The sequence below is a fragment of the Struthio camelus genome, chromosome 21, assembly GCF_040807025.1.
Source record: "Struthio camelus isolate bStrCam1 chromosome 21, bStrCam1.hap1, whole genome shotgun sequence".
NCBI classification, from domain to species: domain Eukaryota; kingdom Metazoa; phylum Chordata; class Aves; order Struthioniformes; family Struthionidae; genus Struthio; species Struthio camelus.
The window spans coordinates 10,223,483-10,292,432 of NC_090962.1; the positions used below are offsets into that span (position 1 = coordinate 10,223,483).

Here is a 68,950-nt window from a genome sequence, read left to right on the forward strand (position 1 = left end):
GAAGCAGGGTAGCTGGATTCAATGTATTACAATGTTGTATAGTCACATTGTCCATCATTAAGAGAAGTAGTTCATATTTATGTGCTCGCTGTGGAGCTGGAACGTGAGACACAAAATTCTTCAATAACATTTCCACTTTGTGTGGGACGTGTGCTGTCAGAGGGTGTCCCAGAAGCATGGTTGGACATGTCTCAACAATGATTGCTGCAGCAGCCACCGCACGGATACGTCCAGGAGTCCCCAAAAGGATGGCATCCACTTGTACTAACTAATATGTGGCTGGTTTGGGTTGGGGACGTAGCATTGGAGTCAGCACTCCCCTGGCAACCCCTTGTTCCTGAATGTACAGCTGGGAAGGTTTTTTATAATCAGGGAGCCCTAGAGCCAGCGCTTTCCTTAATGCCTCCTTAATTTTTTTCAATGCCAAATCTCTCTGTGGTGTCCACTTTACAGGTTCTCAGGTGCACCCCTCTGAGTGTGCACTGCAGAAAGATTCCAGGATTGCTGTAGAGATGCAGGAAATGGAAAATCAACCACCGGTGAGGGGACACTGCGAGCGGTTCAGGAGATGCAAGCATTGAGGAGAGACATGAAGTCAAGTTGCTGTTGTTAGTGCTTTGTCCAGGCTCCTGCCAAGGTTTCTTAGGAAGGCAGAGATGCCCCACACGGTCGTGGCCGCAGTCACTTTGCATGGGGCGTTCTCCTGCACCTGGAGACACTGGCATTAAGACACGTGTTTGGTGAAAGTCCCTCATGTCATGTCGTGTCGTGCAAGAGATGCCAGAGTCCTGCTGCTTTTCCGTAGTGGGAAAGAGTCTGATTGTGGGGGCCCAGTCCGACAAGCAGCTGTGCACAGACACACTCTTGCCTTGCCTCGTAGCCCAGCTGACTGAGCCCAGTTGCCCTGGGACCCCGTGCATGTGTGCGCATGATGGTGCTTGGTGGCAGTGCTGCTGCCTCGGTGGTGCAGGACCTTTTGGGAGCGTGGCCTTTGTGAAGGTCTGGCCCAGGTTAGTCCCTCCCTTCTTGTGCGTTCCTCTCTCGCTGTGGCTCCAAAGACACTACCTCTACCCTGAGGAGGACCGAACTAACTGTGAACTAAGACTCCTGTAACTGCCCTAAGACTACTGGAACTGTGACTAACTACACACTAAGACTACTGTAACCAACGCGAAGCTACCTAGCCTAATGCTACCCTATACCGTGAACTACCGTACAAGGAGGAAGAAGAATAAGTAAAGCTATAACTAAGAATAATGCCTATAACTAATAACTGTAATGCTACTAGGAACAGAAGTAATAACTCTACCTAATGATAATAATGATAATAAACTGTGCCCTACACATAGAATATTCACTGTGAGCTAAGAATCCTCTACCTAACTGTAACTAATTGTCAACAACTACACACTAAAAATAGGCTAACCAACCCTACACTAAGAACCCTAATGCTCCTAGAGTAACCCTAATGCTAAATGCTATAATACTCCTACTCCTAAAAAAATCTATCCTATAACCTAACCTGTAGCCTAAACAGAGGTGTGGCAGGGTGGTGGGAGCTGTTCCCGGGCGCTGTCTCCGTCCCGCAGTGGAGGTGGAGGGGAGTCGTGGGAGGGATGTGTCCCCGCGGTGGGCCCTGTCTCTGCCGGGCAGATGTTGGTGCGCGGCAGCCCAGGGTGGTCCAGGAGGCGACGGGCGGCCCGGTGATCCTCGGCGTGCCCCGGCTGGTGGGCTCAGCTCCCCGTGGCTGGGTGCTGGCAGCAGCCTGGTGTTGCTGGGGGGGCTGTGCCGCAGCTGGTGGTCAGCGGGGGGCCTCCTGCCGGGCTAGCACCTCCTCCTCCTCTTTGGCCCCTGGGGCAGGTCCACGAGGTACAGGGCGAGCTGCCCCTCTGCGGGGTCCACCTCCATGGGCTCCTCCTCCTCCTCCATGGGCTCCGAGGCGGCTGGGGCACTCTGGAGGAGGGCGGCGCGGCGGTCCCAGACGGTGGCACCCACCTTCCTCTTGATGCGCAGCGCCGCCTTCCTCCTGGCCCACAGTCGCTCCGGCTGGCTCATGGCAGGCAGGAGTGGAGAGCGCGATCCCGGGTCGTGTCCCACCACCGGCCTCTTAACAGCTCTGGAACAGTGGCGCTGAGGTCACTGTTGACACGGGGAGGCCGTGGTGATGGCACACCTGACCCGCTCCCCAGTTGCGGGGGCCCTACCTGGCTGTGCCCCGCAGGGGGATGGTGGGGGCTGGAGGGTGCCCCCGTGGGCAGGGGACCATGGGGCTGCAGGCTGCTCTCCTTGGCCTCCTTTGCATGGGCCCTCGAGCTTACTTGTGGGAAGAGCTGCTCTTGCGCCAGGGAGGTGGTCTTGGCCTCCCCGCGGGGGCTGTGTGCTCCAGCCCCTTCGCGGCCTGGGCCCCCTCTGCCAGAGTCGCTCCCGGGTGTCCCTGCGTGTGCTGGAGCGCTGGGGAGCCCCTGCTGGGACCAAGCCCTGCTGGCACGGTCTCCTCAGTGCCCAGCAGAGGGGCAGCCCCACTGCCCTCGACCTGCTGGCTGCACGCCCAGGCCACCCGGGAGGTGGCTCTCCTTCCTGCAGGGCGTTTTCCCACCACTCTTTCTTCTGACTTCCCCTTCCCACCAGCTTCTTGGGAATGGTTCTGGGCAGCACAAGACTTTCCTTCCCTTCATGACTGCTCAGCCTCTTCAGGAACCTCCCCTGTCGGATGCTGCCTGTTCTGCAGGAAACCCTTGGAGCTGTTAAAACACCAGTTGTTGTCAGGAGCAGCTTTTCAGGAGCAGCAGGAGTTTTCCGGAGGAGGAAAGGCAGGCCCTCCCTGGCTGTCTTTGCTGCTGAGTTTGTAGCCATCTGTTGCAGCACTGCAGCTGGGTGAGCGGTCTCACGCCAGCCCACGTTCGCCAAGGATGCTGCTGCTGCGTGACCACAGGCAGAGCCTGAGTTCCTCCAGCTTGTTTCCAGGCTGTGTGCATTGGAGTGCAGAGACTTGTGGCAGGTGTGCTTTTGCCCTCTTTGGTCCTTCCCTCGCATTTATTGCTATGGCCTGACGTAGCAGTTGTGAAAGACCAGGGCCTGTGCGTGCCATGCCTGTGTGGTTCCCCCGGCCAGTGTAGACAACCTCTCTGGGAGCAGGGGGTGGTCTTCTTGTCTGGCAGCATGAGGAGCCGGCTGCTCTGCACAGGAGCCAGGATGCAGAGTGGTACGGCTGGGTGCAGATCAGGGCCCCGAGAGGGTGGTCAGGTCAGACAGAGTGCAGGGCTCAGCCAGCAAGCGTGTAGTGACGAGGCAGGTGTGAAGGCAGGCCAGGAAGCCCAGCGGGCAGGTGCTGCTCCAGGTCAGGCTCGCAGAGGCAGAAGATGTGGCACAGACAGAGGTGCTGCACAACTGCAGCAGAGCGCAGGCCGGGGCCAGCAGTAATGCACTCACTGCAGTACTCACTCGTGTGCAAAGCACATGCACTCACTGTTGGCATGGAATTGACCACTGTTACATGCACTTTGGGGTTGGGCATGGCTTTCCTGGGGTTTTTCGGGAGCCTTCCAGGGTGTGGTAACCGTGACCAGAAACTTGTGGGCAGCCTTGTGGCCAGGGTACTGCTGGTGGTGCAAAAGTCAGGTTTCTTGACTCCAGTCCTGTTCCCTGGGGCCCACAAGGGATTGGCTTCCTGGAAGAGCTCTGCAGTTTCCATGTGTGGTGAGCGTGTAGGGGACGGCGGGGCTGGGCCAGCCCTGGAGGAGCTGTCCTGCAGGGGAGCCTCTGCTGGGAAAGGCTCCTGCCTGGGAGCTGCTGCTGCTGGGCCCAGCTCTGCTGGTGGGGGGAGAGCGACCTGTGTGACTGTCTGGAAGGGGATTGGACACGACAGCAGCTGTACAGTGAAGGCAGATCTCAGGGGAAGGGGCCGGGAAGGGAGCTGCCGTCAGCCCCTGTGGCTCTCGTGTCCTCTTCCTGCTGCAGAATGGCAGGAAGCAGCTCTGCCCCGGTGTGCGGCAGGGAGGTGTTTAACCGAATGCTTTCTGTTCAGAGAAGGAAAGAGAAAGAGAAAGAGTTGCAGGAAAGAGAAGAGCTTCTTGGAGGAGAGTTTGGAGTGAGGAGAGAAGGTATTGATGATGAATTGTGAAGGCAGTGGGCTGAGGGTGTGCAGAGGAGAGAAGTGGAGTTTGCACCTGTGGGCTGCAGCTTAGGAAAGAGCGGGCGTGTTGGGTGGGAGCTGGGTTGAGATGTCTGTGGAGATGAGCATGGCTGAGGAAGCCAGCGGGCTCACAGTGACGATGGTCACTTTAGGGTGGAGCAGCCTTGGCTTGCTAGCTGTTAGAGAGCAGTGGTGTGAGGTGTGCAGGGGCAAAGCAGCCCCTGGGAGGAGGGTGGCCTTGTGGAAGGTGGCAGCAATGCCAGCTTGTGTCTCTGCCTGCCTAAAAGAGCAGTGTTGCTCGCGAGCAGGGTGAGCAAAGGCCCCAACAGGCTCTGTGCTCATGCTTCCTTCTTACAGGTGTAGCCCAGCAAATAGCTTGCCGGTGCTGGAAAGGGGAGCTGTTGCTCCTCGTCCCAGTTGTGCCGTGCCTGAGCGTGCTGTCCCTGTGCTCTGGGGCCCCGGGGCTCGTCACGCTGCCCAGTCTACTGGGCGACATCACTGCAATGGCAGGAAACAAAGCTTGTCAAAAAGCAACGGTGTGAGTGAGCTGTCCTGGCTTTGCTTGCTGTTAGGGGAGAGCCAAAGGTCTGGAGCGAGGAGAGAAGGCAAGAGATAAGGGAGGAAGGAGCCCAGGGAGAAGAGAGCGTGCGGATGGGTGGCCCCAGCCCACTCAGGAGTCAATGGTGTCAATTGTAGCCTGGAACACCACGGGGAAACGCTGGGTGCAGGTCACTGTTGTGTGGGGCAGAAGGAATAACTGGCCGAGCTCGCTCACCATGCCTGGGAAGGCAGTGAAAGACAGTGCCCCCGCGTGATGCCTGCGTGCATGTGGCCTCGTGCTGTGCTTGGACGTGCCACTAGTGTTGTCTGAATGACCAACGCTGGTGATGCTGGTGCGTTCTTTGATGTCCTTTTTCTCCAGGATCTTGTCTGTGACTAGAGCGGCAGAGTGTTTTCTGGCTAAGAGCGAATGGATGCGTAAGGTGCCCAGCAAGACCGAAGGGATGCACAGTGTGTGTTTGTGCAACTGCAAGGCCGCTGTGGAACTGGTGCTTGTAGCCCTGGCTCACCACCACCTGGCAACGGGCAATGATGCCAGAGCCTTTTCCTATCTGCTGGAGCGTGCGGCTGCCTACTTGCACGTCTCCAGCAAGTACCTGGTGAGTTGCCCTGCTGACCGGAGGCCCCTGCCCGTGGAGTCCTCTGAATTGCCTTGTCCTGGGCAGGCCCATTGGCCCACTGCAATAGGGCATGCCTGGGGGTGTGCCTTTGTGGGGACTCGGGGATGAATGGCTCGGGGTTGAGAAGCAGAGTTTGCCTCCTGTTTGCCTCTCCTGTGGCAAGAGACACAGGGCAGTGAAGCAGGCCCTTTGCACCAGGCGCACCTGCAGGGAGGTGGTGCGAAGGAGCCCTTGTGCCCGTGGTGGGAGAGGCAGCGTGACTGTGTTAGTCTGGAGATCGCCGGGGCAGGTGCAGGGCCTCCTCAGAGAGATGCAGGAGGCAACAGGGAACGATGGGGCTGGGGGCAGGCTTGGCAGCGACACTCAGCTGCTCTTTGTGTGCTTGTTCAAAGGCCTTCCTGAACCTGAACAAAGCAGAGGTGCTGAGGAACTCAGGGGCTAAGAAAGGCAATGTGCTTGGGTACTTTGAAGAAGCCACCTTCCTGAGCCTCAAAGGGGAGGTAAGGTGAGCGGGGGGCTTTGCGGGCTGTCCTGGTGGGTGGGATTGGATGCCTTCGGGGGGGTTGCGAGAAGAACAAAGACTCCTCCCTTCCTCAGGAGGCAGGGTAAGAAGCAGAACGGGATGCGGAGGGAAGGAAGAGGCAATTCATACCTGGTCGCGGGCATCTAGGCCCCAGCCTGCTGAGACTTAAGCCCAGCCTTCAGCTGATGCATAGGTCTTAGCAAGATCGAGGCACGAAGCAGCGAGGTTTGGGTAGAACGGGAACGACAGAGCCTGAGAGTGGCACGTGCACAATTTTTCGAGGGAAGCATGCCTGTGGGTAAAAAAGCAGGCTTGTATCGTGAGGGCTGCAGCTGCTCTTGGTGGTGCTGCTGAGAGCCTTTGTTTTGCTGGAGGGCAGGGCAGGTGCTTGAGCTTGGGAGCAGTGCTTTGAGTGACCCGTTTGTGATGAGATGCCGGCAAGAAGGCTAGGCGAGCAGAGAGAGGTTAGCAGGGAGGAGAGGCTGGAGAGGGGAAGGGAGAGTGTGGGCAAGAGCAGCAGGAGGTGGGCCTGGAGGAGTAGGTGGAGGAGAGATGTGAGGAAGAGGAAGCTCAGAGGTCATAAGCAAGTGCAAGCTGGGTTGCTGGCAGTGCCCAGTTTTGCTTGACCTCCGTGGGCCATAGTGCCAGGAAAGGCTCTTTAGCACTCCTGTTTCCTGGGTGGTACTTCTTGCTTCTCCCGCCTGTCCTTACTGCAGCAGCTCTTCATCCTGGAGAGCTCTTCCAGCGGCTGGAGGCTCTCCGGCCTGGCAGCGCTCATGAAGGTAAACACGGCCGAGGAGTCCGAGGATGCGAGTCACGTGAGAGCCTTCTCTCTGCAGCAGCAGACCCGCTTGTGACATAGCTTGTGGATTGGTTTCAGACTTGTGAGCGTGGAGCTGGTTCTGGTTTTAAGCCAGCCCCAATTTCTGTATGCGGTAGTTTGCTTGTGGCTCTTGACGCTGCTTGTGTGCGACACACTGGCGCCCCTGTGCTGACATGGCTGCAGTCAGCAGTGGCAGTAGCAAGAAGAGTTTGTCGTACGGGTGAGATCCCTGAGAGTACAAGAGAAGAGAGAAGCTGGCGGTTGGGTTTCTGGCCTGTCCCCTTGAGGCCAGAGAATCACACTGGAGAGGTTCAGTCTTGGGCACTGTCCTGTCTGGACCCTTTTAGATCCTCTTGTCCTAGCTGGAATATGCGCTGTGCTGCCAAAACCTGGGCTGCTGCCAGGAAGAGTGGCTGCACTACGGGCGGGCGACCATGCAGCTCAGTGCTGACGTCCAGCTCTTTGGAGGAGGGGTATTGAAGACTGCCATCATTGCCCAGGCCCTGTGCCACCGGCACCTCCACCTGGGAAATCTGCCCCTGCCTGTTGATGTAGGTGGGCAGTGCCCCCAGTGCCTGCGAGAGGGCATCTCTGCAGAGAGAGCCTGCGCGAATCTGCTTGTTTTCTGTCCAGGCTATCGTGGCCAGAGGCTCTGCATGGGGCTGGAGAAGCCGGCCTTGGACTCTGTGGCTCTCCAGAGGCTCTTCCCGGCACTCTTTCTCCAGATGAGGTAGTCATGGTGCTGGAGAGACTGCTGGTTGCGCAGTGTCAGGGGGGCCCCCTGAGATCCTTCTTGTGTCATTGGCCGGCCCCGGAGAAGAGGGTTTTTCTCTTTCTTGCTGGATGCTGGCTGGCTTAGCTAGGCTGTTAAACTTAATGCTAAGGACGGTTGCTGGCTGTTTGGGAGTGTGAGTCTCTGCTTGGAAAGTGGTTGAAGAGTTGCTGGCTTGGTTTTGGCCCTTGCCACCTAATGCTTCCCCCAGACAATGCCCTACTGTCTGGGGGTCGTTGTGTTTTGGGTGGTAGCCAGGCTTAGTTGCATGGGCGTGGACCTTTGCATGGCCCTTGGCCTGAGTGCCTGCACCTGGGTGAGCACACTCACCTAGGTGAAGCTGTCAAGAGGAGCAGTTTCTGCCGCAAACCTGCTCTCTGGGACCAGTGTGGAGGGCACTGGGGATGCGTGCATGCTGTTGTGCCTGTTTTCACTGAAAAAGACATTGCTGGAAAGGAGACCAGCTCTGCGCCTGGGCCAGTGGGCAAGCCCTGGCTGCATGGGACGGACGCCTGTGTTTTGCTGCGGGACTTGCCGTTTGGGCTGGGGTCATTGAAGCCTTTTGCCCGAGTCTTGTTGCCAAAAGATTATTGGTTGAAAAAAGGTCCGATGGAGAAACTTGGGTGGAGTTGGGACAAAGAGCAAAGAAGGGCAAGAGCAGGAGAGAGGGAGGCTGAGCAGGGGAGCGGGAAGTGTCTGGAGGTGCTGGCTGGGCTCCCTCCCCGTGGAGACGCTCCAGGGAGGCTCACTGTGTTCCTCTGTAGGTACCTTGAATGTGAGGCAGTGCTGTGCAGGCTAGAGAAGCAGGTGGCTGGAGAGCACGGGATCATTGGGCAGGCGTGCTTCTTCTCCTCTTGCTTGCCGCTGGGAAGTCCTCAGTGACGGAGTCCCAGAGAGCCAGGAGGCTTGCAAAGATTCCCGCCTGTTTCCTGGTCAGGCAAGACAGCCACTTGTCGACCAGAAGTGGAGGCTTTGTCTGTGTTTGAAGCAGGCAGAGTGCAGGCAGAAGCAAGCCAGCAATAGCAGACTCCTAGAGCGTCTTCTACCCTTTGGAAACAGGGCAACAATTGTGTGTTTGGAGACGGCCCGTTCTGAAAGCTCTTCTCAGAGTCACTCTGCTCTGGCTCCCGCAGAAGCAGGCCTAGCAGTGCTGGGATGTGCAGGAGATGCAGGAGGCACCTGAGAGCCTGTGCTACGGAGTCACTGCTGTTGCTGATCACTGGCAGCGTGGCTCTGTCCAGGGCTAGAAAGCTGCTGGTTTTGCAATGGAAAATGCTGTCCGGGGAGTTGAGAGTCCTCTTTTTTCCCTTCCTGATGTAGTCTGCCCTTGCCTTCAAGGGCATTTCTGTGGAGCCTGAGTAGCCCTGAGGAGCTAGGGTAGAATGCCAGCCCTTGCCTCCTTGCTGTGAGGTTTGCTGGCTCTCTGAGTGGTTTATCTGCCAAGACCTTCCCCAGCTGTGCTTGAGCTTTCTGCTGCTACGAACGCTTGAGGCAAGTCAAGGCCGGGGAGGGAGGCAGTGCTCCTCTGAGAGACGTTTGTATTCCAGGGTGGCAGTATAAGTCCTTTGAAGAGTGCCGGAGCTTTGCTGAGCAGAAGGAAGCCAATTGCGTTGTCAAGTCGCAGAGCAGCATGCTGCTTGGACTGTATTTGTCCCTGGCTCTTTGGTAAGTTAGAGCCTTGCTGTGAGTGGGGAGGAGCCGAGGCAGTGACTGTGGCAGGGAAGTTGTGAGCTGTGGGCTTGTCACATGCTCCTGTCCCATGTCCACCAAGGCAGCCGCCTGTGGGGCGCTGTGGTGAAAGGGGCAGGGGAGGCGGGAGGGTGCGCACTGTGAGCAAGGTGGCAAGGAGCTCCTGGATGTGCTGTGGTGGAGCCCGGCCAGGGAAGGATGACTCTGGTGGCCCTTGGCCACAGGTTTCCTTTTCCCCTTGAACTTTAGGCGAGGAGTGGCGAGGGTCTGTCTCGATGCAGGCCGAATGCTGAGTAAGTGCAAGGGCTCGGGGAGGGAACGACAGCATGAGGGCGATGCTCTGAGTGAGGCTAAGCAAGAGGAGCTATGACCCACTGCAATTGACACCCCACCCGCCGCAACACGTCCCTGATAACTTCCTTTTCCTGGAGGATACATTTCCTCTGAAAGCCAGGTTGGGGCTGGAGGCTATAGCCTCGGAGACCTTTTGATTACTTCCTCCTCTCTACAAAATATGTGTGCGTGTGTGTGTGGGGGGTGGGGGGGGGGCTTTTTTTTTTTTTTTTCACGTGGACGATGAAGGTCTGCAAGGCCTGGGCAGTGGGACAACTTCCAGAAGCCCTTTGGAAAGGCCAAGGGGCTGCTGAAGGGAACTGCTGCCTCCCTTTTGGCCCCCCAAGCATGCAGCCGGCTCCTGGAGTGCCATAGCCTGGTGCTGAAAAAGGAGATTGAGCACGCATCAGCGAGGGCCCGTGAGAGCTGCGCCAGGGCTCTCAGGGTGAGGGAGGAGGAGGAAGGGGAGGCGCATGCTGCGAGGGCACTCTAGAGAAAGCTGTGTTGCTAACAAACAGCAGTGGGTTGACCTGTGGAGGCAGAAGGAGGCCCGACGGGATGGAGTCAGGGTGGCGCCAGAGTGTAGTGGGTTAGAGGGGAACGTGGCAAAAGAGTGCTGTCCCAGGGGGTGTCAGCAAGAGGTGGAAGAGAAGGCAGTCGGGGAAGGCGGTCTTTGTGGGCATGTGAAAATTGCCCACTCATTGGAGTGATCTGCAAGAGAGGAGAAGAGACTAGCACAGCCATGCCTAGGGAGCCTTGCTGAAATGCCTGCTCCATATGAGGTCTCAGGGCTCAGGAGAGAATTGTGTGGTATCTCAGCCTTGCTAGCTGTGCACTCCTTGTCTCTTTGTGGCTGGTTTTTCTCTTGGAGGGGGGGGAATTGGTGCCCTTCTGAGGGCCAAGCCATCGCCAGGCTCCATGACTTCTCCTGACGCGCATCTCCCTTGTTTTCTCGGCAGCTTGCAGAAGAAGTTTTCTCTCGGTGCTCTAGAAGCCCCGTCTTCTACCCCAGAGTCTACCACCTGAAAGCCTACGTTCTCCCAGCGCTGGGTAATGAAGAGGAGAGCCTGCTGTGCCTCAAGCAGGGCCTCCAAGTCTGTGAAGACTCTGGCAACCTCCTGGAGAAGACTTGGCTGGAGATGAGCAGTGAAAGTGGGTCGTGTGTGCCTTGGAGTTGCTTCCTGGGCCAAGGTTCAGCATGCCGTAGCAGAAGGTGGGCCAGATGGGACGTACTGCAGTGGGTACATGTGGGGAAAGGCCCCAGAGAGCTTCAAAGGCATGAGCCCTGCGTGAGCTGGCAGGTGCTCTTAGCTCTGCTGAACAGGAGGGCAGTGGCAGCTGCGCTATATCTCTCTGAGGCAGGGCGGGACTGACCCCTGTGGAAGCAGTAGGCCCTGCAGCCTTTCCTTCCCAGCATCTCTGCTTGGCTGAGGCGTGGTGAAGTTTAGTCTTTCCCTCTCCCTTGAGCCTGCTCACATTGAATTCCCACGTGTAAGTGCTTCTCCTCTGGCTGGCATGCTTCCAAAGAGATGAGTGAGGAGTGAGGCACTTCACTCCTAAGAGAGAAGCAGCAACATGCTTTAAAGAGGTAAGGCAGTGATTTAACAAAGTTCAGTCATCAGCAAGACAGTGATTTAACAAGGGTCGATGGCTAGGTTCCCTCGGTTATTTACTGCGTGGAGGACTGGCTCAGATAAAAGTGTCAAGGAGACCCTCCCGTTGAGTCACGAGGTTCAGAATGAAGCCCCTGGCTGTCCAGACTGCTTCTCAGAGGAGTCTAGGTGCGGCTGGATCCAGCCTTAGTCCCCGACTTGGTCAACGGTTTGTGCCTAAGGATTATGTGCACAGTCAATCAGAGAGGCAACTTAGCAAAGCTGGCAAAGTTTCAGCCCGCTATTAGTCACTGACCGAGGATCTGTTGTATATTTGGAGTGCACCCAGGTATAAAAATTGGTACAGGTACAGGTAGAAGTAAAATTATGGGATCAAACCACTCCACGAGTGCCCCTCCCTGTAGTCCTTTGGAGTGTATTCTGAAGAACTGGGAAAAGTTTGGAGGCGACCCGATGACAAAAGAAAGGAGGAAAAGATACTGTAATCAATGGTGGCCAACTTATAAATTGGGTGATGGTGAGGTCTGGCCAGAGAATGGATCGGTAAACTACAATACTATATTACAATTGATGCTATTTTGCCGTCGGACGGGAAAGTGGGATGAAGTGCCTTCTGCTGATGCTTTTATGACTCTGTACAGAGAGGCTGATGTTAGTCAGGAATGTGAGCTAACAGCTTGAGTCGGTGATGTATGCGGCTACTGGGAAAAAGGAAAGTGGTCGATGTGGGGGTGATAGAAAAATTGTGGGAGAAGAAGAACAGGAGGATGTACAGTTACTGGTCCCAACAGCCCCGCCTCCATACAGAGATATTGAGCAGTGCCCAGGTGATTCTAGCTCCCCATTGAGCAATGAAAATTTTAGTCCTGTTTCCAGTCGGACTAGAGGGCATGCCCAACCAGTTTTCCAAGCTCCCTTGAGACAAGCAGCGGGACCAGAGGGACCGCCAGTCTTTGTGCATGTTCCGTTTACTACCTCTGACCTGTTGAATTGGAAGCAATCGGTTGGCTCATACAGAGAAAGCCCTGACAAGATGCCCCAGTCGTTAGAAACTGTAATGCTAACACATAATCCCAACTGGGGAGATGTACAAGCTTTGTTAAATACATTTTTCACGCTAGAGGAAAAGAGAATGGTTGCTGAAAAAGCCAGAGAAGAAGGGGAGAGAAGGAACGGTAGGCAGGGCGACTCTGAGACTTTTCTGCCTACAACAAGGGAGCCGGAGTGGGATCCTAATGTGGGGGGGGAAAGAGCTCAGTGGAAGCAATATCAGCAATTGATACTATATGGGGTTCGATATGGAGTGCCTAAACCAAAGAATGGGTCTAAACTGTGTGAAGTGAGGCAGGGCTCAGGGGAAAATCCATCAGCCTTTTATGGAAGGTTATGTGAAGTAGCTAGAAAATGGACTGGTTTGAATGCAGATGATGAGGCAAAGCGGAGAATGTTCAATATGTTGTTTATTGGACAGTCAGCCCAGGCTATAAGGAGAAAGTAGCAAAAAGTTGATGGAGCAGCAGGGATGTCAGTTTCTCAACTGATAGAAATCGCATATAGAGTGTATAACAATAGGGATGAGAGGGAAAGAAAAGAGAAGCAGAATAGAATAAAGTTGCAAGCATCTCTGTTAGCAGCAGCAATACGTGGGAATAATATTAGAGGGAGAGCCAGCAGGAGAGGCAGAGGTGGAGGGGGACGAGGTGGAACGACAAGGGGAAGAGATTCACCAAGTCGAATCCCATTGGGGCCAAATCACTGTGCGATCTGTAGACAGGGAGGACACTGGAAGAATGAACGCCCAAATCGAAGGAGGGTAAGAAGGCAGGATCAGGTGGGAGAGCCTAACCTCATTATGTTAGAAGATTCAGACGGAAGGGGACCGGGGAAAATAGTGACGTTTCCCCAGCTGATCCCCTGGTTGCAGTTAAGCTGGGGAATGAAACTATAGATTTTCTAATTGTCAGTGGGGCCACTCATGCCGTAGTGAATAGTTGTAAAGGAGCCCTAAGTAAAGTAACTATACCTCTTGTTGGGGCAACTGGAAAAAGAACATTAAGGCCATTCTTACAGCCAATGGAATGTACAATTGGGGACACCAAATTAATTCATGAGTTTCTATATGTGCCAGAATGCCCCCTACCTCTGTTGGGACGAGACTGACTAGGCAAATTAAATGCACAGGTAACTTTCTCTGAGAATGCTGTGCAGCTCTCCACATCCCACCTGAAGCTGCCTGGAAGGCCCAGATCTACTTGCTGACAGACAGGACTGAGGAAGAACCTGAGGAAAATATCCCCAACATTGTACTAGATGCGGTAATTCCACTGGTGTGCGCTTCTAAGAAACCAGGAAGAGCAAAAAACGTTAAGTCCGATTAAAATAGAACTGAAAGATGGGGCAAAACCGGTAAGGGTACCTCAGTACCCCATTAGGCTGGAAGCTCGCAAAGGCCTTGAACCCCTGATAAAGATCTTCATACAATGTGGATTACTTAGAGAATGTCAATCTGAAAATAATAGACCGGTTTTGCCAGTAGAAAAGCCCCACTCCCAGGAATGCCGATTAGTGCAAGATTTGAGGGCTAACAATCAAATGACTAAAGATAGACATCCCACGGCGTCTAACCCTTACACCCTATTAGCATCTGCACCTGAGAGTAATGCCTATTTCACAGTATTAGACGTAAAAGATGCCGCCTTCTGCATTCCAGTAGATGAGCAAAGTCAAACTCTTTTTGCCTCGGAATGGGAGAATCCGGCCACTGGAAGGAAAGGACAGTTGTGCTGGACTGTTCTTCCTCAGGCATTTAAAAACAGTCCTCCTTTGTTTGGTGAGGCATTGGCCAAAGAATTACAACAGTGGCAAAATGGTAAAGATGGTGTTAGCCTTTTGCAGTATGTGGATGACATCTTAATTGGAGCGGATACTGAACAAGCTTGTATGGAAGCAACAATAGGCCTGTTAAACTTTCCAGGACTGGCTGGATAGCGGGTCTCGAAAAGGAAGGTCCAAATTGCAAGAGAGAAAGTCCGGTATCTTGGGTTTGATATATCAAAAGGACAACAGGCACTGGGGTGGGGGGTGGTGGTGAAAGAAAGGAAGCTATATGCCGAATAGCAGTACCAAGAAACAAAAAGCAGCTAAGAGGGATTCTGGGAATGGCTGGATTCTGCCGGATATGGATTCCCAATTTTGGGCTCACAGCTAAACCCGTATATGCAGCCACCAAGGGCCCGGGAGAGCTGCTGGAATGGACTCCAGAATGTCGAAAAAGCTTTGATGAAATTAAAAGAAAATTGATGGAGGCCGCAGCCTTAGGCCTCTCTGATTTAGCAAAACCTTTCCAGTTGTATGTACATGAGAAACCACAAGTGGCTTCGGGGGTAGTGACTCAGCTGTTTGGAAGCTGGAAAAGGCTAGTAGCTTATTTTTCAAAACAATTGGATGAAGTAAGCAAAGGATGGCCGGCCTGTCTCTGAGCTGTAGCTGCAACTGCTCTATGAATTCAAGAGGCTCGGAAGCTTGCCTTGGGACAGCCAATAGCAGTATTAGTCCCACACGCAGTGGTGGCTATTTGAAATCAAAAGGGACACCCCTGGATTTCTCCAAATCGACTAGCCAGGTACCAAGCCACACTGACAGACCAAGAAGATGTTACCCTAAGTGTGGTATCAACTCTTAACCCTGCCACTTTGTGACCAATGGCAGAACAAGAACCTCTACAGCATGATTGTTTAGTAACTATTGAACAGGTATACGCCAGCAGGCCGGATCTGAAAGACGAGCCATTGAAAAATGCAGATTTGGACTTTATTTACAGATGGTAGCAGTTTTAGGCAAAATGGGGAAAGGAAAGCCGGATATGCAGTGGTGACCCTCTGGGAAGAAATAGAAGCTAAAGCCTTGCCCCGAAACACATCGGCACAAAAAGCAGAAAGCATTGCTCTTACTCGAGCCCTTGAACTTGGAAAGGGCCAAAGGGTTCCTATTTATACTGACTCTAAATATGCCTTTGGAGTCGTACATGCTCACGGAGCTATCTGGAAGGAACGTGGGCTGTTGAACTCCCAGGGGAACGGTATAAAATATGGACAAGAGATTGTAAAAGGACTACAGACCATACTAGAACCAAAGGAAGCGGCAATAATTCACTGTAGAGCTCATCAAAAAGGACAAGAAGAAATAATTTGAGGCAACAGGTTGGCTGACCAAGCTGCCAAAAGAGCAGCTGTGCATAAATCAGTGATAGGTGCCCTCATACCTAGCAGGACACTGGACTTAAAACCTCCACAGTATTCAGAAAAAGAAAATCAACTAGCAGAAAGACTGAAGTGTACCAAAAGTGAAGAAGGACGGTGGGTAACTCCAAACCAACAAGTGTTAATCACATCTAGGATGATGGAGGGTCTTCTTAAAAGGTTCCATGAGGACACACAGTGTCCGGAGACAGTGGTGTGAGGAGGGACTCAAGAGTAACTTGTGTCTTCTATAGCAAGATCCACAAGAAGCCACGGAATGTGCAGGTCAACACCTAGCAAGGGCTCTTGGGGGAAGCTGTATCCACAGGGCGCCACGTTTCCACAGTGCCCTAGGACACAGTGGTGACATGGGGCCAGATCACGTACCTGCCCTATGGTGCGATGCCCTTTGCAAACAGGGCTTTCCGCTTTGTGGCTGCCTGGCTGAGCTGTTTTGCTCTTATCTTTTTTTGAGGCTCTCCCCTGAGTTGCTGGTAGCACCCTAAGAATACAGAGCAGGCAGAGTCTGTAGCAGCACAGCATGAGTGTGCTCTGCCCCCTGTGCTCTCAAGCTGGGCAGAAGGTGGTTCTGCAGCAGCAGGTGGTTCTGCAGCAGATGTGGGTGTGTTTGACAAGTTGCATTAGCATCCCCAGAGCAAGAGATGCCCTGAGCTTTGGCACATCTCACTGCCACAAGGAGCAGAGCACACCACTGCCCCAGCCCCATTCTCCACACGCCTCACCTCTCGGGGCGCTGCATGCCCAGGCCTTGCTGAGCCACACTGGCGTCCATTCTGAGCCCAGGTAACTTCACGGGCGAAAGCCTCCTTCGAGCAAGGAGGCGCTTCTCAGCACGACTCCCTGCAGGTGTGACATGAGACAGCTCTTCAGAAGAGCCTCTTTGAGGCAGCTCAGGCAAGAAGCACTTGCAGGGCTGCTCTGTCCTGGTAGGAAACAGTCTGTGGCAGTAATTCTGATTCCCTTGGAGTCCCGTTTCCCCGCAAGACTCACATCCTTTCTGACAGTGCTGGAAGGAAAGAGCACATTGGCTTTCCCAAGCAGCAAGCAGCGCCACAGGAGGGGCACTTTCCTATCCCAAGCATCACAGAGTAACTTTGCCTTTAATTCCCTGGCAATAAGGACATAGAGGTGACCCGCAAGCCTGTCTCAGGACTCATCCATTACTGTACCTCCTTTCTCACTCTCCTTTGACATGCCTCCTTTGAGCTGTTGTTGCTGGAGAGCCTTGAAGGGGGCCTCAGTGGCCAAGTGTGCTCGTGCAAGTTCACATCTGGAAACAAGAACACCACCAAAAAAGAAGATGACACGAGCGTCTCAAAAAGCCTTGCCGCCCACTTGCCCTCCAGCAAGACAGTGCCCACCCGTGGGACACACGTGAAGAGCGTTTCGGAGCTAATGCAGGCAATGTACTCAATGCAAACATCGAAATGGCAGAAAGACCAGAGCACAGCACTGCCCCAGCCCCATTCTCCACACGCCTCACCTCTCGGGGGGCTGCATGCCCAGGCCTTGCTGAGCCACGCTGGTGTCCATTCTGAGCCCAGGTAACTTCACGGGCGAAAGCCTCCTTCGAGCAAGGAGGCGCTTCTCAGCACGACTCCCTGCAGGTGTGACATGAGACAGCTCTTCACAAGAGCCTCTTTGAGGCAGCTCAGGCAAGAAGCACTTGCAGGGCTGCTCCGTCCTGGTAGGGAACTGTCTGGGGCAGTAGTCCCGATTCCCTCGGAGTCCCGTTTCCCCGCTGCACTTTCTGTCAGTGCTGGAAGGAAAGAGCCCTTGGCACTACAGGCGAGGGAATGGAGTGCAGTGGGGCAGTGTCCTTCAGCAGATCAGCTGCAACTTGGAGCACCAGGCTGCCCTGAGGTCTCCTTCCATTACAAGCCCCTGAAGGGTAACGGCTGCCACCAAACAGAGCCACAGGAGGGGCCGTTTCCTATCCCAGGCCTCACTTTGTGACTGTGCCTTTAATTCCCTGGCAGTAAGGACATAGAGGTGACCCGCAAGCCTGTCTCAGGACTCATCCATTACTGTACCTCCTTTCTCACTCTCCTTCGGCATGCCTCCTATGAGCTGTTGTTCCTGGAGAGCCTTGAAGGAGGCCTCAGTGGCCAAGTGTGCTCGTGCAAGCTCAGATCTGGAAACAAAAACATCACAAAAAAAAAAGAAGATGACACGAGAGTCTCAAAAAACCTTGCTGCCCACTTGCCCTCCAGCAAGACAGTGCCCACCCGTGGGACACACGTGAAGAGCGTTTCGGAGCTAATGCAGGCAATGTACTCAATGCAAACATCGAAATGGCAGAAAGACCAGAGCACAGCACTGCCCCAGCCCCATTCTCCACACGCCTCACCTCTCGGGGGGCTGCATGCCCAGGCCTTGCTGAGCCACGCTGGTGTCCATTCTGAGCCCAGGTAACTTCACGGGCGAAAGCCTCCTTCGAGCAAGGAGGCGCTTCTCAGCACGACTCCCTGCAGGTGTGACATGAGACAGCTCTTCACAAGAGCCTCTTTGAGGCAGCTCAGGCAAGAAGCACTTGCAGGGCTGCTCCGTCCTGGTAGGGAACTGTCTGGGGCAGTAGTCCCGATTCCCTCGGAGTCCCGTTTCCCCGCTGCACTTTCTGTCAGTGCTGGAAGGAAAGAGCCCTTGGCACTACAGGCGAGGGAATGGAGTGCAGTGGGGCAGTGTCCTTCAGCAGATCAGCTGCAACTTGGAGCACCAGGCTGCCCTGAGGTCTCCTTCCATTACAAGCCCCTGAAGGGTAACGGCTGCCACCAAACAGAGCCACAGGAGGGGCCGTTTCCTATCCCAGGCCTCACTTTGTGACTGTGCCTTTAATTCCCTGGCAGTAAGGACATAGAGGTGACCCGCAAGCCTGTCTCAGGACTCATCCATTACTGTACCTCCTTTCTCACTCTCCTTCGGCATGCCTCCTATGAGCTGTTGTTCCTGGAGAGCCTTGAAGGAGGCCTCAGTGGCCAAGTGTGCTCGTGCAAGCTCAGATCTGGAAACAAAAACATCACAAAAAAAAAAGAAGATGACACGAGAGTCTCAAAAAACCTTGCTGCCCACTTGCCCTCCAGCAAGACAGTGCCCACCCGTGGGACACACGTGAAGGGCCTTTGAGAGCAATGTGTCCAACGGAAATGTCTCACTGCCACAAGGACAAGAGCGCATCGCTGCCCCAGCCCCATTCTCCACACGCCTCACCTCTCGGGGCGCTGCATGCCCAGGCCTTGCTGAGCCACGCTGGCGTCCATTCTGAGCCCAGGTAACTTCACGGGCGAAAGCCTCCTTCGAGCAAGGAGGCGCTTCTCAGCACGACTCCCTGCAGGTGTGACATGAGACAGCTCTTCACAAGAGCCTCTTTGAGGCAGCTCAGGCAAGAAGCACTTGCAGGGCTGCTCCGTCCTGGTAGGGAACTGTCTGGGGCAGTAGTCCCGATTCCCTCGGAGTCCCGTTTCCCCGCTGCACTTTCTGTCAGTGCTGGAAGGAAAGAGCCCTTGGCCCTACAGGCGAGGGAATGGAGTGCAGTGGGGCAGTGTCCTTCAGCAGATCAGCTGCAGCTTGGAGCACCAGGCTGCCATTACGAGCCCCTGAAGGGTAACGGCTGCCACCAAACAGAGCCACAGGAGGGGCCGTTTCCTGTCCCAGGCTTCACTTTGTGACTTTGCCTTTAATTCCCTGGCAGTAAGGATGCAGGAGGAACCTGCAAGCCTGTGCCAGGAATCCTCCACTACTTTACCTTCTTGCTTTCTCTCTCTAGCCAGGTCTTCTCCCAGCTTGTCCTCTGTAGCCGACTGCAGATTTCCTCTCATGCTGGATAAGAGGGGGCTAAAATCTTCCCTGGGAAGAAGATGAACAAGAACATGGAGCTGACAACAAAGTCGCACAAGGACCTGCTGTACACTTGCTGTCCAGCCAGAAAACACCAGCCTTTGGGAGAGGCGTTAAGAGCCCTTCAGAGCTAATGCAGACAGCGTGTGCAACGGAAACCTCTGCCTCCCACAAGGACGGGACCATCCTGTTGCCCTCCTCCACTTCCCCAAGAGCCTCACTTGTCAAGAGGCTTCTTTCTGCTGCCCTGCTGCCCTTTTCCTTCCTTGGCCCCTTTGGCCTGGCCTGGAGAACGCCTCTTTCGGCGGTGGTCAGGCTGCTGCGGAGCACTCCCTGTAACTGTGCACCAAGAAACCTCGTCAGAACAGCATGCTTGGGAGCGCTCCGGCAAGAGGGTGTGCAGACCTGCTCGGTCCTGCCTTGGGAGCTGCACGGTCCTTTACCTTCTCTCTGCTTGGATCCCTCGGGGCCAGGCTCTTTGGCTTTTCCCCCAGGCCCTGGCTTAATCTCAAACCTAGAAACAAGAAGACCCCAGCTGTGAGAAAGAACTCCACGTTGCCTTTGCCGCTTGCGCGGAGCATGCAGGCTCAGAGAGCGATGAGAGTCCCTGCACGGTCTCTACATTTCCAGAGCAGAAGGTGCAGATGCTTCAACACCGTGGAGGCCCATTTCAGGCAAGCACACGACATAGCCAAGAGCTCCTGCCTCGATGGGCCGAGCAGTTGCCAGGGGCTGGTCCCAGTGCTTTGCTCGCCTTCCCGGGAGCAAGGGTATGCTAACACAAGTCCTCCTGGCTGCCACTTCTGACGCTCTCTCCTCTCGCCTCCACAGAGCCCACGGAGAGCAGAGTACTCTCCTTTGCTCCAGTGTGCCCAGATCCATCCATGTGTGAATTCACATCTTGCCCTCCAGCTCGCTGGCACACCCTCCCAGATTCATGCTGTAGTGCTTGTAAAGAGGCCGCTCTGTACCCTCGGGTCATCAGGGGATGTGCTGCTCAGCAGTGCGCAGGACACTGTGCCAGGACCGAGCTCTGCAGAGCCCTGCTAGACACAGCCTCCCACTGGGCCAAGAAGTCCCTCCTCTTCCTCTCCGCCTTGCTCCCAGAAGGCGCCCTTTAGGACACCTTTCCTTCCCTGGAGTCTCCCAACAGACAGGGCAATGCCCCACACGGGACCTGCATAGGTCAGGTCTTGGACCCACCACTGCACAGAGGCTGTGGCCACACCCAGGACAACACACAGCCAAAAGCAGACACAGTCTTGACTTCACAGCTTTTTGCCATGTCTTGCCAAAGACAGGGAATGAGGAGGTGAAGCTTGATGAGAAAGGATGCCGACATTCCTCTCTCGGTCCAGTCTATGCTGCGAGTGTAAAACCACAGCACTCTTCCACGTTAATCCAGGGGAAGCCTCTCCAAGGCCAAAAGAAGAAAGAGCAAGCAAGGTGTTGGCTGGGAGCCCTTCCGTTGGACCAGCTAGTCTTGAACGAGCTCACGAGCGGGCAAGCTCTGGCAATGCAGCACCACCAAGCAGGAGCTGAGAAGCTGCTCGCTTGCTCAGCCACGGGCTACACAAGCAAACATACTCACGTTGGCAGCACACGGATCCCCCCAGGACGCACAGGAAACGCAGCAGCGTCTTTGCCTGATAACACCCAATATTGTGTGCTTGGGTTCTGCAAAAAGGACAGAGACACGGGAGGTGAGGCCAAGGAAGGGATCGCATTACTCACAAAGGCCACAAAGCTTTCTGAGGGTGAGAGAGGCTGCCTCTGCCTCAGGGAAACTCTGCCCCAGGGATGTCTTTCACAAACAGGAGCCCTGCATTGCAATGGAGAGAAGCTGCACAGCTGTGCAGGAAACTAGCCTCTTTCCCCAGGCCTTTGGGAACAGGATGCTAGGCTGCAAAGAGCTTGGGCTTCACCGCAGACAGCTCTTCCCAGCTTCTGCTACGCTGCCGAGAGCACCAAAGGCAAAGAGCAAGGAGCTCTACAGGGAGCTTGCATTGCTCTAGGTCACGTCTCTCCCAAGTGCTCCGCAGCAGGTCGAGAGACATCACCTTGAGAGTCCTCTGAGAGGAGCTTGGAAGGACTCTCGGGAGCCCGGGAGACAAATCTCAACTTACAGAGAGGAGACATTTCAATACAATTCCAGGGCCATCCACGGCAAGGAGAAACTCCTTGGAATATCTCATTGTGAGGCTCTTGTTTCGGCTCATCAGAAGACCGATGCCCTTGAAAACAAGGTCGTAATCCTCTCCGAGTCCCGCGCCCCAGCTGAACAGCACCACAATGTCATTCACGCACTCCTTCACTAGCTTCTCGGGAAGGGCCGTCGCTGATGACAGCAGAGCATAGTCCAGGGGGACAATTTCAAGATCATCTAGGAAACAGCAAAAGAGGAAGCCAGTTGGGTAGGGAGCAGCTGAAATACAGCTGGCGACAAGGGGAGACGTGGCCAGCTCCCATGGCCACGGGGAGGCTGCTGGGCCCACGCTGCATGCGTAGAAGACTGCACAGCAGCCCTCAGGGTTAGTCTGGCCACCGCCAGCCCGTCCCCGCGGAGCTGACCGTCAGATGTGCCAGCTTTGGCTGACCCCACTCACAACCCCTGCACACTCCAACGCAAGGCCTCTGTGGCACACAGCCATCAACCAAGTCAAGCTACAGCCACAGCCATGGCAGCAGGGAGCAGAAGGCCCAGGGAAATCGGGCCAGGGAAGGGCTTTGCACACACTCTTGCTCCCAGCTCAGGTGCAAGGCGCCTTACAGCTGACTTACACCCCCTTGGAACTGGCAGGAGGCTGTGAGAGCCAGCAGCAACACTGGCGTTTGCCTATACAAGCTCTGGTGCAGTCTGCAGGGGCAGCACTGCTTTCCTCTCAGCTGGGGTAGAAACAACCGCTCCAAAACATTTCCGTCAGACTGCAGTCATCCAACATGGCCTAAGAGTGACTGGTATGGAGGCAGCTCCAAAGCAGGACAGGGGCAGACAGTCTACGTGCATGCAGTGCTAGTAAACAAAAGAATACCCCAACGCCCTCTCGAGAGGTCACTACGTGGTGGGCAACAGTTGGGCTGGGACAAGGTGAAGTTGCTCTCAGGCCCTTTGGGAGGAATTTGCGATGCCTCTCCGTCAGTTCTGCATTGCGTTCAGCTCCCACCCCAGACATGTCCCAAGGGGAAGCAACGGCTTTGCTCTGCCGCCTTACCAGGAATGTCTCTGTTGACATAGCTGAGCCCATGAGTCTGTGCAACTCTCGGAGACAGGTGAAAGCGCGGGATAATCACCTCCCTGTTCACCTCACTGCAGTGCTTCCTCAGGACATAGAAAATGCCAAGCACATCGAGGGCCACGCCCTGGCACCCGGCGAGAAAAAAGGAACAAAGTGCTTTCAGGTGGGCAAATGGACTGAGGAGTCAGCAGGGCCAGAAGATGGTGCCTTGTTCCTCAGGAGATGGTGCCTTGTTCCTCTGGAGGAACAAGGGGGCTGGAGGGGCACTTGCAAAGCTTTGGAGAAGACGCCTTTGGGAGAAGGCCAGATTTTGTCCCCTCCCTCCTCTGCACCCTCTCAATGGTATGCAAAGTAAAAACTGAACAAACGTTCCTGAGGGAAGAGACCTTCTCGGCTACGTAAGGGCCAAGGGGTGGCCTGCAGTGGAGTCAGCCCTGCGGAGCGGCCCAGGCTTTGTGTCTGGTCTTTCCTTTGCAGCAGTGAGGACTACAAATGCCCCAGAAAGGGGTGAAGCCTCTCTTCTCCCACAGCTGCCCTGGACTCTTTGGACCAGTGGACAAAGGAGCTGCTCTGTCACTCCCTTGTGCACTTTGGGAACCTTCTCTCTTCTTCCCAAGGAGGGGATGCACAGCGCCACTGTGCATGGGGCCCGGGGCTGCCAGCGCTGCTGAAAGCATCCCGGCCAGAGGGGAGGAGCAGGATGACAACCCACCTTGTTCAGCACAATCTGCTGTAGCATGTACTCCGACACGCTCTCCCAGATTCTCACGACCTCTGAAAAGCAAGGGAAAGACACATCAGGCTCTGAGCCAGCCAGCTCACCACGTTCGGCACGTACCCAGCCAGGACAGTGACAGATGCAGGTGTAATCACGCATGCAGCAGAATAAGCACACGCAGGACGGGCTGCAGAGGCCAGGTCTTGGCTGCCTCTGGCCGCAGAGCGAGCACAGGAGAGGGCTGGAGCTCAAAGAGAGACAGCGGAAGGGTTTTGGACAAGGCCATGCCATCATCTCACATCTGCAGGGGGAGGGTGTGCCCCAGCTCCAAGCAGTGGCTGGACTCCCAGAAGAGAAGCCAGGCAGAAAGCGAAAGGGAAGCGGCTGATTTCCAGCGTGGGCGTTTCAGGCGGTTTCCCAAGCCCTAAGAGCAGTGCACAACCCCTCCGCCTTCTTCAGACAGGAGTCCCCTTGCCTCCCGCTTTCAGGTGCTGGTCTCCAAGGGCAGCCCCTCTCTCTGGGGAAAGGTGGCCATGGATTTCCCCACGGCCAGAGGACAGTGCTGTGCTCCACAGCAGCCTTGGGCACCAAGAGCATCCCCAGGGGTCTCCCCACAGGGCCCAGCTCCCCCGTATTCGGTGCCTGCTTCCACAGGCTGCTCACGGCCACCTGAGCACCTCCAGCTCCTTGGCCCAGCCACGACTGTGGGTGGCCAGTGGCCCTGCGAGGCAAGCAGTGACCCTCAGTGGCCGGGACTCCTGCCTGGGGAACCAGGAGGGCAGGGGCAGAGCCAGGCCCTGCACCCAGGAGTCCTGGGGGCCACCTCGATCCCTGATCCGCACGGGGCACTCAGGCAGGCTCCCATGGCAGCCACCAGCCCTCCCCACACAACGCTGGTTTGGGAGTTGGTGTCCTACACAATCGCGCTCCTGGAAGAGCCCCTAAGGCCTCACCATCATGGCTGAGGAGCCTGAGCGCTGGCAGCTTCACAAACGGGAACCGCATGGTTGTGCCTGTAGTTCCCGCCTGGAAACTTCTCCTCCACTCTCCTCCTCCGCTGCCTCCTCCTCCTCCGCACTCCAGCGCAGTGTGGGGAGGGCTGGGCACACCCTGGGCAGAGGGGAGGTGTCACTGTGAGGTGGGATATGCCACAGTGACCTCAGACTGTGTCACTGAGCGTGTCACAGAGGGGCTGCAGGGATCCCACCCCCAGACCTTGCTGGTGTGGGCCCTACAGCAGTGAGGGCAGCTGCCCTGGGTGGTTTAGGGTGCCCCCACCCCACCACCCCCTGCCCCAGGGAGCTCTTTGCTAAGCCAGCAAGGATCAGCGCCAGCATCGGCCTTCAAGTCCTCCCTCACAGGCATCACATGGGGCATCTGAATGCTTGCGGGTTGCAAACATAGACATGGGTTCAAGGGGGACCAACAAATGGGTACCGCGATGGTTCAGACACGGCTTCATGGCCCAGCTCCCGTAACCGCAAAGTGCTGCAAATAAGGACAGTGTGTCAGAGGGGGGAAAAAAATCATCATTCTCGGCTTTCCTTGCTTCTCTCACACCTTCCCTGAGCATCAGCTACAGGTCACTACTGAAGACAGGGCACTGGCTCTGGGGCACAAGGACGCAAGTGCCCCAAAGGGTAGAGATCAGAGGTGGGACCTACAACAGAGAAACTCTTATTTACCACAAGCCCAGACCTACTTTCGATCCCAAAAGCCCAGGCAGCACAGGTTGCCTTCCGGCCAGGCAAATGCCACTTGAAGAGGAGATAACTTAAAAAAACAAATTCTGTGTCTATTTGTCTACATGACTAAGAGTTCCAGCTTGTCCTTTGATGGACAGCAGGAGAGAGAACAACCGGGAACAACATACTTCCTCTACACGCACACACATACACGCACTCACACACACACACAGACACTTCTTTTCTCTCACTGCACACCACCCTCCTCACCCAAGAAGCTGCGCAGGAAAGAAGGAGGCATTCTGGAGAAATGCTCTAACATGCAGAATCTCAGGACTGAGCTGGCAGCAACTGCAGGATGGTTCACAGCAGCAGCATGGCCACTCCTGCCACTTTGGGACCATCAGCCACTCTGTCCCCTCATCCAGGTCATTGATGAGTAAGTTAAACTGCATTGGAGCCAGTGTTGGGGTGCACCGCTAGTCACTGGCCTCCAGCTAAGACGCTGTGCTACTGATGACAACCTTCTGAGCTTGGCTGCTCAGCCAGTTTTCAGGCCACCTCACTGTCTGCTCAGCTAGCCTGTACTTCATCAGCTTGCTTGTGAGGATGTTAGGAGAGCCAGTGTCAAAAGCTTCCTTTTGCTGCTACTCACAATCTTATCTTTTGCAGCTACACAGTCCCATTCACAGGCTGGCTATGCTGCATACCCAGGCGTGGCATTGTCTGCTGGTGCTCTGCTAATAGCGGTCACTCTTCAGCATAGGGGGAATGGCCATCCTCAGCAAGGGAAACCGGGCTTCTCTTGTTTGGAGATGAAGACCCCTTTAAATTGGATCCATTCTTTCCTCAGGAACGTGGTTTCCTCATACCTTTCTCTTGTTTGACTTTCAGCCACAGCAACTGGTCTGAAAAGGGAGATTATACTCTTCCCGCCCTCATTCCCACCCCAATAGCTGCTGGAGGGACGGCACCGCAGGGCACAAGCAAGCCCAGGCCGTCCCTGGAGAGCATCAATGACAACCTCCTGATACAAGTTGAGAAAGGAGCCCCTGGGGAGAGCGGCTCTGCTTGACCTTGCACTTACCAACAGTGAAGGGCTCGTTGGGGATGGGAAGGTCAAGGGCAACCTTGGCTGCAGTGACCATGAGATGGTGGATGGGGTTCAGGATACTGAGAGGAGGGAGCAGGGCAAAAAAGCAGGATCACAACCCTGCACTTGAGGAGAGCAGATTTGGGCCTCTCCAGGGACCTGCCTGGAAGAATCCCGTGGTGTGACTGCAAGGTGGGAAAGGGAGGGTCAGATACTGGCGTAGAGAGACAGTCAAGATTCACGAGGGGTTAAGCAGCATAGATTTAAGAAAGAATTTACCCTCCAAACTGCGCAGGGAGCCCTGGGAACTGTGGACAAGGTGCGTACCTGCCTTTCACTCATTACCTTAATTAACAGCTGAGGAGTACAAGCAGCTACGTTGTACTACATCTATAGAGTACATTATAACATATAGGCTCACAAAACTAGTCAGCCCAGAAGACCAGGAGTACAATGCACTTTCCCCATAGTGCAAAATTTGACAGCCGTGACGACAGTCACTGCCAGGGGTTGTCCCACGCTGATTCTTTGGACTTTCCGTCGTGCAGTACTTGGAGTAGGCTCATTGGCTTGTAGACGTTGGGTTTGATGCAATGATTTCCCCTCCCGACTGTCCGGGTTTAGTCAGATCAGGCACCCACACAGCACACCCTGTAGACCCCAAACCACCTGGCTGCTGGGTGGGCTGCAAGGAATCTCCTTCCGGGATTGTGAGGACCTCTATCCGCTCATACATCCGTTGGGCTATTTGGTCTCCCTGTGTACATCACAGGGCTTAGGATCCAGTGTAATGGATCACAACCTTCACCACCTCAAGCCAATTCAAGGCAATGACCCCCTGCAATGATATCCACACCCCTGGACAGCTACACTATTGCAGGGCACCAAGCAACCATACTACCCTTCATGTATGGCGACTGCCATCCCCATGCTCACAAGGTGACAGCTGTCTGGTTCCAGGGTTATTTCTTTGTGTGGCAATCGCAGATCCAACCCTGAACTCCTGGGCATGGCTCGCATAGGGAGGTAGGCTTGGGGGCGCAGCCGGTGCACTCTAAGCACCTGTAGCCCCCTTGGCACATTTGAGCATATCGGGTAGAGCCATGGGGTGGGCAGTCCCTGAGGCAGACACCTGCCTGACAAATGTTTTTCCTCCAACCTCTGAGGGTACCAGGAGGGGACAGTTGGCACAGTTGCTCTCTGAGCAGTCTGTTCATTTGCCCCTTGCAGGTGGTGGGGTATGTGATAGGTCCAGGCTAGTCCTTGCTCTCCAGCCCAATTTTGAATGCCGTTCGCTGTTAAAGGAGTGCCCCGATCCCTTTGGATTTCCACCAGCAGCCACGTAACCCAATCACATCTTCTAACACTTTAATGGTGTGAGGCTGGGTAGCTGCAGAGCAAGAGTGGGTGTACAAGAGACCAGAGCAGGTTTCTCCAGTGGTCAGGACATATCTATGCTGCTGGCTTTCCAAGAAGGGTCCAATATAATCAACTTGCCACACCTCCCCAGGCTTTTGTCCTCTGCGGATATACCCCTTTTGGGTCCGCAACTGCTGTGGAGCTAAGCGGGTGCAATGCTGCCTGGCCCCATTTGTGCCACTGGCAGATCCCCCTCCGTGCACACTGCTGGCCGGGCAGTGGGTGCTGCTGGTCCCCGCCGCCCTCTCCAGGCTGCCTGCTGTGCTCCCCCACCCTCGAGGGCTGTGCATGCTGCTCTGGCTGAAGCTGCAGCTACTGCTCGAGCAGCTTTGTCCACCTCCGCTCGCCGTCCACCTCCCACCATGGTATGCTGGCTTGCAGCAGGTCTCGGAACATAGTGCCGCAACTCGCCCTGTCTCTGTTTCATGTTTACCTGCCTCTTTCCTGACTTCCCATCTCTGCTCACAGAGGACACCGCTGCTAGCAGAGACAGCGGCACTGCCACTTCCCCCACGGTCACCGGCCCCCGTCCCTCACCCCCCAAAACAGGGAGCACCATCGCTTCAAAAGGTTGTTTCACAGCACCTGACTTTGGACCTAAGGTTTTGCTCATGGGGATCCAATCCAGTCAACTCGGCGGAATAAATGCCAGACAACATTCCGAACTGTCACAGCTAGTTTATGCCTGCTGCAATAGTAGTCCACTTGGTGAGCCAGCCATCAATGCCTGTGGCAGTCGGCCAAGTTAAACGTGCTGCACCCAGCACCCAGTCCGTTAGGGAGGGGGAAACGCTTCAGTTTTGCTGCTGCGGGGTATGGAGGGTGTTGCACAGCCTAGGATCCTGGGGCAGAGCCCCCAGCCTATCAAGCTCCTCTCTAGTAAAGTAAAAGGCATCTGCCCCATCACCCCACAACCTTAACAGGCACTCAAAGAACCCTTCACAGGGCTGGTACCTGTAGCACCCTGCATATCCTGCACCTCTCATGCTTTACAATTGCAAACAGTTGTGGGCCCTTGCCAGTTGGCTGCATTTGCTCCGGTAAGCTGCTGCTCTGCCACCAGCCGGGCAGCTACCTTCCTCTCAGGCTCTGTGTCTGACTCTGAACTGTGGGCCTTGTCAGGGTCCCACATATTGCCATCCCAGGTTTCTGGATCCCCATCTGCTTTTTGCACCAGTGCCCGCACCACCAGGGGACAGACATCTCGCCGCCCCCTCTGTCACTGCCGGCAATGTGCAATGCAGGCAGCCACAAGCAGCACATTGGTGCTCGAGCTTCTCAGCTCGATCCATGGTTGCAGTAGGCACATGGGTGCTCCAGCTTCTCAGCTTGAGCCGCGGTTGCATTTGCAACCTCTGGGGTCAGCTGGCGAGCGTCCTTAGCAGCTTCAGGAGCACTTTCCAACGGCCCAAGTCGCTGGACACAGCAGTATCCTGCCGACTACACCAAAGGTGTCCGCAAGGCGAGAAAGGGAGGGGCGGATACCAGCGCAGACAAACACTCAAGGGTCGCGAGGGGTTAAACAGGATAGATTTAATAAAGGATTTGCACTCCAAACTGCACAGGGAGCCCTGGGGACCACACGGAGGGGTTGCTCATGGGACGTTGCTGGATGTACGGCTCGGACACCCAGGCGGGACTCACCTCGTACCCAAAGGCCCCCTCTTATCGACTACAACTATTTCCTTATCTCAGCTGTGCTAACTTTGAGGAGCTACCGGCCGGGAAGCAGCTAGACATTGTTGACAAAATGGAACACGCAGGTCTGGCCTTGACAGGAATTCGGTCAGCGCGCAGAGAGCATGCTCTGGCACTGCGCTCACCTACTCTGTCAGTCCCCTGACTCATCGCCACATCTTCCACAGGGGTTCTTGCTCCCCATGCTAAATGCAAATCTATTCCGATACAAATATATTGGCATTCGGCATGGTCTGGTATAGCAGAAGGTAAAACTCCGGAGGGCAACAAATGGCCTTCTCCTCCAGGTCAGCTTTTAGCACAACATAAGTCTCCATCGAGCTGTCTTCAGTCACTGCTTGCCAGCAGCAGCCTGCCAGCAGGACTTCCCCAGGCCCTTCTCCGCAGAGCTACCTTCCAGCAGGTCAGCCCCCAGCCTCTACTGGACCATGGGGTGTTTCCTCCCTAGCTGCAGGACTCTGCACTTGCCTTTCTTGCATTTCATGAGGCTCCTCTCCACCCATCTCTCCAGCATGTCCAGGTCCCTCTGAATGGAAGCACAGCCTTCTGCTGTGTCAGCCACTCCTCCCAGTTTAGTATCATCAGTCAACTTGCTGAGGGTGCACTCTGTCCCTACATCCAAGTCACTGATGTGCAAGTTAAACCATACTGGGCGCAGTATTGACCCCTGGGGGACACCGCTAGCTACAGGCCTCCAACTTGACTCTGCGCCATTGATGACAGCCCTCTGAGCTTTGCCATGCAGCCAGCTCTCAGTCCACCTCACCAGCCACTCATCCGTTCCGCACGTCCTGAGCTTACCTAGCAGGATGTGAATGCCTGGGGACCTTTGTAACAATTTGGTCCGAGACAACCAGAGGAGGAGGAAACTCCATATTAGTGCTGCTTAACCCTTGGCAGCGAGAATTACACTATGCTGCACCGACCACGGCCCTGTGGGGAAAAGCTAGCGCTAATTTGGGAAAGCATAGCCAATCCTACTCGTGAGGCTGTGCAAGCCCTTACCGCTGAACTATCAGCAATACAGCAAATGGCATTGTAAAATCAGGGGGCACTCAGCTTCCTCCTAGCTGCCACAGGCACCTTTTGTACCCTCACTGGGGAAGACCGTTGTACCTTTATACCCCAAAATGACAATCCAGTGTTCCATGAGATTCAGAAAACACTTGGCGCTGTCAACACACTACATCACAGCGACCATTAGTCCCTGCGGACGTGGTTTTCTGGAAAGCTTGGGACACGGAGCTTCTCTTATTTCACAATGTATAATGTGTGTTGTCATCATTTTACTGTGTGCGGAGGGAACAGTTGTGTGCTCGTATGCTGATCTTGTTATGCAGCAAACAAGCTGTAAGACTGTAAGACTGCCATGTAGGAGCAAGCAATAAACACTTATAAGGGGGCAGCCGTGCTGCACCGGGAGTCCTTGCTCTTTACAGGTCCCTCAAGTTAGCGAACATCTGACAGCATGCTGGGCACGAGGCCATCCCTGGTGCAACGCCACATGGCCGTGCCCACCTCCCCGGTGCCGATAATGCGAGGGAGGGCAGGAGCCAGCATGGCCGGCCCCCGCGCACCCTGCGCATCCTCCCGTGTGTGCTGCTGCTCCCTGCCTGAAAGCACCACTCGGGCTCCCCTGGGGGCTCTCCGACAGCCCCTGCCCCCTGCCACAGCCCAGGCTTCGGGGCCCAGTCCCCTCCAGAGAGCCTCACAGGCCCCCCAGCAGAGCGGCCCAGCAGCAGCCGCTCCCAGGCAGGAGCCTTTCCCAGCAGAGGCTGCCCTGGCGGACAACTGCTCCCGGCCGGCCCAGCCCCGCCGCCCCCCACGCCCTCCCCACCCTCGGGCCCAGCGCCCAGGGAGCAGTCGCTGCCTCCCCGGCACACGAGCACGCCACAGGCTGCGGCATCGCTCGCGGCTCCCCGCGCGGCCGCCGGGAACGGCGCTTTCGGCCGCCGCGGCTTCTCCCGAGCCCCGAGAGCGGAGGCGCCGCCGGCCGGGGCCAGGGCCGAGCCAGCGGCAGCCGTGGCCGCCCAGGCCCCGCCCCCACGGCCTGGACGGGACGCCTCCCCCCCACAGACCCCGCCCCCTTCCGCCGCGCGCTCCCCATTGGCTCCCGCGGCTCGTGGGCTCCCGGGGCGGGACACGCCCCAGGGGGAGGGCGGCACTGCGCCTGCGCCTGCCCCGCGGGAGAGGGGGAGAGGGGGAGAGGGGGGGTGGGCGGGGGGAGCGGGGCTCTGGGCAGGCGGGGCTCTGGGCATGCGTGCTGGCGCGGAGGAGGGGCACTGAGGGCCGGGGCGGGGCCGGCTCTGCGCAGGCGCTGTGGCGGCACGGCCAGGCGGGGCCGGAGCGTGCGGCCCGCGGCTGCCCCGGCCCCGGCGCCGGCGCCGGCCAGGCGGCGTGTGCAGCGCGGTCAGGCCGCGCGCGGCGGGAGCCGATGGGGGAGCGCGGTGGGGCTGGGGGGAAGGGCCGTGGGGCGGGAGGCGTCACTTCCGGCGCAGGCGGGCGGGGGAGCAGGTGTGGCAATGGCTGCCGCCCGGCTGGGCCTGGCTGGGCCCGGTTCCCCCCCGCCGTCCCTCGGCCCCCTCCGCCGACGCCGACCCGCGTGGCGGCTGCCGAGCCGTCCCGCCGCCTGCCCCCGCCCCGCTGCCTGGCGGCGCCCCCGGCGCGGGGCGGCGGCGCTGCTGCCGGGGCTGCCGCGCAGCCTCGCCCCGGTGTCGCGGCTCGGGCACTGCGTGGTGCCCGCTGGTGGCCCTGGGCCCTCTGGGTCGCTGGGAGGAGTTTTGGAAGTAAACCCTGGGCTGTGGCGGGGGGCAGGGGCTGTCTGTGAGGCGCCCGGTGAGCCCGAGTGGTGCTTTCAGGCAGTGGTGCAGAAGTGCAGCGCTCAGTTGTTTGGATGGCTGTGCTGTATGAGGAGTGCCCTGCTTCTTGTGCAGCTTGAAGTTGTGGGCCTGAAGAAGCTGTCCTGTCCGGGAAAGGGGAGAGGAGAGGGCTGTGAAAAGGGCAGGGCCGGAGCTTGGGGACGTAGGTGTAGAAGGAGAGTGTTTTCTTAAGGGCCCAGTGAGTGTGGGATAGCCAGAGAGTGTGTTGCAGGTGTGCCCTGTGAAAAGGGGTCTCTTTGGTGACAATGCAGATACTCCTTGGTGGAGGAGAAGGGATGTCTCGACAGGCAGCTTCAATGTCTGTGTAGTTTTAAGGAGGTGTCAACGCAGGGCAGCCCGAGCAGCCTGTAATACCTGTGTGTCTGGTGAGCTGGTGCGTAGAGCTCTGTGGGCACTGCCTCTTTGCCTGTCCTACCATGGAAGGAGCACCTGAGTAAGCTTGTGCTGATGCCCAGTGTTGCCGTAGCTGTGGGGGACCTGAGCGTCTTGTGTGCGTCCTCAGGAGCGCACAGAGACACGCGTGCGGTGGCCAAGGTTAGCCTGCGTACAAGAGAGGTCACGTGAGGCAGCTTGCTAGCTCCGTTGAGCAAGGAGTGGGGGTTGTCGGTCACGTGGCTTGGAAAGGGCTAAGGAAAGAAGGGTCTAGTGAAGCCTGGCGACTAATGCTGCAGAGTGAGGGAAACGGGTGTTGTTTGTACTTTGTTAGGCCAGCTTCAGCCAAGAAGGAGCTGCTGTGATGGTGAGAGGCGCTGCGGTTTCTTTGCCTTCCTTAAGGAGCCTGGGATGCCGGGAGGCCTGTTGCAGTGAGTCAGCTGCTCAGCACGGAGTTCTGATTGCCTGACTCCAGTGTGGTCACGTGCAGTTCCCCCTGTGTTGTCCAACTCCAGGTCAGCCGTGAGGAGCTCCACCCGCTAAGGAAGGTCGCCTGGGTCGAGGCTAAGGTATAACTTGCTGCAGCGCAGTGGTGTTCTCGTGCAGTGTGTATTGAAAAATACCCCTTGCCCAAGTATGTGAGGTCTCTTTTCCAAGTTGTGTGCTGACCCTTTTATGTGCCCCCAAGTCTCCAAAGCATCTGAGTGTGGGTTCTGTTTTTTCAGCCTTGAAGGGTTTGGTATTTCTGAAGGCAGGAGTCAGTCATGCTTTCTGCAGTGGCTCTGTGAGCACCTTCCTGCTGGCTGTTGCAAGGGCCTTTGTTGCCGCTTACTGAAGCCAGTGTCACCTTTTTGTTTCCAGGTTTGTGCATAAAGATGAGCAATCGGAAGAAGAATTCGCTGAGAAGGCCTGCCTAAAAGGTACTGTGGCAATGTGCTGATCCAGTGTAGAGATGCCAGAAGTGTGTTGCCCTCATAGGAACGTATCTTTCAGTCCTCCAGAGCTTGGAGAATGACAGCAGCCCCCAGGTGCGCTACGAGGGGGTGCAGACAATCTTCATCCTCCAAGCGCCCAGGAAAGTGCCCCCATTGGGCTTCTCCTGCTGAGGCCTGTGTGCCCGCCTGCCGAGAGCCTGGCAGCAATGGCATGCAGCTGTGGGCCCTGGGTCACCCTGAGCATCTGCAAATTGGGTGTCTCCAACTCTCCGATCCACCCGCTGTGCAGAGGACATGAAGTGAAGCAGGTGGCTCGGGGGCCACGTCCGGCTGGGCTTGCCCAAGGATGGAGACAGTGCAACCTGCCTGGGAAAGTTGTTCCCATGCCTGCCTACCCCCCTAGTCCTTTTTTTCCTCCCGTTTACCTGGAAGGCTGGGGCAGATAGGGCTGGCAAGGTGAGTGTATTGCGGGGAGCATGGGTGCCCGAGTTGGGCCCCGGAGAGGAGCTGCCTGCAGCTGGGAGCGCAAGTGGTGAGGGAGGGCATGGGAGCGTGTGTGCGCTGTGGGGCCTGGCAGCGAATGCGAAGGCAAAGCTAGTAGCTGTTGTCCTCACAACAGGGGAGATTTGTGGGGCTGCATCCAAGGCACTGGGATGGCATGGCCAGTCCCCAGCACTCCAGTGAGCAGTAGCACACACAGAAGGATGGGCAGGGTGTGCGTGTGCCGGCCATGCTGACTCCTGCCCTCCCTTGCATTATCAGCACCGGGGAGGTGAGCACGGCCATGTGGCATTGCACCAGGAATGGCCTCATGCCCAGGATTCTGTCAGATGTTCGCTAACTTAAGGGGGCCTGTAAAGAGCAAGGACTCCCGGTGCAGCACGGCTGCCCCCTTATAAGTGTTTATTGCTTGCTCCTACATGGCAATCTTACAGGCTGCTTTGCTTTGGCCAAGCACTAAACTGTTATCCTTCGCTCACCTTGGGCTCAAAACTAAGTTGCTGTCTTGGGGCTCCCGATGCCTCGATGCCTTGTCAGTCACGGAGGAATGGCAGTGTGGGCATCCCCTTCTCACCAACTGGTGTCCAGGGGGCAGTCCGGAGCAGGGTCTTTACCATATAGGGTGGCATTAACCTTTCATAATTCTCCCTGTTGTTCCCCCCGAAAGCAGCAGCTTAAACCCCTCCCCAGCTGTGTTTTATCCAACAACTTCCACTCCCTACAACTCCCTTTTCTACTTTTTGATCCCTAATTTCCCCACTGTTCCCCGGAAGTGGTGAGAGTTTCTGCAGTGCCATGCCGTTTTGCATCACTATGTTCCCCCACGGCTCTGCAGTGAGGTGCCTCAGGCCGGGGACACGCCATGGGGTTGCCAACTGGAGGTAGGCACCAGCGCATGCTGCTGGCATGGGGGCTGTGCTCTCCAGGAGGCCCCGTCTTGCCTGCAGGCTGTGAGATTGTCCACCCTTTGACACTGTTGGAAACCTTTGTGATTTGAAATATGTAGAGCTCAGTTTTGCCCAAACCATTTTTCCAGGATTCATATGCAGGATACATTGGGATGGGAGAGGTGTGTGATGCAGCCTCAGCGTGTCTGAGTTGTGACAGTTGTTGTGTACTGCAGGACAAGATTAGCACATGAGCACACACCTGTTACCTCCGCACAGAGTGAAATGATGACAACAAACATTATATGTTGTGAAGTAAGCTGCATGTCCCAAGCTTTCCAGAAAACCATGTCCACAGGGATTAATGTGCTTTATATTGTTACAAAGGTCCCCAGGCATTCACCGCTAAGTCCGAATCAGACTCTTATACGATGGTTTATTTCAGCTCGAGCTGGGTGCCTCCAAAGAGGACCGAGAACAAAGAAATGTGGGGGTGATTATACTCCTTACAGTCTTATTTCCCCGCCTGCCAGTGACAGTCTCTTCCAGGCTTCTTTCCTGAGTGGGTGGTCTCTATCCTTTTGATTGGTTCGTGTCTACATCCCAGGACAGTTGCTGCAGTTCCTGCTTCACAGTGCCTTATCTTATCCAGAGGTTAACCGAGACCTCTGTCCATTGTGTGCTGGGTCTTTGAGGGCTGATTTGAGAGCTGGTTCTGCAGTTGTTCTGTCAGCAGTATGCCACAGGTTTGGTTAAAGTTGAAGCTTAGGCCTGCAGGCTTCACTGCTCCAAGCACTGATGCTAAGTTGAATCAAGGTTATGCCAATGGAAATGACAGTGGTTTTCTTACAAACCCCCCATTTGTTTTTCTGGCTGTTCCTCTTCGTAATCTATCCATTTTCCAAGGCGAGCAGCCCGCCTCCGAAATTTGATATACAATGCCAAGGTGAGTGCAAAGCACACGATGCCTAGACAGAGCAGAATCACTACAGGATGCAGCAAACGATTATGGAAGGCAGAAGCGGTGGGAGACCACCCAAACAAAGTTTCCCACCATTGACGCGCTGTGTCTTTTTTGACTCTTTCAAGTCTCATTTGAATTTGTTGTGTGTCATGCTCTACGGTCATCAGTGTGCTTTTCCCTGTTTCTTTGACCTTGTGGAGCAATGTCCGCAGTTGGTCATGGTGTAGTACTTCCTTCACTAGATGGAGATTCGTTCCAGTAGGTACTGGTGATCTCACAATTCATGACTCAATGAATAATTTTCCTGGAGTAACTGAGGAGTTGTTACTGGGCTTGGATAATTGCAGCCACGTGCCTTTAGCATTGTGAAGTTACACACGCGCAAATTTAAACTCTTATTGTGATCTAACATTACCCCATGCTTGTTGAATAGTGAGGACAAAAGCAGTTACCACTTTTTGCTCCTTACTGAATGTAAACTTAGGCATTTGCCACCCAGCTTGATATTTCCGGTCCGATACGGCACTCTTTTCCCATATTAATGTTTGGATTTCTGCTGGAAGCATACCATTCTCCCCTTCCCTTATTCCTGAGGCAGCTATTGTTTGTAGCCAAAGTTGGGCTTGAATGCAGCTAAGGGCAAGTGAGGTGTTTCCTTGAAGTACCCCTAACGTGTCTATTGTTAATCGGTGGTCTTGCTCATTAATCTCCTCCCTCCGAGGTAACAGGTCTGGTATCAGCCATTGTACTTTCCCTGCTGCGGTCAACGATGATGGCAACGGATGTTGCAGCTTAAACAAATCTGTTGTGGGTGCGCCCAATTTATTCATCAGCACTTCTGCATCGATACCATTTAATACACCTAGGCCAGTCCCCATCAGGCCCGTGATGTGTCGTTTTCTTAGGTTTTGTTCCCTGCTGTTTAACCATGTCTCCCATGCAACGTATACGTTTTGCAAGAAAGGTGCGCGTTGGGGCTTGAGCCCTGTGATGTTTACTTGCAAGCTGAGTTCTACTTGTTTGAAGGACCAAGTTGGATTAAGCAGCACGGTTTGTTGACCTCCTTTCTTCATCACGTACGGTCCTATTAGATATGTCCAAAGTTTTAGTTTAGGGGTGGGAGGTTGAGTAGTGGGAGTAATGCTACTAGTGATCGTAGGAGTAGTTAAGTCATGTTTTACCTGACACACAATGCGACCGTCCATAGAAATGTCATTGAGACTCGCACGAGCATTCACAGGAACCTCTATACCTCTATACAACATTGTTCAGCATGACAGGTCATACTACAACAACGGCCCATTTCTTCTTCTCTTTCCAATGTAACCTTTTTATCAGCAAAACAGCAAAAGATGTGCTTCTCTCTGCGACCCCTTGTCGAGGCTACCATAGTTACCCATGTAGTATGTGCGGCATTCTTGGTAGCAGCCTGTTGCCGTACCTAAGGATCTGTGGTGAGAGCCTCCCAGCGAATTCCTCTCCGTCCTTCCATCGCTTCCAAACAACATCCTCTAATGAAGAAGACTCTTCCGATAAGCATTCTGGTGGATTGTGTGTTTTAGCATGCGAATGAGGAGCCCAGGATTGCCGCTCAGCAATTTTAACTGCAAAATAGGAAGACACAAGTACAGTGTATGCTCCTTCCCACTTTGGTTCCCATGTATGCTTTCGGATGTACCTTTTTATCAGTACCAAATCTCCTGGTACATAGGTATGGACTTGTAAGTCTAGAGATACAGGCTGTGCCAGAGCAGCTCATTTCTGTAAATGGTTAATTGCGTTCTGAAGGTACATTACATTCCTCGTTATACGGTCATCCCCATCCACCAGTTCTTCTGATACAGGTAAATAAGTCCCTGGGACAGCCAAACGTCTACCAAATAGTATTTCTGCTGGGGTAAGACCAACGCTTTTCCGAGGTGTGTTTCTAATGTCCCATAGCACTAAACTTAAAACCTGTGGCCATTTTGGGTTAGGTTAGTTTCTGCACACACCTTTGCTCATTTTGTTTTTGCTGTCCTATTCATTGTGACATTGATCACAGCTGGATACTATTTACTTTGAAGCTGCATATCTCTCTGGAGCTGCCCAGGAGTCTTTTTATTTGTGCCGCAACACCTTCAATTCCGCCTTGTCCTTTTTCATGGAGCCATGGTGCCACAGGTAGCAGATCTTTCCTAGGCAATACAGGCTTACCTCCGATTGTCCAAATTCCAGTTTTGCCTCGTCCCCCTCCAAGCTGTTCCCACCTCTCCTTTTCTTCCTTGGTACATTTTGTGTCATGTATGTTGGATAGCTGGGACACGTCTGGTCCATCCATCGCAGTGGGGCATAACAAAACATCCCATTGCAAGGCAGCTGCTCGGGCAGCTGAATCAGCAGAATTGTTCCCTTTTTCTACGGTGGGCCTACCTTGGTGATGTGCAGGGCAATGAGGAATAGCACTGTGTTTAGGATCTTGAATAGCATCCAGCAGTTTGCGGACTTGTGGGCCCTTTGCGATGTTCTTTCCGCCGGAGGTTAAGAACCCTCGCTCTTTCCATAGTGCCCCTACTGCATAGCAAACTCCAAAAGCATACTTTAGTATGTTAGTATACTTTGGTACCCTAGTGCATTCTCGGTAATGTTTTTCTCCGTCGCTGGGCAAGGGAAGCAGGGTAGCTGGATTCAATGTATTACAATGTTGTATAGTCACATTGTCCATCATTAAGAGAAGTAGTTCATATTTATGTGCTCGCTGTGGAGCTGGAACGTGAGACACAAAATTCTTCAATAACATTTCCACTTTGTGTGGGACGTGTGCTGTCAGAGGGTGTCCCAGAAGCATGGTTGGACATGTCTCAACAATGATTGCTGCAGCAGCCACCGCACGGATACGTCCAGGAGTCCCCAAAAGGATGGCATCCACTTGTACTAACTAATATGTGGCTGGTTTGGGTTGGGGACGTAGCATTGGAGTCAGCACTCCCCTGGCAACCCCTTGTTCCTGAATGTACAGCTGGGAAGGTTTTTTATAATCAGGGAGCCCTAGAGCCAGCGCTTTCCTTAATGCCTCCTTAATTTTTTTCAATGCCAAATCTCTCTGTGGTGTCCACTTTACAGGTTCTCAGGTGCACCCCTCTGAGTGTGCACTGCAGAAAGATTCCAGGATTGCTGTAGAGATGCAGGAAATGCAAAATCAACCACCGGTGAGGGGACACTGCGAGCGGTTCAGGAGATGCAAGCATTGAGGAGAGACACGAAGTCAAGTTGCTGTTGTTAGTGCTTTGTCCAGGCTCCTGCTAAGGTTTCTTAGGAAGGCAGAGATGCCCCACACGCTCGTGGCCACAGTCACTTTGCATGGGGCGTTCTCCTGCACCTGGAGACACTGGCTTTAAGACACGTGTTTGGTGAAACTCCCTCATGTCATGTCGTGTCGTGCAAGAGATGCCAGAGTCCTGCTGCTTTTCCGTAGTGGGAAAGAGTCTGATTGTGGGGGCCCAGTCCGACAAGCAGCTGTGCACAGACACACTCTTGCCTTGCCTCGTAGCCCAGCTGACTGAGCCCAGTTGCCCTGGGACCCCGTGCATGTGTGCGCATGATGGTGCTTGGTGGCAGTGCTGCCGCCTCGGTGCTGCAGGACCTTTTGGGAGCGTGGCCTTTGTGAAGGTCTGGCCCAGGTTAGTCCCTCCCTTCTTGTGCGTTCCTCTCTCGCTGTGGCTCCAAAGACACTACCTCTCCACTGAGGAGGACCGAACTAACTGTGAACTAAGGCTCCTGTAACTGCCCTAAGACTACTGGAACTGTGACTAACTACACACTAAGACTACTGTAACCAACGCGAAGCTACCTAGCCTAATGCTACCCTATACCGTGAACTACCCTACAAGAAGGAAGAAGAACTAAGAATAACAACAAGAAGGAAGAATTCAGAAGAATAACTAACAATGATACCTATAACTAATAACTATTATGCTACTAGGAACAGAAGTAATAACTCTACCTAATGATAATAATGAGAAGAACTGTGCCCTACACATAGAATATTCACTGTGAACTAAGAATCCTCTAGCTAACTGAAACTAACTGTCAACAACTGCACACTAAGAATAGGCTAACCAACCCTACACTAAGAAATCTTACTACTAAGAACCTTAATGCTCCTAGAGTAACCCTAATGCTAAATACTATAATACTCCTACTCCTAAAAAAATCTATCCTATAACCTAACCTGTAGCCTAAACAGAGGTGTGGCACGGTGGTGGGAGCTGTTCCCGGGCGCTGTCTCCGTCCCACAGTGGAGGTGGAGGGGAGTCGTGGGAGGGATGTGTCCCCGCGGTGGGCCCTGTCTCTGCCGGGCAGATGTTGGTGCGCAGCAGTCCAGGGCAGTCCAGGAGGCGACGGGTGGCCCGGTGATCCTCGGCGTGCCCCGGCTGGTGGGCTCAGCTCCCCGTGGCTGGGTGCTGGCAGCAGCCTGGTGTTGCTGGGGGGGCTGTGCCCCAGCTGGTGGTCAGCGGGGTGCCTCCTGCCGGGCTAGCACCTCCTCCTCCTCTTTGGCCCCTGCGGCAGGTCCACGAGGCACAGGGCGAGCTGCCCCTCTGTGGGGTCCACCTCCATGGGCTCCTCCTCCTCCTCCACGGGCTCCGAGGCGGCTGGGGCACTCTGGAGGAGGGCAGCGCGGCGGTCCCAGACGGTGGCACCCACCTTCCTCTTGATGCGCAGCGCCGCCTTCCTCCTGGCCCACAGTCGCTCCGGCTGGCTCATGGCAGGCAGGAGTGGAGAGCGCGATCCCGGGTCGTGTCCCACCACCGGCCTCTTAACAGCTCTGGAACAGTGGCGCTGAGGTCACTGTTGACACGGGGAGGCCGTGGTGACGGCACGCCTGACCCGCTCCCCAGTTGCGGGGGCCCTACCTGGCTGTGCCCCGCAGGGGGATGGTGGGGGCTGGAGGGTGCCCCCGTGGGCAGGGGACCATGGGGCTGCAGGCTGCTCTCCTTGGCCTCCTTTGCGTGGGCCCTCGAGCTTACTTGTGGGAAGAGCTGCTCTTGCGCCAGGGAGGTGGTCTTGGCCTCCCCGCGGGGGCTGTGTGCTCCAGCCCCTTCGCGGCCTGGGCCCCCTCTGCCAGAGTCGCTCCCGGGTGTCCCTGCGTGTGCTGGAGCGCTGGGGAGCCCCTGCTGGGACCAAGCCCTGCTGGCACGGTCTCCTCAGTGCCCAGCAGAGGGGCAGCCCCACTGCCCTCGACCTGCTGGCTGCACACCCAGGCCACCCGGGAGGTGGCTCTCCTTCCTGCAGGGCGTTTTCCCACCACTCTTTCTTCTGACTTCCCCTTCCCACCAGCTTCTTGGGAATGGTTCTGGGCAGCACAAGACTTTCCTTCCCTTCATGACTGCTCAGCCTCTTCAGGAACCTCCCCTGTCGGACGCTGCCTGTTCTGCAGGAAACCCTTGGAGCTGTTAAAACACCAGTTGTTGTCAGGAGCAGCTTTTCAGGAGCAGCAGGAGTGTTCCGGAGGAGGAAAGGCAGGCCCTCCCTGGCTGTCTTTGCTGCTGAGTTTGTAGCCATCTGTTGCAGCACTGCAGCTGGGTGAGCGGTCTCATGCCAGCCCACGTTCGCCAAGGATGCTGCTGCTGCGTGACCACAGGCAGAGCCTGAGTTCCTCCAGCTTGTTTCCAGGCTGTGTGCATTGGAGTGCAGAGACTTGTGGCAGGTGTGCTTTTGCCCTCTTTGGTCCTTCCCTCGCATTTATTGCTATGGCCTGACGTAGCAGTTGTGAAAGACCAGGGCCTGTGCGTGCCATGCCTGTGTGGTTCCCCCGGCCACTGTAGACAACCTCCTGCCTGGGAGCCGCTGCTGCCTTGGCCCAGCTCTGCTGGGGGGCTTGTGTGACTCTCTGGAAGGGGATTGGACACCGAAGCCTGGGCTGTGGCAGGGTCAGGGGCTGTCTGAGAGCCCTCAGGTGAGCCCGAGTGGTGCTTTCAGGCAGTGTTGCAGCAGGGCGGGTGCAGAAAGGCCTGGAGCCATGAGAACCCCATTGGCTAGTCAGAGTCAGGGCAGCAGGTGCAGCGTGCAAGGAAGAGAGCAGCTGCTTTCTGTGCCGCTTCTGCGCAGTGCTGTTCTCCCCTCTTGGGAAGAGGGAGGGCTCTGGGCCTGGCTGGGGAAACTGATGGGGAAGGGAGATGGGTGTTAGCTGCTGTTGTGCTGTGCTGCAGTAGCACAGCATTCAGTGGTTTGGAGGAACATGTGAATAGTGGACTTCTTGTTGTCCAGCTTGAAGTCATGGGCCTTAACAAGCTGCCCTCTCTGGGAAAGGGGAGAAAAGAGGGCTGTGAAAAAAACAGGGCCTGGGTTTACATGTGTATTCAGCAGGCATTCACCAAAGGGAAATGATGCTTAACCAACCTGACAGCCTTCTCTGATGGGACAACTGGCTGGCTAGCTGAGGGCAGAGCAGTGGATGTTGTCCAGCTGGACTTCAGCAAGGCTTTTGACGCTGTCTCCCACAACATCCTGCTAGGTAAGCTCAGGACGTGCGGAACGGATGAGTGGCTGGTGAGGTGGACTGAGAGCTGGCTGCATGGCAAAGCTCAGAGGGTTGTGGTGAATGGCGCAGAGTCAAGTTGGAGGCCTGTAGCTAGCGGTGTCCCCCAGGGGTCAATGCTGCACCCAGTATTGTTTAACTTGCACATCAGTGACTTGGATGTAGGGACAGAGTGCACCCTCAGCAAGTTGGCTGATGATACTAAACTGGGAGGAGTGGCTGACACAGCAGAAGGCTGTGCTTCCATTCAGAGGGACCTGGACATGCTGGAGAGATGGGTGGAGAGGAGCCTCATGAAATGCAAGAACGGCAAGTGCAGGGTCCTGCAGCTAGGGAGGAAACACCCCATGGTCCAGTAGAGGCTGGGGGCTGACCTGCTGGAAGGTAGCTCTGCGGAGAAGGGCCTGGGGGAGTCCCGGTGGAGAACAAGTTGAGCACTAGCCAGCACTGTGCCCTTGTGGGCTGGAAGGCCAGTGCTGTCCTGGTTCGCATTAGGCAGAGTGTTGCCAGCAGGTCGAGGGAGGTAATCCTCCCCCTCTCCTCAGCCCTGGTGAGGCCTCAGCTTCTCCCCAGCAGAAGAGAGACATGGAGCTCCTGAAGCGAGTCCAGCAGTTGATGAAGGGACTGGCGTGTCTCTGCTATGAGGAAAGGCTGAGGGAGCTGGGCCTCTGCAGCCTGGAGAAGAGAAGACTGAGCAGGGATCAGGGAGCAGTGGGCATAAGTATCGGAAGGGAAGGTGTCAAGAGGATGGGGCCAGACTCTTCTCCGCGGTGTGCAGCGATAGGATGAGACCTGAAATGCACAAACGGAAATGCAGGCAGTTCTGTCTGAACAGGAGGAAAATCTTCTTGACTGGGAGGGTGACTGAGCACTGGCACAGGTTGCCCAGAGAGGTTCTGGAGTCTCCTTCCCTGGAGAGATTCAGAAGCCGCCTGGACGCAGTCCTGGGCAATGTGCTCTAGGTGCCCCTGCTTGAGCAGGGGGTTTGGACTAGATGATCTCCAGGGGGCCCTTCCAGCCTCAACCAGTCTGTGGTTCTGTGCTTCTGTGATAGGTAGAGTTGTAGCGCTTTCTTGGTAGCTTCCTTTTGTCCTGCATTTGCTAAGGAGGAAGGTAAGTGGGTGGCCAGGAATGGGCACTGTCCCTGCTAGAGGAAGGAAAAGGAGGTGAGCAGAGCCCTGCATGGAGAGCGTTTTCAAGTGCTCTACAGGTTAGAGCCTGTTTTTTCAGTGTGTTTCCAATATTCCTCGACACCAGTGTCCTTACTGCTTTCTGCCAGGCCCTTGCCTAAACCTAGATGGTAAAGCCAGAGCGTAATCCTCTCACTGAGGTGTGCACTGCTGTTGGAGGTGGAGGTGTCTAAGCCTAGGTTCATATTTCCTTGCTTCTGCCTTCTGTCCCTCTGTGTTTCTTGGCTGTGGCTGCTGTAGAAAGTCCAAGGTTTCCCCGCTTGTTTCTGAATGAGGAAGAGGAAATGGCTCTTGCTGTGTGACTGAGCTACTTCTCACTCGCCAAGGGTTTGACAAAGAAGGACATAACAAGAGTCTCATGGATGGTGAGTGCTTTCCTAAAGCTGGAGAAAGGTGCGCGTCTGTTGAAGAGCGAGTCTTGTTACCATAGCCAGGTAGTGAAACTGTAGTTATCCCTGAGTGTGCTGTTGAGAAGACGGAACTGTACTTGCTCTCTGCTGTGTGCTGTTGAGAAGACGGAACTGTACTTGCTCTCTGCTGGCAGGCTGCTGCTGGCAAGTTGTGACTGAAGACAGCTCGATGGAGACTTATGTTGTGCTAAAAGCTGACCTGGAGGAGAAGGCCATTTGTTGCCCTCCGGAGTTTTACCTTCTGCTACACCAGACCATGCCGAATGCCAATATATTTGTATAGGAATAGAACTATAGGAAATAGTTGTAGTCGATAAGAGGGGGCCTTTGGGTATGAGGTGAGTCCCGCCTGGGTGTCCGAGCCGTACATCCAGCAACGTCCCATGAGCAACCCCTCCGTGTGGTCCCCAGGGCTCCCTGTGCAGTTTGGAGTGCAAATCCTTTATTAAATCTATCCTGTTTAACCCCTTGCGACCCTTGAGTGTTTGCGCTGGTATCCGACCCTCCCTTTCCTGCCTTGCGGACACCTTTGGTGTAGTCGGCAGGATACTGCTGTGTCCAGCGACTTGGGCCGTTGGAAAGTGCTCCTGAAGCCGCTAAGGACGCTCGCCAGCTGACCCCGGAGGTTGCAAATGCAACCGCGGCTCAAGCTGAGAAGCTGGAGCACCCATGTGCCTACTGCAACCATGGATTGAGCTGAGAAGCTCGAGCACCAATGTGCTGCTTGTGGCTGCCTGCATTGCACATCGCTGGTGGTGACAGAGGGGGCGGCGAGATGTCTGTCCCCTGGTGGTGCGGGCACTGGTGCAAAAAGCAGATGGGGATCCAGAAACCTGGGGTGGCAATATGTGGGACCCTGACAAGGCCCACAGTTCAGAGTCAGACACAGAGCCTGAGAGGAAGGTAGCTGCCCGGCTGGTGGCAGAGCAGCAGCTTACCGGAGCAAATGCAGCCAACTGGCAAGGGCCCACAACTGTTTGCAATTGTAAAGCATGAGAGGTGCAGGATATGCAGGGTGCTACAGGTAGCAGCCCTGTGAAGGGTTCTTTGAGTGCCTGTTAAGGTTGTGGGGTGATGGGGCAGATGCCTTTTACTTTACTAGAGAGGAGCTTGATAGGCTGGGGGCTCTGCCCCAGGATCCTAGGCTGTGCAACACCCTCCATACCCCGCAGCAGCAAAACTGAAGCGTTTCCCCCTCCCTAACGGACTGGGTGCTGGGTGCAGCACGTTTAACTTGGCCGACTGCCACAGGCATTGATGGCTGGCTCACCAAGTGGACTACTATTGCAGCAGGCATAAACTAGCTGTGACAGTTTGGAATGTTGTCTGGCATTTATTCCGCCGAGTTGACTGGAATGGATCCCCATGAGCAAAACCTTAGGTCCAAAGTCAGGTGCTGTGAAACAACCTTTTGAAGCGATGGTGCTCCCTGTTTTGGGGGGTGAGGGATGGGGGCCGGTGACCGTGGGGGAAGTGGCAGTGCCGCTGTCTCTGCTAGCAGCGGTGTCCTCTGTGAGCAGAGATGGGGAATCAGGAAAGAGGCAGGTAAACATGAAACAGAGACAGGGCAAGTTGCGACACTATGTTCCGAGACCTGCTGCAAGCCGGCATACCATGGTGGGAGGTGGACGGCGAGCAGAGGTGGACAAAGCTGCTCGAGCGGTAGCTGCAGCTTCAGCCAGAGCAGCATGCACAGCCCTCGAGGGTGGGGGAGCACAGCAGGCAGCCTGGAGAGGGCGGCGGGGACCAGCGGCACCCACTGCCCGGCCAGCAGTGTGCACGGAGGGGGATCTGCCAGTGGCACAAATGGGGCCAGGCAGCATTGCACCCGCTTAGCTCCACAGCAGTTGCAGACCCAAAAGGGGTTTATCCACAGAGGACAAAAGCCTGGGGAGGTGTGGCAAGTTGATTATATTGGACCCTTCTTGGAAAGCCAGCAGCATAGATATGTCCTGACCACTGGAGAAACCTGCTCTGGTCTCTTGTACACCCACTCTTGCTCTGCAGCTACCCAGCCTCACACCATTAAAGTGTTAGAAGATGTGATTGGGTTACGTGGCTGCTGGTGGAAATCCAAAGGGATCGGGGCACTCCTTTAACAGGGAACGGCATTCAAAATTGGGCTGGAGAGCAAGGACTAGCCTGGACCTATCACATATCCCATAGTGTCAAGAGGATGAGGCCAGTCTCTTCTCCATGGTGCCCAGCAACAGGACAAGAGGCAATGGGCAGAAACTGAACCACAGGCAGTTCCATCTGAACCTGAGAAAAAATTTCTTGACTGTGAGGGTGACAGAGCATTGGAACAGGTTGCCCAGAGAGGTAGTGGAGTCTCCTTCCCTGGAGATATTCAAAACCCGTCTGGATGTGATCCTGGGCAATATGCTTTAGAGGACCCTGCTTGAGCAGGGAGGTTGGACTAGATGATCTCCAGAGGTCCCTTCCAACCTAAACGATTCTGTGATTCTGTGTGATACCCCACCACCCGCAAGGGGCAAATGAACAGACTGCTCAGAGAGCAACTGTGCCAACTGTCCCCTCCTGGTACCCTCAGGGGTTGGAGTAAAAACATTTGTCAGGCAGCTGCCTGCCTCAGGGACCGCCCACCCCATGGCTCTACCCAATATGCTCAAATGTGCCAAGGGGGCCACAGGTGCTTAGAGTGCACCGGCTGCGCCCCCAAGCCTACCACCCCATGCGAGCCATGCCCGGGAGTTCAGGGTTGGCTCTGCGATTGCCACGCAAAGAAATAACCCTGGAACCAGACAGCTGTCACCTTGTGAGCATGGGGATGGCAGTCGCCATACATGAAGGGTAGTATGGTTGCTTGGTGCCCTGCAATAGTGTAGCTGTCCAGGGGTGTGGATATCATTGCAGGGGGTCATTGCCTTGAATTAGCTTGAGGTGGTGAAGGTTGCGATCCATTACACTGGTTCCTAAGCCCTGTGATGTACACAGGGAGACCAAATAGCCCAACGGATGTATGAGCGGATAGGGGTCCTCACAATCCCGGAAGGAGATTCCTTGCAGCCCACCCAGCAGCCAGGTGGTTTGGGGTCTACAGGGTGTGCTGTGTGGGTGCCTGATCTGACTAAACCCGGACAGTCGGGAGGGGAAATCATTGCATCAAACCCAACGTCTACAAGCCAATGAGCCTACTCCAAGTACTGCACGACGGAAAGTGCAAAGAATCAGCGTGGGACAACCCCTGGCAGTGACTGTCGTCACGGCTGTCAAATTTTGCACTATGGGGAGAGTGCATTGTACTCCTGGTCTTCTGGGCTGACTAGTTTTGTGAGCCTATATGTTATAATGTACTCTATAGATGTAGTACAACGTAGCTGCTTGTACTCCTCAGCTGTTAATTAAGGTAATGAGTGAAAGGCATTTACCACCTTGTCCACAGTTCCCAGGGCTCCCCGCACAGTTTGGAGGGTAAATTCTTTCTTAAATCTGTGCTGCTTAACCCCTCGTGAACCTTGACTGTCTCTCTACGCCAGTATCTGACCCTCCCTTTCCCACCTTGCAGTCACACCACGGGATTCTTCCAGGCAGGTCCCTGGAGAGGCCCAAATCTGCTCTCCTCAAGTGCAGGGTTGTGATCCTGCTTTTTTGCCCTGCTCCCTCCTCTCAGTATCCTGAACCCCATCCACCATCTCATGGCCACTGCAGCCAAGGTTACCCTTGACCTTCCCATCCCCAACGAGCCCTTCACTGTTGGTAAGTGCAAGGTCAAGCAGAGCCGCTCTCCCCAGGGGCTCCTTTCTCAACTTGTATCAGGAGGTTGTCATTGATACTCTCCAGGGACGGCCTGGGCTTGCTTGTGCCCTGCAGTGCTGTCCCTCCAGCAGCTATTGGGGTGGGAATGAGGGCGGGAAGAGTATAATCTCCCTTTTCAGACCAGTTGCTGTGGCTGAAAGTCAAACAAGAGAAAGGTATGAGGAAACCACGTTCCTGAGGAAAGAATGGATCCAATTTAAAGGGGTCTTCATCTCCAAACAAGAGAAGCCCGGTTTCCCTTGCTGAGGATGGCCATTCCCCCTATGCTGAAGAGTGACCGCTATTAGCAGAGCACCAGCAGACAATGCCACGCCTGGGTATGCAGCATAGCCAGCCTGTGAATGGGACTGTGTAGCTGCAAAAGATAAGATTGTGAGTAGCAGCAAAAGGAAGCTTTTGACACTGGCTCTCCTAACATCCTCACAAGCAAGCTGATGAAGTACAGGCTATCTGAGCAGACAGTGAGGTGGACTGAAAACTGGCTGAGTAGCCAAGCTCAGAAGGTTGTCATCAGTAGCACAGCGTCTTAGCTGGAGGCCAGTGACTAGCGGTTCACCCCAACACTGGCTCCAATGCAGTTTAACTTACTCATCAATGACCTGGATGAGGGGACAGAGTGGCTGATGGTCCCAAAGTGGCAGGAGTGGCCATGCTGCTGCTGTGAACCATCCTGCAGTTGCTGCCAGCTCAGTCCTGAGATTCTGCATGTTAGAGCATTTCTCCGGAATGCCTCCTTCTTTACTGCGCAGCTTCTTGGGTGAGGAGGGTGGTGTGCAGTGAGAGAAAAGAAGTGTCTGTGTGTGTGTGTCTGTGTGTGTGTGTGTGTGTAGGTGTGTGCATGTAGAGGAAGGACGTTGTACCCTGATGTTCTCTCTCCTGCTGTCCATCAAAGGACAAGCTGGAACTCTTAGTCATGTAGACAAATAGACACAGAATTTGTTTTTTTTAAGTTATCTCCTCTTCAAGTGGCATTTGCCTGGCCGGAAGGCAACCTGTGCTGCCTGGGCTTTTGGGATCCAAAGTAGGCCCGGGCTCGTGGTAAATAGAGTTTCTCTGTTGTAGGTCCCACCTGTGACCTCTACCCTTTGGGGCACTTGCGTCCTTGTGCAAGTGACGGTGCCCCTGAGCCAGTCTTCAGTAGTGACCTGTAGCTGATGCTCAGGGAAGGTGTGAGAGAAGCAAGGAAAGCCGAGAATGATGATTTTTTTCCCCCTCTGACACACTGTCCTTATTTGCAGCACTTTGCGGTTATGGGAGCTGGGCCATGAAGCTGTGTCTGAACCATCGCGGTACCCATTTGTTGAACCCCCTTGAACCCATGTCTATGTTTGCAACCCGCAAGCATTCAGATGCCCCATGTGACGCCTGTGAGGGAGGACTTGAAGGCCGATGCTGGTGCTGATCCTTGCTGGCTTAGCAAAGAGCTCCCTGGGGCAGGGGGTGGTGGGGTGGGGGCAGCACCCTAAACCACCCAGGGCAGCTGCCCTCACTGCTTTAGGGATCCCACACCAGCAAGGTCTGGGGGTGGGATCCCTGCAGCCCCTCTGTGACACGCTCTGTGACACAGTCTGAGGTCACTGTGGCACATCCCGCCTCACAGTGACACCTCCCCTCTGCCCAGGGTGTGCCCAGCCCTCCCCACACTGCGCTGGAGTGCGGAGGAGGAGGAGGAGGCAGAGGAGGAGGAGAGTGGAGGAGAAGTTTCCAGGCGGGAACTACAGGCGCAACCATGCGGTTCCCGTTTGTGAAGCTGCCAGCGCTCAGGCTCCTCAGCCATGATGGTGAGGCCTTAGGGGCTCTTCCAGGACCGCGATTGTGTAGGACACCAACTCCCAAACCAGCGTTGTGTGGGGAGGGCTGGTGGCTGCCATGGGTGCCTGCCTGAGTGCCCCGTGCGGATCAGGGATCGAGGTGGCCCCCCAGGACTCCTGGGTGCAGGGCCTGGCTCTGCCCCTGCCCTCCTGGTTCCCCAGGCAGGAGTCCCGGCCACTGAGGGTCACTGGCCACCCACAGTCGTGGCTGGGCCAAGGAGCTGGAGGTGCTCAGGTGGCCGTGAGCAGCCTGTGGAAGCAGGCACCGAATACGGGGGAGCTGGGCCCTGTGGGGAGACCCCTGGGGATGCTCTTGGTGCCCAAGGCTGCTGTGGAGCACAGCACTGTCCTCTGGCCGTGGGGAAATCCATGGCCACCTTTCCCCAGAGAGAGGGGCTGCCCTTGGAGACCAGCACCTGAAAGCGGGAGGCAAGGGGACTCCTGTCTGAAGAAGGCGGAGGGGTTGTGCACCTCTCTTGGGGCTCAGGAGACCGCCTGAAACGCCCGCGCTGGAAATCAGCCGCTTCCCTTTCACTTTCTGCCTGGCTTCTCTTCTGGGAGTCCAGCCACTGCTTGGAGCTGGGGCACACCCTCCCCCTGCAGATATGAGATGGTGGCATGGCCTTGTCCAAAACCCTTCCGCTGTCTCTCTTTGAGCTCCAGCCCTCTCCTGTGCTCGCTCTGCGGCCAGAGGCAGCCAAAACCTGGCCTCTGCAGCCCGTCCTGCGTGTGCTTATTCTGCTGCATGCGTGATTACACCTGCATCTGTCACTGTCCTGGCTGGGAACGTGCCGAACGTGGTGAGCTGGCTGGCTCAGAGCCTGATGTGTCTTTCCCTTGCTTTTCAGAGGTCGTGAGAATCTGGGAGAGCGTGTCGGAGTACATGCTACAGCAGATTGTGCTGAACAAGGTGGGTTGTCATCCTGCTCATCTCAGCCCTGGGCCCCATGCACAGTGGCGCTGTGCGTCCCCTCCTTGGGAAGAAGAGAGAAGGTTCCCAAAGTGCACAAGGGTGTGACAGAGCAGCTCCTTTGTCCAGTGGTCCAAAGGGTCCAGGGCAGCTGTGGGAGAAGAGAGGCTTCACCCCTTTCTGGGGCATTTGCAGTCCTCACTGCTGCAAAGGAAAGACCAAACACAAAGCCTGGGTGCTCCGCAGGGCTGACTCCACTGCAGGCCACCCCTTGGCCCTTACGTAGCCGAGAAGGTCTCTTCCCTCAGGAACGTTTGTTCAGCTTTTACTTTGCATACCATTGAGAGGGTGCAGAGGAGGGAGGGGACAAAATCTGGCCTTCTCCCAAAGGCGTCTTCTCCAAAGCTTTGCAAGTGCCCCTCCAGCCCCCTTGTTCCTCCAGAGGAACAAGGCACCATCTCCTGAGGAACAAGGCACCATCTTCTGGCCCTGCTGACTCCTCAGTCCATTTGCCCACCTGAAAGCACTTTGTTCCTTTTTTCTCGCCGGGTGCCAGGGCGTGGCCCTCGATGTGCTTGGCATTTTCTATGTCCTGAGGAAGCACTGCAGTGAGGTGAACAGGGAGGTGATTATCCCGCGCTTTCACCTGTCTCCAAGAGTTGCACAGACTCATGGGCTCAGCTATGTCAACAGAGACATTCCTGGTAAGGTGGCAGAGCAAAGCCGTTGCTTCCCCTTGGGACATGTCTGGGGTGGGAGCTGAACGCAATGCAGAACTGACGGAGAGGCATCGCAAATTCCTCCCAAAGGGCCTGAGAGCAACTTCACCTTGTCCCAGCCCAACTGTTGCCCACCACGTAGTGACCTCTCGAGAGGGCGTTGGGGTATTCTTTTGTTTACTAGCACTGCATGCACGTAGACTGTCTGCCCCTGTCCTGCTTTGGAGCTGCCTCCATACCAGTCACTCTTAGGCCATGTTGGATGACTGCAGTCTGACGGAAATGTTTTGGAGCGGTTGTTTCTACCCCAGCTGAGAGGAAAGCAGTGCTGCCCCTGCAGACTGCACCAGAGCTTGTGCAGGCAAACGCCAGTGTTGCTGCTGGCTCTCACAGCCTCCTGCCAGTTCCAAGGGGGTGTAAGTCAGCTGTAAGGCGCCTTGCACCCGATCTGGGAGCAAGAGTGTGTGCAAAGCCCTTCCCTGGCCCGATTTCCCTGGGCCTTCTGCTCCCTGCTGCCATGGCTGTGGCTGTAGCTTGACTTGGTTGATGGCTGTGTGCCACAGAGGCCTTGCGTTGGAGTGTGCAGGGGTTGTGAGCGGGGTCAGCCAAAGCTGGCACATCTGACGGTCAGCTCCGTGGGGACGGGCTGGCGGTGGCCAGACTAACCCTGAGGGCTGCTGTGCAGTCTTCTACGCATGCAGCGTGGGCCCAGCAGCCTCCCCGTGGCCATGGGAGCTGGCCACGTCTCCCCTTGTCGCCAGCTGTATTTCAGCTGCTCCCTACCCAACTGGCTTCCTCTTTTGCTGTTTCCTAGATGATCTTGAAATTGTCCCCCTGGACTATGCTCTGCTGTCATCAGCGACGGCCCTTCCCGAGAAGCTAGTGAAGGAGTGCGTGAATGACATTGTGGTGCTGTTCAGCTGGGGCGCGGGACTCGGAGAGGATTACGACCTTGTTTTCAAGGGCATCGGTCTTCTGATGAGCCGAAACAAGAGCCTCACAATGAGATATTCCAAGGAGTTTCTCCTTGCCGTGGATGGCCCTGGAATTGTATTGAAATGTCTCCTCTCTGTAAGTTGAGATTTGTCTCCCGGGCTCCCGAGAGTCCTTCCAAGCTCCTCTCAGAGGACTCTCAAGGTGATGTCTCTCGACCTGCTGCGGAGCACTTGGGAGAGACGTGACCTAGAGCAATGCAAGCTCCCTGTAGAGCTCCTTGCTCTTTGCCTTTGGTGCTCTCGGCAGCGTAGCAGAAGCTGGGAAGAGCTGTCTGCGGTGAAGCCCAAGCTCTTTGCAGCCTAGCGTCCTGTTCCCAAAGGCCTGGGGAAAGAGGCTAGTTTCCTGCACAGCTGCGCAGCTTCTCTCCATTGCAATGCAGGGCTCCTGTTTGTGAAAGACATCCCTGGGGCAGAGTTTCCCTGAGGCAGAGGCAGCCTCTCTCACCCTCAGAAAGCTTTGTGGCCTTTGTGAGTAATGCGATCCCTTCCTTGGCCTCACCTCCCGTGTCTCTGTCCTTTTTGCAGAACCCAAGCACACAATATTGGGTGTTATCAGGCAAAGACGCTGCTGCGTTTCCTGTGCGTCCTGGGGGGATCCGTGTGCTGCCAACGTGAGTATGTTTGCTTGTGTAGCCCGTGGCTGAGCAAGCGAGCAGCTTCTCAGCTCCTGCTTGGTGGTGCTGCATTGCCAGAGCTTGCCCGCTCGTGAGCTCGTTCAAGACTAGCTGGTCCAACGGAAGGGCTCCCAGCCAACTCCTTGCTTGCTCTTTCTTCTTTTGGCCTCGGAGAGGCCTCCCCTGGATTAACATGGAAGAGTGCTGGGGTTTTACACTCGCAGCATAGACTGGACCGAGAGAGGAATGTCGGCATCCTTTCTCATCAAGCTTCACCTCCTCATTCCCTGTCTTTGGCAAGACATGGCCAAAAGCTGTGAAGTCAAGACTGTGTCTGCTTTTGGCTGTGTGTTGTCCTGGGCGTGGCCACAGCCTCTCTGCAGTGGTGGGTCCAAGACCTGACCTATGCAGGTCCCGTGTGGGGCATTGCCCTGTCTGTTGGGAGACTCCAGGGAAGGAAAGGTGTCCTAAAGGCCACCTTCTGGGAGCAAGGCGGAGAGGAAGAGGAGGGACTTCTTGGCCCAGTGGGAGGCTGTGTCTAGCAGGGCTCTGCAGAGCTCGGTCCTGGCACAGTGTCCTGCGCACTGCTGAGCAGCACATCCCCTGACGACCCGAGGGTACAGAGCGGCCTCTTTACAAGCACTACAGCGTGAATCTGGGAGGGTGTGCCAGCGAGCTGGAGGGCAAGATGTGAATTCACACATGGATGGATCTGGGCACACTGGAGCAAAGGAGAATACTCTGCTCTCCGTGGGCTCTGTGGAGGCGAGAGGAGAGAGCGTCAGAAGTGGCAGCCAGGAGGACTTGTGTTAGCATACCCTTGCTCCCGGGAAGGCGAGCAAAGCACTGGGACCAGCCCCTGGCAACTGCTCGGCCCATCGAGGCAGGAGCTCTTGGCTGTGTCGTGTGCTTGCCTGAAATGGGCCTCCACGGTGTTGAAGCATCTGCACCTTCTGCTCTGGAAATGTAGAGACCGTGCAGGGACTCTCATCGCTCTCTGAGCCTGCATGCTCCGCGCAAGCGGCAAGGGCAACGTGGAGTTCTTTCTCACAGCTGGGGTCTTCTTGTTTCTAGGTTTGAGATTAAGCCAGGGCCTGGGGGAAAAGCCAAAGAGCCTGGCCCCGAGGGATCCAAGCAGAGAGAAGGTAAAGGACCGTGCAGCTCCCAAGGCAGGACCGAGCAGGTCTGCACACCCTCTTGCCGGAGCGCTCCCAAGCATGCTGTTCTGACGAGGTTTCTTGGTGCACAGTTACAGGGAGTGCTCCGCAGCAGCCTGACCACCGTCGAAAGAGGCGTTCTGCGGGCCAGGCCAAAGGGGCCAAGGAAGGAAAAGGGCAGCAGGGCAGCAGAAAGAAGCCTCTTGACAAGTGAGGCTCTTGGGGAAGTGGAGGAGGGCAACGGGAGGGTCCCGTCCTTGTGGGAGGCAGAGGTTTCCGTTGCACACGCTGTCTGCATTAGCTCTGAAGGGCTCTTAACGCCTCTCCCAAAGGCTGGTGTTTCCTGGCTGGACAGCAAGTATACAGCAGGTCCTTGTGCGACTTTGTTGTCAGCTCCATGTTCTTGTTCATCTTCTTCCCAGGGAAGATTTTAGCCCCCTCTTATCCAGCATGAGAGGATATCTGCAGTCGGCTACAGAGGACAAGCTGGGAGAAGACCTGGCTAGAGAGAGAAAGCAAGAAGGTAAAGTAGTGGAGGATTCCTGGCACAGGCTTGCAGGTTCCTCCTGCATCCTTACTGCCAGGGAATTAAAGGCAAAGTCACAAAGTGAAGCCTGGGACAGGAAACGGCCCCTCCTGTGGCTCTGTTTGGTGGCAGCCGTTACCCTTCAGGGGCTCGTAATGGCAGCCTGGTGCTCCAAGCTGCAGCTGATCTGCTGAAGGACACTGCCCCACTGCACTCCATTCCCTCGCCTGTAGGGCCAAGGGCTCTTTCCTTCCAGCACTGACAGAAAGTGCAGCGGGGAAACGGGACTCCGAGGGAATCGGGACTACTGCCCCAGACAGTTCCCTACCAGGACGGAGCAGCCCTGCAAGTGCTTCTTGCCTGAGCTGCCTCAAAGAGGCTCTTCTGAAGAGCTGTCTCGTGTCACACCTGCAGGGAGTCCTGCTGAGAAGCGCCTCCTTGCTCGAAGGAGGCTTTTGCCCGTGAAGTTACCTGGGCTCAGAATGGACGCCAGCGTGGCTCAGCAAGGCCTGGGCATGCAGCGCCCCGAGAGGTGAGGCGTGTGGAGAATGGGGCTGGGGCAGCGATGCGCTCTTGTCCTTGTGGCAGTGAGAGATTTCCGTTGGACACATTGCTCTCAAAGGCCCTTCACGTGTGTCCCACGGGTGGGCACTGTCTTGCTGGAGGGCAAGTGGGCAGCAAGGTTTTTTGAGATGCTCGTGTCATCTTCTTTTTTTTTTGGTGATGTTTTTGTTTCCAGATCTGAGCTTGCACGAGCACACTTGGCCACTGAGGCCTCCTTCAAGGCTCTCCAGGAACAACAGCTCATAGGAGGCATGCCGAAGGAGAGTGAGAAAGGAGGTAAAGTAATGGATGAGTCCTGAGACAGGCTTGTGGGTCACCTCTATGTCCTTACTGCCAGGGAATTAAAGGCACAGTCACAAAGTGAGGCCTGGGATAGGAAACGGCCCCTCCTGTGGCTCTGTTTGGTGGCAGCCGTTACCCTTCAGGGGCTTGTAATAGAAGGAGACCTCAGGGCAGCCTGGTGCTCCAAGCTGCAGCTGATCTGCTGAAGGACACTGCCCCACTGCACTCCATTCCCTCACCTGTAGTGCCAAGGGCTCTTTCCTTCCAGCACTGACAGAAAGTGCAGCGGGGAAACGGGACTCCGAGGGAATCAGGACTACTGCCCCAGACAGTTCCCTACCAGGACAGAGCAGCCCTGCAAGTGCTTCTTGCCTGAGCTGCCTCAAAGAGGCTCTTGTGAAGAGCTGTCTCATGTCACACCTGCAGGGAGTCCTGCTGAGAAGCGCCTCCTTGCTCGAAGGAGGCTTTCGCCCATGAAGTTACCTGGATTGCAAGAAGACACCAGTATTGGTCAGCAAGGCCTGGGCATGCAGCGCCCCGAGAGGTGAGGCGTGTGGAGAATGGGGCTGGGGCAGTGCTGTGCTCTGGTCTTTCTGCCATTTCGATGTTTGCATTGAGTACATTGCCTGCATTAGCTCCGAAACGCTCTTCACGTGTGTCCCAAGGGCAGGCACTGTCTTGCTGGAGGGCAAGTGGGCGGCAAGGCTTTTTGAGACGCTCGTGTCATCTTCTTTTTTGGTGGTGTTCTTGTTTCCAGATGTGAACTTGCACGAGCACACTTGGCCACTGAGGCCCCCTTCAAGGCTCTCCAGCAACAACAGCTCAAAGGAGGCATGTCAAAGGAGAGTGAGAAAGGAGGTACAGTAATGGATGAGTCCTGAGACAGGCTTGCGGGTCACCTCTATGTCCTTACTGCCAGGGAATTAAAGGCAAAGTTACTCTGTGATGCTTGGGATAGGAAAGTGCCCCTCCTGTGGCGCTGCTTGCTGCTTGGGAAAGCCAATGTGCTCTTTCCTTCCAGCACTGTCAGAAAGGATGTGAGTCTTGCGGGGAAACGGGACTCCAAGGGAATCAGAATTACTGCCACAGACTGTTTCCTACCAGGACGGAGCAGCCCTGCAAGTGCTTCTTGCCTGAGCTGCCTCAAAGAGGCTCTTCTGAAGAGCTGTCTCATGTCACACCTGCAGGGAGTCGTGCTGAGAAGCGCCTCCTTGCTCGAAGGAGGCTTTCGCCCGTGAAGTTACCTGGGCTCAGAATGGACGCCAGCGTGGCTCAGCAAGGCCTGGGCATGCAGCCCCCCGAGAGGTGAGGCGTGTGGAGAATGGGGCTGAGGCAGTGGTGTGCTCTGCTCCTTGTGGCAGTGAGATGTGCCAAAGCTCAGGGCATCTCTTGCTCTGGGGATGCTAATGCAACTTGTCAAACACACCCACATCTGCTGCAGAACCACCTGCTGCTGCAGAACCACCTTCTGCCCAGCTTGAGAGCACAGGGGGCAGAGCACACTCATGCTGTGCTGCTACAGACTCTGCCTGCTCTGTATTCTTAGGGTGCTACCAGCAACTCAGGGGAGAGCCTCGAAAAAAGATAAGAGCAAAACAGCTCAGCCAGGCAGCCACAAAGCGGAAAGCCCTGTTTGCAAAGGGTATCGCACCACAGGGCAGGTACGTGATCTGGCCCCATGTCACCACTGTGTCCTAGGGCACTGTGGAAACGTGGCGCCCTGTGGATACAGCTTCCCCCAAGAGCCCTTGCTAGGTGTTGACCTGCACATTCCGTGGCTTCTTGTGGATCTTGCTATAGAAGACACAAGTTACTCTTGAGTCCCTCCTCACACCACTGTCTCCGGGCTGCCCCTGGAAAGGGGAAAAGTTAGGCTTTCCCGGGAGAGAAAAGAGACTGGTGCTTTCTAGGGCCTTGGTCATAGCAGGAGGGCTTTTCAGGGCTGGCATTAGGCCCAGGCTATTGCTGTGAGCAAGGCTGAGGGCAAGGGGCAGGAAAACTGCCAGCGGCTGCAATTCCTGCTGCCTGCTGGGCCTGTCTCTGCCCTCCAGAAAGTCTGCCTCCTCTGCATGCAGCAGGAGGAACGATGCCTCCAGGCAGCATGGTGGGAAGAGCTGGAGAGGCAAGAAAGGGCCGAGTGGGCAGAGCAGCAGACCTGCCTCCCAGGCGTGGGGCAGGTGACTTGTCTTTGCAGCTCAGCTGCTCATTCCCATGATGGGAGACTTTGTCAGTGAAAACTACGGGACCCAAAGAGCAATCTGCTGTGCTGCGGGCACATGGTCCTGACGCCTGCCTCGAGCTCCAGGACACCCCCCGCCCAGGGTGCCTGCCCTTTGAGGTGGGACACGAGCTCTGCTCATTTTTAACCGATGCCTCAGGGCACACTGCCCACCCCCCGACATGAAAGGTAATGCCATCTTCCTGGGCTTCAGTGGCTGAAGGATGAAGCCTTTCTGGTTCCCGTGCTCGGGAAGAGCAGGCGAGGACTGAGTATGCTGAGAAAGGCTGCAGAGTGCCCGGGTGCCTTGCATGCTGTGCAGGGAGGGATACTTCCTTCAGTGGCACCTCAAGCTACTACACACACTTTTCTCCCTTGTGCAACAGAGGAGACACCGAGCTCCACTGGAAGGCATGGGGAAAGGAGCCAAAGCGTAAACCGGCGCAGCTCTCCCTGCAGCAGTAAGTGTGCAGAGCCCCAGCGTGGACAGGCGCAGCTTAACGCCGGGGATCCAGGAGCGGGTCAAAGATCCCGGCCCAGAGCCATGGGGCTGCATAGGACATCCTCTGATTTCTCCTGGCCAGGGAATGCCCCGCATTAGCCCTTGACTGCGAGTTCCCCTCCAGAGCCCCAAGCGACTGCTTTGGGCTTGGCCTGAGTTGAGGACTGGGGGTGCAGATGGGACTGTGGGGGTGCAGGCCTGGGCTGGGCTGGGCACAAAGGGTCTCAGCAGGGCTGAGCGTGACCTTGTCCCTGCCGCTGCAGCCACAAGTCCCTGCCAGCAAGGCAGAGCCACCGTCGGCTAGAGGTGGCTAAAGCCTGGTGGCAGAAGCCAAAGAACAGGGGAGAGCAAAACCCCTGCAAGGCTCACAGCGAGGAGCAGCTGCTCTGGTGCTTATGTCTGAGCAGGTCTGGGGCTTTTCCTGCCTGCGTTGCCCTGCCTTCCCCGGCCAGCAGCCCTGGGGACACCGGGGCTATCACTGGCACCACCACCGCTGAGACGGGGCATGTTTGAGCTTGGCCGTGAACCAGGCACCCTGACACCCAAGGGGACGTGCCTACACCTAACACTGAATACCTCTCCTTTGGCCTCCCTAGCACCAGCGAGAAGAGGCCCTTGCAGTCCCGGAGGGGAAATCAGTAGCAACTGCTGCTGTGTGAAGGGGAGACCAGCCTCTGCAGGGAATAAAAAGGCAGGTGCTGCTCTGAAGCCTGTGAGAGATGCCAGAGTGATTTTTAGGGACAGAAGGGAATAACGTGCACACACACCACACTGCGTGCCTCCCCACCAAAGCGTGCATCGACAGGGCATGGCATGTATATATGGCCCACATGTGCACGTCATGTGCACATCAACAGCACATGCAGCGCGGCATAGGCATGTACACAGCCTGCGGTGTGTGCACAGACCCCACTGTGGGCACATGCACCCTGCAGGTCGCGTAGGGTGTGGGCAGGGAGGCATAGCCCTGTGCCCTGCCCTGCTTGTGCAGCACCTGAACTTGTGCAATGTCAAGGGCCCTCCGCCTGCACTGCTGGGGCCAGTCCCTCGGGGCACCACAGGTTGCCTCTCACTTGCAACGGGGTCACCTGGGACTTCCACACCCTGCGGCTGCTGGGAGGGCTTTTGCCCTTGTGTCCAGACTGCTCTTATATGGGAGGGGGGCAGGAGGAAGGGTGGGATGTCTCCTAAGCTGGAAGAAGATCCATCTATTTCCCAGCCCTGCTAGACGACTTCTCTACAAGCTGCCCCAAGAGTGGAGGGGACTGACTGGCCAGCAGCTCTGCAGCAAAGGCCCTGGGGCTCCCGGTGGGCAGCCCGGGGAGGTGCGCACTCTGAGCCCACACCACAACCCTGCTGCCATGGGCCCAAGGGCAGCATGATGGGCTCTGCAGCCCAGTTACCTCTGGGTGACTTTCCTGGGCAACTTCTCCCTCCTGCAAAGACTCTGCAAGCAGGGTCCACACCCAAAGGACAAAGGAGTCCTCTTGGGCAAGCCATGCAATAGGTAGCTGTGAGTAGCACGCAGCTTAGCTCGGCCTCCATATGCTTGCGGAGAGGGTGAGGCAGCTGGGCGTGGGCGAGGGGTGCTTTACTGGTCAGCTGCCTGGGCAAGGCTTGGCCTCTCACCCTCCTTGGCACAGGCTGATCCTCCACACTGCTGACACCTGCTGCCTGGCCTCTCTCAACTCCATTTCCAGCCATTATTCACCTCCGTTTCTAGCTCTTTGGGCTCCGGCATCACTCCTGCACGTGCCCCGAGCTGCCCAGGCCAAGCAGCTGGGAACAGAGCTCTCGCTTCAGCTCTGCCTTCAGCCTGGCACAGATGTAGAGCAGGCCTGCAGCACGCCCACTGCGCTGAACTCAGAACCATCCCAACAAGCAGAGCCACTTTCCATTAGAAATGACTGCAGCAAAAGCGGTGCGAGGACAAAACCGCCTGCAGTCGGCTCCAGCAGGCACTGCCCTCTGGCAAGGAAATGGGAGCAGCCGGAAAAACCCCCAGGCTGCCTGCAGTGGTCCCTCGGTGCTAATCAGAGCTACCTGCAAGGCAGAGTAAAGCCCACTCCTCCCCTCCGCCCAGCAAAGGGTAGAGGGAAATCCACCTTGACTCACATCGCTGGCAGGTTAGGGAGGATAGCACAAGACTAGCGTAGACTAGCTGAGGTTGGAGGTACATCACCTGGTCCAACCCCCCCGGCTCAACTAGGGTCTCCTAGAGCAGGTTGCCCAGGACTGTGTCCAGACAGCAGGTCAGCCCCCTGCCTGTACTGCTCGAGGGGACTATTCCTGCCCAGCCGGAGCACTTTGCACTTCCCTTTGTTGAACGTCATGAGGTTCTTCTTGGTGCACTTCTCCAGTCTGCCAAGGGGCCTCCGAATGGCAGCCCAGCCTCCTGGTATATCAGCAACGCCTCTCAGTTTTGTGTCACCTGCAAACTTGCTGAGGATGCCTTCAAGCCCATCATCCAGGTCATTAGTGAAGATATTAGAGGGGAAAGAGAAGGCAAAGGGCAACAAAATGCGTCCAGCACCATGGGGCAGGGGGAACTCCCGCGCTGCTATGCCTACTGACTGCTAGCAGGAATTCACTGGTGGTTTTAAGTGCTGATACCTAAGGCAGGAGCGCAGAGAGCTGCTCTGATGTCTCACACTCGACACGACTACTGTTGTCCCAAAGAAGGGTTCTTTCACCCGGTGTGAAATGAGCCGAAAACACACAGAGTCGCGATATTTGTTTAATTCATTTCCGCGCAGAGGTGGGTGCTAGGTGGTAATTCCACAAAGCTAGCACACCTGATTGCTACACAGCTTACACTTTACAACAGTTTAAGCAACAGTTAGCAGCATAGTTTACAACTACATGAAGTCATCCTTACTCTTATTGCTTCTGTTAGGTCTCATCTTCATTTGAAGTCACAGCATCCTCTTTTTCTCCTGCGCATGCTCTATGGGGAAGGGGCTTTGATCAGCAGGGGGCTTCCCTGCTTGTGGGTGGGTTTTTTATTATGCCAATTAGGATAGTTCACCCGCAGTTCAAGTAGGTCTCTCCTGTTTTATCAACTGTTTTTGTTCTCTGCAGGTTTATTTGGGAGCTTCCTGATCTGCTTGCCTTATAGTGTTGTCTTGCTCCTTCCTTCAAGGCCTTGTTCATTGTTAACTGGACAGGTGAAAGACTGACTAATACCCTAGGCTCCTTTTTTCCCATACCTCCAACAGTTCCCCCCTTTGAGACTTAGAGTAATAATTCATTATTTCCAATCAGTCTCGTGTAGTGTCTTTTGGTTTTTTCCCCTTGGCGTATATCTTGTTGGAATTCTTCTCTATTTCTTATAGGAAGACTTTTAGGGTGGGTTGTGGTTATCCTTACAGGTGAGGATTGTGACGTTGCAGCTCGGATGATTATACCCTTGATACATCTAAAGATTACGCAAATTACTCTAATCAACATTACAAGTATAACCAGGGTTTGGAGCAAATTCTGCAGCCATCTTGTTAAAGGGATTCCCATCCTGTGAAGGATGCTCACTTTCCATATGGCTCCTCAGATCACAACGAGTGTTTGCCACTCGTTCTACTTGATCCAATTGTTTACCTAGATTTTCAGTGATGTTAGGGATATGGACACAGCAACTGTCATTTCTTAAGTCGGAATAGCCGCATACTCCATGTTCATGTAATACAAGCAAATCTCGGACCAAATGACTTTGCAAAGTCATTTTGGAGGGGGCCTGCAAGAGAGAATTTAGGTCCCCCATCCCAATTCCTGTCCATTTTAAAATTGATGTCCCTTCTTTGTTACGCCAGGTTATGGTACTATTGGGTACATTCTTCCACATATGTTTCCACATTGATGTTAAGTTACTTGCGAGTGTTCCCCAAGGTATTGGTGACTCAGCAGACTTTGGAGTTGGCAAACAAATAGTGATCGGAGTTACATCATGGATTTTTCCAAAAGACTGTATAAATTGTAAGATCAGATTTGCATTACTAACAGGTAAACATAGTAAAATTAAGAGTGTTCTTCTCCATAGTCCTCTAGACATCGTAGCTTAGTTTGAAAAGATCCGTATTCTATAAGTAAATCTTATGCTTGCTGACTACAGGCAGCAATATTGCCAACCTACAACTAGACAATAACCGCTCTCACGAGCACTTTAACTCAGTGTATGCACATTTTGGAGTTCTAAGTGCAATTCATTAACCAGTATAATTCTTAGAGAGCTTTAATTTTAGTGCTCCCGTCTGCATAGACGTCCACTGCCCTTCTGGAGGAGCTTTTTTCACTCTCGTGTAGTGGATCCGGGAGCCTATCCCTTCCACCTTCACTGCAGTGTATGTAGTTAGGAGCACAAGATAAGGCCCTTTCCACTTTTCTTTTAACGGTTCATCCTTCCAGGTCTGGATATAAACCAGATCTCCAGGCTTGAAATTATGTACTGGAGAGTCTAAAGGAAGTGGAGCTCGCTGGTTGAGATACCTGTGTAAAGAGGATAATACCTGCGAAAAAGATAACAAATAATCTTTCAGGATTTTCTCACCCTTGATATGCATTTGATCGCTCCGATTTCCCATTTCATGAATAGGATATGGTTTTCCGTACAATATTTCAAATGGACTTACCCCTTCCCTTGCCCGTGGAGTAATTCTAATCCTCATTAAAGCAAGCGGTAGAATGTCTACCCATTTACGCTGAGTTTCTTGACACAATTTAGAAATTTCTCTTTTAAGGGTTTGATTCCTTCTTTCCACCTTTCCACTAGACTGTGGTCTCCAAGGGGTATGCAAGTCCCACTGTATTGGGAGGAACTTAGGCACTCCCTGAACTAGTTCTGAAACAAAGTGAGGCCCTTTGTCTGAGGAGATACCCTCAGGAACGCCAGATCTGAGGGTTATTTCCTTTAACAGGATCTTAATTACTTCCCTAGCCCTATTGTTGCGACAGGGGAAAGCCTCAGGCCATCCAGAAAACCTATCTACTAACACAAGTAAATGTTTATGCTGTCCACATTTTGGCAATTCAGAGAAATCTATTTGCCAGTATTCGCCAGGGGTTAGCCCCTCTCTTACTTCACCCATCGGTGGTTTCTTCTGAACTTTAGGGTTGTTTGCACAGCAAGTTTGGCGTTTTGTTACCGTTATATCTGCACTTGTTTGCATTTTCGGCCCTATGGCGTATCTCTTGATACTGCTCCCCATAGCATCTGATCCCATATGTGTGTCCTCATGGAACCTTTTAAGAAGACCCTCCATCATCCTAGATGTGATTAACACTTGTTGGTTTGGAGTTACCCACCGTCCTTCTTCACTTTTGGTACACTTCAATCTTTCTGCTAGTTGATTTTCTTTTTCTGAATACTGTGGAGGTTTTAAGTCCAGTGTCCTGCTAGGTATGAGGGCACCTATCACTGATTTACGCACAGCTGCTCTTTTGGCAGCTTGGTCAGCCAACCTGTTGCCTCAAATTATTTCTTCTTGTCCTTTTTGATGAGCTCTGCAGTGAATTATTGCCGCTTCCTTTGGTTCTAGTATGGTCTGTAGTCCTTTTACAATCTCTTGTCCATATTTTATACCGTTCCCCTGGGAGTTCAACAGCCCACGTTCCTTCCAGATAGCTCCGTGAGCATGTACAACTCCAAAGGCATATTTAGAGTCAGTATAAATAGGAACCCTTTGGCCCTTTCCAAGTTCAAGGGCTCGAGTAAGAGCAATGCTTTCTGCTTTTTGTGCCGATGTGTTTCGGGGCAAGGCTTTAGCTTCTATTTCTTCCCAGAGGGTCACCACTGCATATCCGGCTTTCCTTTCCCCATTTTGCCTAAAACTGCTACCATCTGTAAATAAAGTCCAAATCTGCATTTTTCAATGGCTCGTCTTTCAGATCCGGCCTGCTGGCGTATACCTCAATACGTTCAATAGTTACTAAACAATCATGCTGTAGAGGTTCTTGTTCTGCCATTGGTCACAAAGTGGCAGGGTTAAGAGTTGATACCACACTTAGGGTAACATCTTCTTGATCTGTCAGTGTGGCTTGGTACCTGGCTAGTCGATTTGGAGAAATCCAGGGGTGTCCCTTTTGATTTCAAATAGCCACCACTGCGTGTGGGACTAATACTGCTATTGGTTGTCCCAAGGCGAGCTTCCGAGCCTCTTGAATTCATAGAGCAGTTGCAGCTACAGCTCAGAGACGGGCCGGCCATCCTTTGCTTACTTCATCCAATTGTTTTGAAAAATAAGCTACTGGCCTTTTCCAGCTTCCAAACAGCTGAGTCACTACCCCAGAAGCCACTTGTGGTTTCTCATGTACATACAGCTGGAAAGGTTTTGCTAAATCAGGGAGGCCTAAGGCTGCGGCCTCCATCAATTTTCTTTTAATTTCATCAAAGCTTTTTCGACATTCTGGAGTCCATTCCAGCAGCTCTCCCGGGCCCTTGGTGGCTGCATATACGGGTTTAGCTGTGAGCCCAAAATTGGGAATCCATATCCGGCAGAATCCAGCCATTCCCAGAATCCCTCTTAGCTGCTTTTTGTTTCTTGGTACTGCTATTCGGCATATAGCTTCCTTTCTTTCACCACCACCCCCCACCCCAGTGCCTGTTGTCCTTTTGATATATCAAACCCAAGATACCGGACTTTCTCTCTTGCAATTTGGACCTTCCTTTTCGAGACCCGCTATCCAGCCAGTCCTGGAAAGTTTAACAGGCCTATTGTTGCTTCCATACAAGCTTGTTCAGTGTCCGCTCCACTTAAGATGTCATCCACATACTGCAAAAGGCTAACACCATCTTTACCATTTTGCCACTGTTGTAATTCTTTGGCCAATGCCTCACCAAACAAAGGAGGACTGTTTTTAAATGCCTGAGGAAGAACAGTCCAGCACAACTGTCCTTTCCTTCCAGTGGCCGGATTCTCCCATTCCGAGGCAAAAAGAGTTTGACTTTGCTCATCTACTGGAATGCAGAAGGCGGCATCTTTTACGTCTAATACTGTGAAATAGGCATTACTCTCAGGTGCAGATGCTAATAGGGTGTAAGGGTTAGACGCCGTGGGATGTCTATCTTTAGTCATTTGATTGTTAGCCCTCAAATCTTGCACTAATCGGCATTCCTGGGAGTGGGGCTTTTCTACTGGCAAAACCGGTCTATTATTTTCAGATTGACATTCTCTAAGTAATCCACATTGTATGAAGATCTTTATCAGGGGTTCAAGGCCTTTGCGAGCTTCCAGCCTAATGGGGTACTGAGGTACCCTTACCGGTTTTGCCCCATCTTTCAGTTCTATTTTAATCGGACTTAACGTTTTTTGCTCTTCCTGGTTTCTTAGAAGCGCACACCAGTGGAATTACCGCATCTAGTACAATGTTGGGGATATTTTCCTCAGGTTCTTCCTCAGTCCTGTCTGTCAGCAAGTAGATCTGGGCCTTCCAGGCAGCTTCAGGTGGGATGTGGAGAGCTGCACAGCATTCTCAGAGAAAGTTACCTGTGCATTTAATTTGCCTAGTCAGTCTCGTCCCAACAGAGGTAGGGGGCATTCTGGCACATATAGAAACTCATGAATTAATTTGGTGTCCCCAATTGTACATTCCATTGGCTGTAAGAATGGCCTTAATGTTCTTTTTCCAGTTGCCCCAACAAGAGGTATAGTTACTTTACTTAGGGCTCCTTTACAACTATTCACTACGGCATGAGTGGCCCCACTGACAATTAGAAAATCTATAGTTTCATTCCCCAGCTTAACTGCAACCAGGGGATCAGCTGGGGAAACGTCACTATTTTCCCCGGTCCCCTTCCGTCTGAATCTTCTAACATAATGAGGTTAGGCTCTCCCACCTGATCCTGCCTTCTTACCCTCCTTCGATTTGGGCGTTCATTCTTCCAGTGTCCTCCCTGTCTACAGATCGCACAGTGATTTGGCCCCAATGGGATTCGACTTTCTGAATCTCTTCCCCTTGTCGTTCCACCTCGTCCCCCTCCACCTCTGCCTCTCCTGCTGGCTCTCCCTCTAATATTATTCCCACGTATTGCTGCTGCTAACAGAGATGCTTGCAACTTTATTCTATTCTGCTTCTCTTTTCTTTCCCTCTCATCCCTATTGTTATACACTCTATATGCGATTTCTATCAGTTGAGAAACTGACATCCCTGCTGCTCCATCAACTTTTTGCTACTTTCTCCTTATAGCCTGGGCTGACTGTCCAATAAACAACATATTGAACATTCTCCGCTTTGCCTCATCATCTGCATTCAAACCAGTCCATTTTCTAGCTACTTCACATAACCTTCCATAAAAGGCTGATGGATTTTCCCCTGAGCCCTGCCTCACTTCACACAGTTTAGACCCATTCTTTGGTTTAGGCACTCCATATCGAACCCCATATAGTATCAATTGCTGATATTGCTTCCACTGAGCTCTTTCTCCCCCCACATTAGGATCCCACTCCGGGTCCCTTGTTGTAGGCAGAAAAGTCTCAGAGTCGCCCTGCCTACCGTTCCTTCTCTCCCCTTCTTCTCTGGCTTTTTCAGCAACCATTCTCTTTTCCTCTAGCGTGAAAAATGTATTTAACAAAGCTTGTACATCTCCCCAGTTGGGATTATGTGTTAGCATTACAGTTTCTAACGACTGGGGCATCTTGTCAGGGCTTTCTCTGTATGAGCCAACCGATTGCTTCCAATTCAACAGGTCAGAGGTAGTAAACGGAACATGCACAAAGACTGGCGGTCCCTCTGGTCCCGCTGCTTGTCTCAAGGGAGCTTGGAAAACTGGTTGGGCATGCCCTCTAGTCCGACTGGAAACAGGACTAAAATTTTCATTGCTCAATGGGGAGCTAGAATCACCTGGGCACTGCTCAATATCTCTGTATGGAGGCGGGGCTGTTGGGACCAGTAACTGTACATCCTCCTGTTCTTCTTCTCCCACAATTTTTCTATCACCCCCACATCGACCACTTTCCTTTTTCCCAGTAGCCGCATACATCACCGACTCAAGCTGTTAGCTCACATTCCTGACTAACATCAGCCTCTCTGTACAGAGTCATAAAAGCATCAGCAGAAGGCACTTCATCCCACTTTCCCGTCCGACGGCAAAATAGCATCAATTGTAATATAGTATTGTAGTTTACCGATCCATTCTCTGGCCAGACCTCACCATCACCCAATTTATAAGTTGGCCACCATTGATTACAGTATCTTTTCCTCCTTTCTTTTGTCATCGGGTCGCCTCCAAACTTTTCCCAGTTCTTCAGAATACACTCCAAAGGACTACAGGGAGGGGCACTCGTGGAGTGGTTTGATCCCATAATTTTACTTCTACCTGTACCTGTACCAATTTTTATACCTTGGTGCACTCCAAATATACAACAGATCCTCGGTCAGTGACTAATAGCGGGCTGAAACTTTGCCAGCTTTGCTAAGTTGCCTCTCTGATTGACTGTGCACATAATCCTTAGGCACAAACCGTTGACCAAGTCTGGGACTAAGGCTGGATCCAGCCGCACCTAGACTCCTCTGAGAAGCAGTCTGGACAGCCAGGGGCTTCATTCTGAACCTCGTGACTCAACGGGAGGGTCTCCTTGACACTTTTATCTGAGCCAGTCCTCCACGCAGTAAATAACCGGGGGAACCTTGCCATCGACCCTTGTTAAATCACTGTCTTGCTGATGACTGAACTTTGTTAAATCACTGCCTTACCTCTTTAAAGCATGTTGCTGCTTCTCTCTTAGGAGTGAAGTGCCTCACTCCTCACTCATCTCTTTGGAAGCATGCCAGCCAGAGGAGAAGCACTTACACGTGGGAATTCAATGTGAGCAGGCTCAAGGGAGAGGGAAAGACTAAACTTCACCACGCCTCAGCCAAGCAGAGATGCTGGGAAGGAAAGGCTGCAGGGCCTACTGCTTCCACAGGGGTCAGTCCCGCCCTGCCTCAGAGAGATATAGCGCAGCTGCCACTGCCCTCCTGTTCAGCAGAGCTAAGAGCACCTGCCAGCTCACGCAGGGCTCATGCCTTTGAAGCTCTCTGGGGCCTTTCCCCACATGTACCCACTGCAGTACGTCCCATCTGGCCCACCTTCTGCTACGGCATGCTGAACCTTGGCCCAGGAAGCAACTCCAAGGCACACACGACCCACTTTCACTGCTCATCTCCAGCCAAGTCTTCTCCAGGAGGTTGCCAGAGTCTTCACAGACTTGGAGGCCCTGCTTGAGGCACAGCAGGCTCTCCTCTTCATTACCCAGCGCTGGGAGAACGTAGGCTTTCAGGTGGTAGACTCTGGGGTAGAAGACGGGGCTTCTAGAGCACCGAGAGAAAACTTCTTCTGCAAGCTGCCGAGAAAACAAGGGAGATGCGCGTCAGGAGAAGTCATGGAGCCTGGCGATGGCTTGGCCCTCAGAAGGGCACCAATTCCCCCCCCACCAAGAGAAAAACCAGCCACAAAGAGACAAGGAGTGCACAGCTAGCAAGGCTGAGATACCACACAATTCTCTCCTGAGCCCTGAGACCTCATATGGAGCAGGCATTTCAGCAAGGCTCCCTAGGCATGGCTGTGCTAGTCTCTTCTCCTCTCTTGCAGATCACTCCAATGAGTGGGCAATTTTCACATGCCCACAAAGACCGCCTTCCCCGACTGCCTTCTCTTCCACCTCTTGCTGACACCCCCTGGGACAGCACTCTTTTGCCACGTTCCCCTCTAACCCACTACACTCTGGCACCACCCTGACTCCATCCCGTCGGGCCTCCTTCTGCCTCCACAGGTCAACCCACTGCTGTTTGTTAGCAACACAGCTTTCTCTAGAGTGCCCTCGCAGCATGCGCCTCCCCTTCCTCCTCCTCCCTCACCCTGAGAGCCCTGGCGCAGCTCTCACGGGCCCTCGCTGATGCATGCTCAATCTCCTTTTTCAGCACCAGGCTATGGCACTCCAGGAGCCGGCTGCATGCTTGGGGGGCCAAAAGGGAGGCAGCAGTTCCCTTCAGCAGCCCCTTGGCCTTTCCAAAGGGCTTCTGGAAGTTGTCCCACTGCCCAGGCCTTGCAGACCTTCATCGTCCACGGGAAAAAAAAAAAAAAGCCACACACACACACACACACACACACATATTTTGTAGAGAGGAGGAAGTAATCAAAAGGTCTCCGAGGCTATAGCCTCCAGCCCCAACCTGGCTTTCAGAGGAAATGTATCCTCCAGGAAAAGGAAGTTATCAGGGACGTGTTGCGGCGGGTGGGGTG

The 68,950-nt window shown here is 54.6% G+C and overlaps 2 protein-coding genes across 2 annotated transcripts; both read left to right on the top strand.

Annotated features, from left to right (window-relative positions):
* Positions 1-4,346: 4,346 nt before the first annotated feature.
* On the top strand, positions 4,347-11,091 carry LOC138061789 (adenylate cyclase type 10-like). Its single transcript, XM_068915652.1, has 4 exons — positions 4,347-5,292; positions 5,706-5,813; positions 8,979-9,096; positions 10,413-11,091. Exons 1-4 carry the CDS (start codon positions 5,020-5,022, stop codon positions 10,442-10,444), a joined length of 531 nt encoding a protein of 176 aa, XP_068771753.1. The 5' UTR covers positions 4,347-5,019; the 3' UTR covers positions 10,445-11,091.
* A 20,256-nt stretch (positions 11,092-31,347) lies between these two features.
* Positions 31,348-58,454, top strand: LOC138061790 (coiled-coil domain-containing protein 81-like). Its single transcript, XM_068915653.1, has 16 exons — positions 31,348-31,417; positions 33,121-33,179; positions 50,103-50,164; positions 50,721-50,868; positions 51,698-51,954; positions 52,404-52,489; positions 53,567-53,637; positions 53,742-53,859; positions 54,072-54,172; positions 54,590-54,707; positions 54,915-55,015; positions 55,448-55,565; positions 55,779-55,879; positions 56,209-56,326; positions 57,626-57,700; positions 58,338-58,454. Exons 3-16 carry the CDS (start codon positions 50,138-50,140, stop codon positions 58,381-58,383), a joined length of 1,485 nt encoding a protein of 494 aa, XP_068771754.1. The 5' UTR covers positions 31,348-31,417; positions 33,121-33,179; positions 50,103-50,137; the 3' UTR covers positions 58,384-58,454.
* The last annotated feature ends 10,496 nt before the right edge of the window (positions 58,455-68,950 follow it).

Bases quoted from the DNA above. Each gene is read 5' to 3' on its own strand.
- LOC138061789 (XM_068915652.1), top strand. From the start codon at position 5,020: ATGCTGGTGCGTTCTTTGATGTCCTTTTTCTCCAGGATCTTGTCTGTG. The intron at 5,293-5,705 runs GTGAGTTGCCCT...GCTTGTTCAAAG, and splicing joins ACGTCTCCAGCAAGTACCTG to GCCTTCCTGAACCTGAACAA. The intron at 9,097-10,412 runs GTAAGTTAGAGC...TTTTCTCGGCAG, and splicing joins TATTTGTCCCTGGCTCTTTG to CTTGCAGAAGAAGTTTTCTC.
- LOC138061790 (XM_068915653.1), top strand. From the start codon at position 50,138: ATGCTACAGCAGATTGTGCTGAACAAG. The intron at 52,490-53,566 runs GTGAGTATGTTT...TCTTGTTTCTAG, and splicing joins GGGATCCGTGTGCTGCCAAC to GTTTGAGATTAAGCCAGGGC. The intron at 57,701-58,337 runs GTAAGTGTGCAG...TGGCCTCCCTAG, and splicing joins GCGCAGCTCTCCCTGCAGCA to CACCAGCGAGAAGAGGCCCT.